Genomic DNA, 71366 nt, shown 5'->3' with positions numbered 1-71366 from the left:
CCGCTGCTCCCCTCAGCAGTGTGCTTCGGTCCGTCTGCCTGCTCTGCTCCTTGCTCTGACTCTGGTGAATTCTCTCACCCTCCCGCGCTTCTGACTATACGCAGTGCTTGCTTGAATAAATAAATAAATAAATAAATCTTTAAAAAAAAAAAAAAGGGAATTAGATAAGAATACTAACAGTTGTAACTGGCTTTTCACTTATTCTTGGGTGAAGGAGAGACTGAGTTTGATTCGGTGCTAGGTAAGAGATCTTAAACTTTAGTTTTGGGTGCTTCAACGATAGAATTTGCAGTGGCTAAGCCCTGCTGTTGATTGTTGTGTTTTAAAACATAGTGTTGCTAAATGTTCTCTTTTCTAGCCCGATCTAGCATGACTATTGTGTATAATTCTGTCTCACTTCCTTCCACCTGGTTGTATGATCCAAATATGTACCAATTCCTTTTAAAATTTGCTATTTTAGACTTAGCTCCTTTTGTGTCATGTACTGTCTAAATCAGGGTCCAGCCCAGGTACTTCTGGCAGATCCAAGAAGAAGGAAGGAGTTTGTGAGAAAGAAAGGGAGGAGAAAATGAGCGCATATTGCAGTTAGTTCCTGGAATGTCTTCTGATTGGATAACTCTGCGGAGCCTTGTGCTGTGCTGATGCGCAGGGAATTGAACCCTTTGGGCAATGGGTGTTACTTTGGAGTTCAAGAATCTGGTTAATAGAGTTTGACTTCTATCTACATCTTTGCTTCTGGGGTTTAAGGCTAATGTCCAGTGGCTTTGCACTAGATAATAGAAAAATGTATCATTTGTTCCCTTTTTGGAATCTTCTGAGAACCCTTATTAGGAAGGAAGGCTTTCTTTTCTGAGAAGGTTCCAAATCTACAGTCCCTGATCCAGTCCAAGGGGAGTAGTGAGCAGGAAGAGCTGAGGTTGCCGTCTTGGTCTGTTTGCTGCCAAGACTATTGTGTAATTCCTAGTGGTCCTCCTTTCATTCCCTAGGCAAGTAGGGAACTTTGCTCCCAGCACCTGCTGGTGCCTATCCTGCTCTTACAGGGTGGAGTCTGCTGCCCTTGATTGTTTTCAGAGTGCCTCTGAGGAAGAAGGGGATTTGTGGGGAATGGAGTTTGAAAAACTTTTAAAACAGTGGAAATGGGTGCTAGAGAGGGTGCTAGAGGATGGGGATGTGTCCTCAGGTAGTTCTCGAGGTGGGAATCTTCCATCGGTTGAATCCAGGCTGGCTATCAGATTGCCACGATACTTTCTTTGTGATATGTCTCATGTAGCTGAGCTGAGTATAATAGCAGCAGTAGCTTTAACAATCCCCAGGGCAGACAGTGCCCCCCAAATGAAGAAACTTAGGGTAGGAATCTTAAAACCCCCATCACCCCTTCTAAACCCTTAGGTCCATACACAGTATCTTTCTGCTGATTCTCGAAGGCCTGAGCTTTGTCCTGTGGAGCTTTGGCTTGGGGCAGGGAGGAGGGTTGTTTTCCCGAACATGATAAGGAACTGAGCAGGGCAAAGTGGGAGCTCTGACTGGTGATTGGTAGACAGGATGCCCTGGAATGCGGTTGGCCTGCAGCCCAGAATCCAGCACTTTGTATTTGTTTGTTTCTGGGAGACTGTGGTCTGGTGCTACTGTGACAGGAAGTGAGAAAGCTGGGAGTGGGGGAACTGAGAGGGCGATGTCTTTGTGGTTCTCCTGTGAAATCTCTTTGTCCCTGGAGAGCGGCTCCGCTACAGGGCTCTGCTGAGAAGAGAGCCGCCTTTGTGTGTCTAGTGGGTCTCAGGGCTTCTCGCTGCTCGGAGGGATTAGGGGGTGTGAATTCTGACTGTGGCCTTTTGCATCTTAGCACTTGAGTTATATAAATGGCCTCAATCTCTTAACAGTGGGGATCTCACTGAGTTTTGTGGGTGCTACTATTATTTATAGATTTAGGATTTAATTAAAGGAGTTCTAGAAGGAGATAGATGTTTATGTATAGATAGATCTATGGCTATAAATCTGTAGATTTATAGATGTTTATTTACTGTGTATGTTGCAGATGCCTTGTTGGGTCTGAAAGGGCAAAGAGAAACAGGCAATGCTGGTGTCCTGCATTTTGGGTCTCACCCTTCCAAGTGGCACCCCGCTGCATACAGAGCTGCAGAAACCTACCCATTCTTTGAATTCACTCTGGGGAGATACTGGTTGATACTGCACTCAGCTAGGGAATAGCTGGTGGTTTCCTGGGATATACTACCCCTCTCCCTGTCTAGACTGAAGTAGCACCTGTAGAGCTCTTTGTTCCCCTCCCTCTTCGCTTCCCCCCCTTGTTTTGTGTTTTCCCTGCCCTCTATTCCAGCTGTGGAACAGGCATCTCTTCTCACTTTGTGGATTGGATAGCTGAGTCCTCAACTTCTTGCCAAGCTGGCTAGTTCCTGAGCACACACACAAACCGGTCTTTGATTGCCCAGGAGGACAGCTGCCCTAGAGGCAGATTGCTAACATACCGCTAGAACAATCCCTCCCCTCTGTTCCTATGCTGGCTAGCTCGGTCTTCCCTGCCTCTGGTTCCTTCTGTTTCCCACCCCAGCTCTGATCTCTGCTTTTTGGTTTAGTGAGATGTCACATTAAAACCGAGATTTTTTTAGGGATGTTTGTGACTAGATTTTCTTTCTCGGTGGGAATGGTGAGAGAATGTACATGTAGCCAGATTTCTAGAGTAGGTTTTCCACTGGAAAGGTAGGTGATTTTGTATGAAGTACTACTTTCGTCCCTTTCACCTTCCCTCCTGAATTCTTATTCCTTATAAAATCTTGTTCCTTATACAATTGCAACAGTTTTTCCCCAAGATTGAGTAAGGTCCTGCTCTTTATCTTTTATCTGTTTTTTTTTTTTTTAAAGATTTACTTATTTATGCATACAAGAGCTGGGGTACAGGTCAGAGGTGTAGGGAGTGAGAGGATTCACCAGAGACAGAGTGGGGAACAGAACAAGCAGATTGACTGAAATACACTGCTGAGGGGAGCAGCTGGTGAGTTAGGAGAGGTCTTCTGCGCCATGTGGGTCAGCTCCCTGGCTGGGGATTGAACTGGTGCTGCAGTAGCTGCAGATTGCTTCATAGTGCTGATGCTTAACCCCTTGCGCCATCAGGGAGGCCCCAAACCTGCTCTTTAAAGTGAAAGTAAGATCCAAAGTTAGCTCTTTTCGTCCCCTGCTCTCTCACCATCTTGCCCTCTCTCCCCAAAAGTTTATTTCTGGGCAACTTCTCTGTTGGAGTTAGACTTTTAACCACGTGGCACATAGATAGTTAATATTCCTTTCCCTTTCAAGGAGAAGGAACTTGGGCTTGGCGTAAAGCAGATGGATTCCCACCACTTCCTAGCTGTGTAACCTTGGGCAGGATACTGAACACTTCTGATGGACAGTTTATCCACCAATAAATGGGACCAGCATGACCCCAGGGGTTATCGATAGGTTGTATTGATATGTCACATGTTGATATGTTGTATATGTGTGGTGACTTACAGGGGAGGATCAATAGTTAATAACTTGCAACTTTTCTTCCCCCTTGTAATGTCAGATTTTCTTCTAGAAAGGGAGAAGTATTTCCTATAGCTAATAAGGACCTTAAGAGATTTCCTCACAGATTCAAACCTCCCCTACCCTCAGAAGGTGTAACAGGGTGGTCCCCAGGAAAGGGGGAGGTTCCAGGTTTCCTGCCCCATCTGTTACAAAGGGAGGAATTCTAAACCTGATGGAATGAGGTCTTGTTGCTGTTTCTTGGGTCTTTGGGGAAACAGGACTATGTAGATGACTTGGTTACATGCTTTCAGCTTTTCCAAGTCATCTTTAAGTGAGGGACAAAGAGATGGGGGAGAGAAGCTGCCTCTAAAAAAAAGAAATGTGAGCTCAGTTGGGTAACCTCTAGTAACTCTAAGATTAAGCTTTTTTTCCATGAATTTTTTCTTTCCTAGCCTAGAGTGGGGAAGAGTTTAGGGTGGAGAAGTGGCTGTTATAGGGCAGCCCTGATATTGAACGGGTTGCCTGGCTGTGGGTCCTCACCCGCGTGCTTACAAGGGACTTATTAATACTCCAACTGCAGGCACACACAAAAGGTTAATAAGGGCCTCCCAGGTGGCACAGCGGTAGAGCACTGGGTTGCGAAGCTGCCCGCGGCCTCTGTGGCTCCGGTTCAATCCCCGGCTGCTCCCCGGCCACCGGAGGAGGGTCCCACATGGCGCGCAGACCTCTCCTGCCGCCCACTGCTCCCCTCAGCAGTGTACTTCGGTCCTTCTGCCTGCTCTGCTCCCTACTCTGGCTCTGGTGAATTCTCTCACCCTCCCGCGCTTCTGACTGTACCCAGTGCTTGTATAAACAAAACAAACAAACAAACAAACAAACAAATAAATACATGCCTCTATTAAAAAAATCTTTTAAAAAAAAGGTTAATAAAAGGTTTATTTACAAGGGAAAAGGAAATAAGGAAAATGTACAACTCAGGGAGAAAATAGGGAAATAAAGTCTTTAATGCGTCCTACCCGATCCGCCGACCTGGAAACCCAAAAAGCACTTTCGGAGCTGGCAGGATGCTGCGAGCTGGCAGAGAGTCAAAATGGGGGACCCCTCCAAAGCCCATGTGTCTGGCTTTATACCACCCTGGCTGTTTAACCCCACCCTCAGGTCCCAGCCACCTTCCCTTTGGTGCGGATGGGATTTGGAGTTCCCAGTGTCTTTGGCTTTGGCCTGGGGTGGGGGTGGAGTCCACAAAGCCTGTATGGAATTAGCTTTAGGACATCCTTTTCCCCCTAACAGTCATGGGGCGCCAGCCCTGGGAGGGGGATTTAGAGGACCGGCATGTGCTTGGGTGCTGGTAACTTTAGGGTTTCTCCTTTATGGTACAAGAGTTAAAACAGTACCTTTGCCTGTCATGTAGACTTTCTCATTTCCCATGCTGTGTACCTGACCTTCTCATTTTCTCCCTCCTTTGGTAGGAAGAAGAAAGGCATTTGGCCTCTCCCCTTCCTCCAGTCTAACACCTCCCTCTGTTTTTTGCCCCTCCCTCTTATCTTTGTTTCCTTATCAACCTCTCCCTAAAGCTCTGCCTTCTCCTTATAAGGCTCGGCGAGGCGCCTTTGGCAGGGTTGCAGCGGAGATCCAGGTAAGTTACTCAGTGCGGCTCAGACTTCTCAGGAGTGAGAGGAAATACAGTGTTATCTGTCCCAATGGAGGGCCTTGGGGAGGCACGTGGTTAGTGGGGGAGGAGAAGAAGGCCGCCTGGCCTGAGAGATCAGAAGGACTCGTTAGACCAGTCCTGTGTGTGTGTCATGCCTGCTCCAGAGAGAAGCAGGTTTTGTTTCTTTCCGGACCCGTTCGGTCTTGGGCCCCTCACTAGCTGAGAGCCACGCCCTTCCTTTGCTTCAAAGGCAGCCCAGCATTTAATCATTTTAGTAAGTTATGGTTTGGGGCTTCCCAGAATACTTGGGAGAGACAAGGAGAGCAAGAAGGATGTTCCATCTGGTTCCTGAATTTAGAGTCATGGGGGCAGAGGTGATTGTGTGTGCCTGTATATATGTGCGCGTGCATTTTAAAGTCATTGTAAAAATCTTGAAATCCTAATGTAACAGGGTGGTAACTTTGGGTTAGAATTCTAAAACTGAAGTACGTTGAGATGTCCTATTGAGAGTGCCAGCTCAACCTCCTTTTAACAAGGAATATTAAAAGAAAACAAAAATACTTTTATATATTTATTTTAAAATTCTTCTTTTCTCTGAAACCCTGTAATCAAGTAAAGTGTATCCCCCTTTCCTAAGAGGAGGGTGACATGCCAGAGACTCCCTTCATTCATCAGAGATTTCATGGTGGACACAGTGAGACCCAGTCCTTTCTTTTTGTGAACATGAGACTCCTCCAGTCAGCCTTCTGGGTGCTGTGAAGGGGAGAAGCTGGGCCTAGCACAGAGCAGATCCAGGGGAGGTACAGAAATCGCTAATATCCAAGGCCAGGCCATCTTCAGAATATCAATCTTGTAACTCTGGAAGGGCTCCGTAGAGATGAGTTGGTTAAAAGAACAGAGGACTGTTAGGTCTAGATGCAGATTTTGTCCAGGGACTTGGGATCAGCATGGGAGTGAGTCTTACCGGTGAGGGAGCAAGATTAGAATTGTTCTGAGTGAGCTTAATTGGTGGCACAGCGGTGGTGGGTGGGGTGTGTAGACTTTGCACTCTGGTCCAAGCGCTCTTTGTGATAAAAAGCCTCAGAAAAACTATCGACGGTTTGAAAATAAAATTGCAGTTTTCTCTGAGTGTGTAATGTATGTGGTTGAACAGGAATAATCACTTTGAATTTGAGGCAAATGCCAATAAAGGCAAATAAACACCTTTTAGGTGTATAGGAGGCTGGAATGCTGTGTAATAAAGTTCTGTGAGGTAGTTTTCAGTAGGAGGTTCAGTGTACATTTTTGAAAAAGCCATTTGAAATCTCTTGAGTGACATGGAAGGGGAATTTTGCTTATCATTGCTTTTAGAGGGTGAGATATATTTGTGAGATTGGTTTTGATTTCATAATGAATAAATAGATGAAAGGCGGAAAGCTGGTTGCAGGAGATAACATTTCTTTCCCGAGAACACAAAGATGATTTCGTGGGATTCAGAGTTTTAGAGTTCTCCGTCTCCGTAAAAACAATTTCTCTTTTTTCTGCAGACTTGCTTGCCTAATTCTGTTCATGCCTTTGGATATACTTAATCTGAACTGCATGGAGGTAGGGGACAGGTTCAGAGTTACACATTAGCCCATTAAAGATATACTCTGAAAAGCAACAAAAATTGAAGCTTGTGGTTTATAACCTTTCCCAAGTTTTTGGCAGAACCAAGACTTGAGCCCCCCAGGTCTTTTGATCCCCTAATTTAGAGTTTGTTTGTTTTCCCTTTAAGAGTGTGAAGAATTCCTGTAATTTATAGGGCTCCCTTAAATGAGAGAGAGAGCATGTAGAACAATTCAAAAGTCCTACCAACACCACCAAAACTCTAGTGTTGCCATGTTAGCTACTTGTAGCAGTGTTTGTAACAATATTACTAGCTTTCTGTGTGTCAGGGCATTTTTGTAAGCATTAATGTGGATTGTCTCATTTAATCTTCTCAGACACCTTTTGTATTTTATTTCTCCCATTTTACAGAAAAGGAACCTGTGGTTTAGAGAGATTAGGTGGCACTTTGCCTAAAGTCTTATAGCCGAGAAGTGGTGTCTCGGTGGAATTGGAACTCATGCCAGTCAGATTCCAAAGCCTATGTCCTTAGCCTCCAGGAATTGTAATTCCAAGTTAATTTCTACAACCAGTTTACAGTAAACAGATTGTTCCGGGGACTGTGTTATTGTCAAGTGATATTTTTCCCCCCTCTACTACCTAGTTCACTTTGTCCGACTATTTGATCTTTCTGGGTATTGGTTTCTATTTAATGTATTTTACTTGGAATTCTTACAGGAGAGTGAATTTTTTAAAAAAGATTTATTTATTCATGCATGTAAGAACTGGGGTGTAGGCCAGAGGTGCTTGGTGAGGGGGAGGTGAGAGAATTCACCAGAGACAGAGTGGGGAGCCGAACAGGCAAATTGACTGAAATACACTGCTGAGGGATGCTGCGGGCAGCAGGAGAGGTCAGCGCGCCATGTGGGACCCTCGCCGGTGGCCGGGGATCGAACTGGAGCTGCAGAGGCTGCGGGCAGCTTCGCAGCCCAGCGCTTAACCGCTGCACCACCAGGGGAGGCCCGTGTGTTTTTTTTTTTTTTAAAGATTTATTTATACAAGAATTAGGGTACAAGTCAGAGGTGTGGGAGGGTGAGAGGATTCATCAGAGACAGAGTGGAGAGCAGAACCGGCAGATGGGCCAAAATACACTGCTGAGGGGAGCAGTAGGAGAGATAGGCGAGGTCTGCTGCGCCCTGTGGGTATCTCTCTGGCCAGCCGGGAATGGATCTTGTGCTACAGAGGCTGTGGACAGCCTCACGGCGCTGTGCTCACCCCACTGTACCACCGGGAAGGCCCTTTTTTTTTTTTTTTTAAAGATTTATTTATGCATACAAGAGCTGGGGTACAGACCAGAGGTGCAGGGGGGTGAGAGGATTCACCAGAGACAGAGTGGGGAGCAGAACAGGCTTATCTACTGAGATACACTGCTGAGGGGAGCAGTAGGCGAGACAGGAGAGGTCTGCTGCGCCATGTGGGTCAGGTCACTTGGCTGGGATTGAACTCATGCCACAGTGGCTGGAGATAGCTTGATAGCGCTGAGACTTTAACCCCTGTGCCACCAGGGAGGCCCTGTAGCAGACTTTTTTATGAGGTATATGATGTGGGGAATTTTTCCTCAAGTCTCTTGAGTGACAGGGCAGTGTGTGGGGCTTACCTAACAGCTTCACTCTCTTCCTGCACCTTTTAATTCCCCACACATTTCCATTCTTCCACTTAAATCTTGTATGTAGCATTATGAATACTCCTTTAACCTAAAGAAAAATGGAAAACTTTTCTTTCCCCCTTTTCCTGTGATGTTTGGGAAGAAGGCACTTAAGGGTTGTAGAGGACAGGGGTTGGCCCGCCTGTCCTCTCCAGGACCTGGCAGCATGCAGTAGGGTGAGAACACAGGCTGTGGGATGGGACAGACCTGAGTTTAAGTTCACCTCGGGCCTGTTTTCTCATTTGCAGTAAAATTTAATTCCTTAGGGTTGTTGAAAGGATTGCCAGGCTAATAAATGTAAAACATTCAGTAATTGTTGGTTCTTTTCACCTTCCCTTTCTACTTGGTATTAAACTGCTAAGGCCTGAAATCAGGACCTGAGAACTTACAATAGATGCACAGTGCTATGTATGATGCCCGACTAGGCAGTCGAGAAGCACTGTCCCGGAAACACTGGTCTAGGTGGGACTTCCTAATAGAGCCGGAGCAGGGAAACCAGCTCATCCACTCCTCAGAACCCAGTTATGCTTTTGATTCAGTTAATTTCGTCTACTAGTTCACAAAATAGTTTTGGGCTGAGACATTACCATTAAGTAATGTAATTGGAAGATAGAAACTAACTCTTGAAACAACTTAATACCTCACATTTGTATACCATACATTATCTCACCTGGACCAGAGTGCAACTCTGAGTTAGCCTGGCAGGTGGTATTGGTTCTCCTCTCACAACAATGGCTTCCTGCCATTGTTGACTAGTGGCAGATCCAGAACTGGGACTGGTCTTCTGAGTTCTATTTTGTTCTACACAGCCTCTGTCTCTGCCCTCTTTCAGGTAGAAAACGCCCTATGTTTTTAGCTCTAAGAATCTGATTTCTTATTCTTCTTAATTGTGCTGTCAGTCATCTCCAAATTAGAACCAGGTGGTCAGCTTTTAAAGTGTGAAGATGGGAGAACTTACTGCTCCTGACCTAGAGCCCTGTAGTTTTGCAACTAGCTTTCCTAACTCCTTTACTGAATTCAAGTTGTGGGGGCAAAAATAAGAAGGGTAGTAGGGTGACAATTTCTCTGTGTAGCAGGAGTGTCGTCACCGTGTGCCCCACCGTAGTGGTAGTTTGGGTTTTTATTAGCAAAGATTACAGGGCAGAGGCTGCCAGAGTGGTAACTGTAGTTCAGGCCCTGTTGAAACTGAGAGCTCAAAGGATTGCTTGAGCTCAGCGTTCTCTTGGTGTGTAAGTCCATAGGTCATGATACATAGTGAATAGGGGCAAGTGTTTACAGTGATGAAATGGGAATGAAAAGGGAGCAACATTTTTTTTTTTTTTAAATAAGGAGACTTATTAAAGACCTTTGAGTAGCCGTTGGAAGGTAGGGTGGGAATATAAGAAAGTGAGAGCTTTCTTTGGGCTTTGGACTGAAAGGAAAGACAGGAGTTTATAAGTGACCGTGGGCGCCCAGAGCCTGGGTAGGAGGAATTTAGAAAAGGACCGCCATGCTCTTGGATTTAGAGACCAGATCCATTGGAGGAGCCTTAGCGGTGGAGAATTAATTAGGCAGTTAACTGGACACCTGTTCATCGATTCCTCTGGGTTTGCTGGCTGAATGCTGCATATACTTTGAGGCAAACAGACCCAAGCTCTGGTGCTTGGTGGGGCTGTGGGGAGCGTGGGAAAGGAAACTGAAGCAAAAGACTCAGCCTAGGCTAGTCCCCACATGTCTTCCCCACTACTATTGCATTGGTTTCTAATGTCTTTGTGGGCATGCTGGGACTGGGCTTTGAGGTGTCTGCCGTAGGGGAGAAGGAGGGGGAAGGGCATTCCCAATAGCAGTCCCCCCCCCCCCCCCCAATTTGGTTTGCTGGGAACAGGGGTAAATGGATTTTTATCCATATTTTAACCTGGTCCTGGTTCTGTACAAAAAGACAAGTAGAGGAGCTCTGATGTCAGTAGAATCTAGGTTTTAAAGAAGACTATGTTTCCAGGTATCTGAAAGCAGCGCAAAGTCCAAAGGGCATTTGTCACGTTAAGCAATTCCAAGTCATATTATAAATTACTCCCTTCCATTCCCACATTGTCTTTCTACCATTACTTACCCTCGCTCCTCTTATTTTTTAATGTATTGGGTGTATTTTATTTTCCTCTCATTCCCATTTTTCCTCCAAATATTTCTGCAGCTCTCTCCTTCCTGCTTCCTCCTTGCTGTGGTGGCTGGGATGCTTCTCACATGACTTTTTGAATCTAGACTGGGCTGTTCTCTGTTAAGCCAATCAGTTGCGACCTTCTCTTAACAGGTGTGTATGGAAATGTTTATTAAAAATACATTTTTAAGTGCCTTTTTTCTTTAGGGGTTGATGAGTGGGTGGGGAATACAGGAGAGGGTTTATTCTAAAACATGTCTTGCAACATGGTATATTTTGACCACAAAACCTCCCATAGTTGTAAGGGAGAAACGCAGCATTAAGTCCAACAGTGTGACTGCTGTGCTCCCCATTTACCAGTCAGCTTGCATTTTAAGAACAGGTTATGGGGAGCACTTCATTTCCATGTAACTGTCATTTATGGTATCATGACTACACGTAGGCCCCCTAGATTCTTGGGTATTTGCCCTGAGTTAGAATAAGGAGGTGAAAATATGGCCTCTTTAGAGCTTTCTGCGGGATAACAGAGATGTGGGAGGTTTCAGCCACTGACCGAAGGTTAGAGTATGAACTGCTTTGAGGCCCAGTTTCAGAGTTTGAGCCTAATGCTCTCTTTTCTACTCTCCAAGAGCTGAAACCCTAAAAACAGTGCATTTTTAAACATGGAACTTTTTGTGGTTCTATTGCTCTATTACCTCCACTAGCCAGGGAACACTTATTTTACCCTCAATGTTGTAGTGTAATTTTGAAATACAGAAGGATTCCTTCATGAATATATTCAATATGAAAACCTTAATTTTGTTTCCTGCCTTTGATGGTGGGTTTTTTACTTCTTCCGTGTCTTCTTGGCATTTGGAATCTAGTGTGTTTATTTAGTAATTTTGCCACAACTGCAGCAATTTCAGTGTTCAGACTGGGGAGAGGGCAGATCTATAGGCACCCCCCCACCCCATCTCTGGACATGGCTTTCCCTGGTAGGTCAGTGAATGATTGTCTGTCTGCAGTCACGACCTTCATTGACTTGATGCCAGCACATTTTTCCAGGGAAAAATAATTCAATTTTAATCTCATGTCCTGCCTGTAGCCCCGAGACACATTCTCCCTCTCTACCAGCAGTGAGGAGAGTTGGGTCTAGTGTGCTTTTCCTCTCACTAGTACTGCTGGTGGGGTGTTAAAGCGGGTTCAAGGACCCTGCTTGAGCAGATCCTGGTGATGGGCTCCCGGGCTTGGTGGTGGCTTGCTTTCTGCATGCACTAAAACCAAGAGAGGGCGTCCTTGGCTCTGGGATTAATAATTCATCTGTCTTCTCTGACCTGTGACCTTTTCTCTCCTCTCTTGCCTTTTCCCGGTAGTGTGACGTGAGGGGGTCTTCTCCCTCCTCCCTCCTCCCTCTGTGATCCACCTTCTTTTTTACCCTGCCCTGTGGCGGCTCCGCCCCTTACCTTCATGGATGACTCAGAGGTGGAGTCGACCGCCAGCATCTTGGCCTCTGTGAAGGAGCAAGAGGCCCAGTTTGAGAAGCTGACCCGGGCGCTGGAGGAGGAACGGCGCCACGTCTCGGCGCAGCTGGAACGCGTCCGGGTCTCACCACAAGATGTCAACCCACTCATGGCCAACGGCACCCTCACCCGCCGGCATCAGGTAACCCCTCTCTCCATCAGACCTGCAGGTAGGACTTTAGCATCATCATAGAGAGGCTGTGATCCTCCGGGGGATATCGCTATCCTCATGGGCTGCCCTGTGCCCATGCTTCATGATGGACCTTTCTGGGGTGACAGATTACTGACTTAGAGATAGGCAATATTGCTGCTGTGCTCAGTAGGGTGGACTTGTCCCCAGTGGCATCCACTGGCTTCCTGTTTTGCTGGAGTGGGGTTTCTGGGTTGGGATGCAATTCTAGTAACGACAGATTGTGTCATTTGGAGCTATGCTCATGTTATTTCTGTTTTCTCATTATTTTTTCCCCGCCTTGATATAAAAAAATTCAGGGAAGTAAATGCCCCTTAGTGGTTGGGGAAGTTAGTGTCTGTACTCAACTCTAGTTCAGTCTCCCTTAGGGAACAGTATGTTCTTAGGTGTGGCAAGGTCAATAAATTGTGTATTCCCGCTCCATATTGTCCTTGTGTACTCTTTTTGTTGGCTGTGCATCATGTCTTGGAGGAAGGGGTCATTGTTAATTCTGTTGGTTATAGTTGGAGAGGGAGCATCGTGCTGCTGTTCAACCCAAATAACCACAGGAGCCAGTGGTCTCTGGGTTGGCTGGCTCTGTGATGTGATTTGGGAGAGTTGGTGTTAGAAATGAGAAGTATCTTGTATTTCCTATGGTTTCTCTAGTCTGACTTTGCTGTGATACAATCTGTCTGAGGTTTGTGTGTGTGTGCTAAGCATTGCCGGATAGACCGCATCTTCAGAGGTCCTGACGGGAACCAAGAGCTGTGCTCATGCTGCTACAGTCCTTCTTATCACTTATTTATGTTTTACGGCAGAGAAGGTCCCTCATGTTGAGGAGCATGTTAAGTGAGAGGACAAAATTCCAGCTGGGGGATGATCAGGACTTTGGAGGCAGTGTGCTTGCAGTGTTTCTAGGATTATTACAGGAGCCAGAGAGAGGGTTAGGGGCGAGAGGTATCTATTGAAAAGGGAGAGTAGGACTGCTCAGACTTGGAGATGGTGGGGAATTCCGGGATTTTCTGTCTCTTTTTTATTTTTAACTTCTGCTCAGCTATGAAACCACACCCTACCTTCTTCCTGAAAGTAATGTTGAACTTCCTCTCCCTGCATTACACTCTCTGTGCAATGTGAGTTGGTGGGGGGGCATCTCTCAAGGTGGCTGGATCTTACTGTACTCTATTGGAAGAGGAGCGGTCAGAGGCACTTTTACATAGTACGTTATTAGATTATTCCCTTCTGTTTAAGTGTGAACAACTTAGGGATGACGTTTTTGAAAGTATTGTTCAGTGACTCTATTAATGGGTGATAGAGATGTTGAGGGGTCTGTTTGCTTGAGGGGAGTTGGGGTACTTGTTATCTTTCTACGTGGAAAGGGAGACTAGTAGCTCTTGTTTCTTTCTCTAACAATCTGCACGGTATGGGTGTTTCCAGTGGTAGTTGAACGTGAAGATACACGGACAATTAAAGAAGGCCTTTCGACGCCTGCTGTCCTCACACGCCCAGCCTTTCCACCTGTCCTTATATTCTCACGGCTTTCCAAAAAGATTGCATGTTGGGGAGTTTATCTGCATCTCTGTTGTTATTCCACAAGTAGTTTGTGATACATAATTGAACAAAACTGACCAGAAAAACCCTGCAAAACCTCACAAACCCCTGCCCTCATGGAGTTTGCCTTCTTATGTTCCAGAGACCCAGTCTGCCAGAGTTCCAGGCCTGATAACAATTTTGAGCAAAGTGCTAATAAGGCTAAAGAGTGATATGATTCTTTTATGAGTACTGACAGGAGGACTCCAGGCTACACATATCTTCTTGAAAACCCTTTTCCTGTTTGGAAAAAAAGGTCATTTTGTGTTTGATAGAGCAGAGGAAGACCACAAAATTAATTGTCTTCTTGTGGGCTGTGTTTCAGAACGGCCGGTTTGTGGGCGATGCTGATCTTGAGCGACAGAAATTTTCAGATCTGAAACTCAACGGACCCCAGGTAATTCTTTTGGCTCAGCTTCCTGGCTGCTTCATTTGTATCTTCTTTATTCCCAGCCTATAAGACAAATTGGTGTCTCTTAAATGCCCAGTGCATTGTAAACACCCGTTAACTTCTTTCATTTAAGAAAATAAAAAAGTGAGGCTTCAAAGTATATATGTAGTTTTATATTAGACTGGATTTCAGTATCCATTGGTCTAGTTTTTGATCCTTCAATTTCTGCCTCCCTGTTCTAGAATGGGTGTGGTTCTGTTGTTCAGAAACCCACCTAATAGTGACAGGTCCTGTGCCTTAGTCAACTCCTGAACAGTAGCATAGAGCCAATCAGAAAATGGCTCTCACTGGGATTGTCTGGTTCATCCTAAAAGTTCTTTATTGGGTGAACTTATTTGAAGGATCACTGAGTTGTAGATGTAGCTGCGGTTAACAGAGTTCATCTTCACTTAGGTAACCAGAACTGGGAAGTGAATCTGCTGTCTCTGTCATCAAATGTTGATGTGACTCTAGTTAAATCAATTCATATTTGTTAAGTGACTAGAACTGGGAAATTAATATCTTCTGTCCTTCTGGACAAGATCAGAAGATGGGGACAGCTACCCCTCTTGAAAGTCCTGGACCCACAGAAGATGTATGAGGAATTTGTCTCCAGGGAGATAAGGCTTCTCATTGGAGTGGTTGGTGAATATGGGTGACTTAATAAGAGCTCTTTCCTTTGCTTCTTTTCTATATAGGAGCACAGTCACCTTCTGTATAGCACCATTCCCAGGATGCAGGAACCAGGGCAGATTGTGGAGACCTACACGGAGGAGGACCCAGAGGGAGCCATGTCTGTTGTATCTGTGGAGACATCAGATGACGGAACCACTCGGCGCACGGAAACCACAGTAAGCTAAGACTGGTGTAAGGTCTGCGATGATGGAGGAGGTCCTCCTACAGCCACATCTACATCTATTAGGGGAGAGGTGAATGGGTTAATTAGGGTGAATGAAGGGCCGCTGATGTGTGGCGAAGGCATAAAGAAAGTGATCTCCAGCCAGACAGAGAAGATAGAAGAGATGTGGGAAGCCTAATGGAGTAGGGAAGAAAACAGGTATGTCAAGGTGTAGCTTCCCTTATAGCTACAGTTGCTGCCAGGGCAGCCTTCCTGCCTGGGCACTTCTTCTAAGGGAGAGAAGGCTAGCTAGCTTGTAAAGGTCAAGTGAGCTGAAGGTCGGGGGTTCTTCCTTGGAGTCATCTAGAATTTAAGCTTACAGGATTCACCCCATTAATTTTTTCTTTTCCTGTTTCCTTACTCGCAGGTCAAGAAAGTCGTGAAGACTGTGACCACACGGACAGTACAGCCAGTCCCTGTGGGGCCGGACGGGCTGCCTGTGGACCCCTCGTCCGTCTCCAACAACTACATCCAGACTCTGGGTCGTGACTTCCGCAAGAATGGCAACGGGGGGCCTGGGCCCTTCGTGGGCCAGGCAGGCACAGCCACCCTTCCCAGGAACTTCCACTACCCACCTGACGGCTACGGCCGCCACTATGAAGACGGTTATCCAGGCAGCGGCGACAACTATGGCAGCCTGTCCCGGGTGACCCGCATTGAGGAGCGGTACCGGCCCAGCATGGAAGGTTACCGGGCTCCGAGCAGACAGGACGTCTACGGGCCCCAGCCCCAGGTTCGGGTCGGTGGGAGCAGCGTGGATCTGCATCGCTTCCATCCAGAGCCCTATGGGCTGGAAGATGACCAGCGCAGCATGGGCTACGACGACCTGGACTATGGCATGATGTCCGACTATGGCACTGCCCGTCGCACGGGGACCCCCTCTGACGCTCGCCGACGCCTCAGGTGGGCATGGAGCGGGGAAGGAGAGGGGCTTGGCAAGACAGGGCAAAGGGCTGCTGGCTCTTCCTTCTTCTGAGTGCTTTTTGGGATCCGAGGCCCTTGTCGCCCTTGTGCCTTTGTTCATGGAAGACCACCTGTGCTTCCCTTTTCTGATTTTACTTAGTATCAACTTGGTTTTTTGTCTGTTTTAGACTTTTCATTATAAAAATCATATGTTCTGACTACAGAAAATGGCTTTTACTGGCTATTGGTTTATGTCCTAAAGAATGGCCCTTTTTACTATTTCTAGGATTGTCTCCCTTTTGGTGAGAGGGAATATCTCAGAGGACCCCCAGTCCTGGGGTATGGAATACTGACTCATTCCTGTGAATTTCTCCAACTTCTGGGTTGCTATTAAGAACAGAGTTGAGGTTTTCAGGGTTTCGGGGCCTATAGATTCAATGTACTCAAGTTAAGGAAGTTTATAGGACCCTCTCTGTGGTGATTTTAATTTCAAGTTAAAAACAAACCTTGCTCTCACAAAAGCCTAAGTACTCTTTCTCAAGTTTGCTCTGGGAGGTCTCTGAGCAGCTGTGAGCAGCTGCCTACTCGGACTTCACCCCTCACCCCTGGGGATTCTCTGGTGATGTGAAGAAGGAGTGATTGATGTCAGGACTGGTGGATGCTACTATGCCTTGAGAGAATGCTCTAGAATGGGAGTTGGTAAACCTTTTCTGTAAAGGACCAGATAGAACTATTTCAGGCTTTGCAGACTGTGTCATTTTTGTTGTGTTGTAATCATTGTTGTTCTTTCTACAACCTTTTAAAAATATAAAAACCATTCTTAGTTCTGGGGTTAGCTAGCTAAGTTTTTTTAAGACGGCTACTACAAAAATGGATTTTGGTCTATGGGCTGCCAACCTGGCTTTAGAGTAAACCAGAGAGTGTTTTCCAGGCAAAGAGCAAGGATGAAAAATAAGGGAGAAGTTTATGGTTGTCTTGATGGTAAGGATATCCTAGCAGCTATTGCTGCATTTCTGTATTTGGGGTTGTGACCTTCTCAAGCAAATACCTTGGTGCTTATTTTCCTCATATATTAGGTAGCTTTGGTTAACAGTGAACCGGGTTGGGCCCAGGGGTAGAGGCCCCATTATCTAAGCCTGAGTCAACTCACCTTTCAGGTATCTTTGAGACAGTTGATCCAACTCTTGTATGACTCACCTTTGATTCCTGGGAGGTGGGGAGGAACTGCGGGGGTGACAGGCCCTAGACCTCAGCTGGTGCAGGCTGGAGTTGTGGTAGATAACAGCTATCACGGAGTCTGCCCAGGGTGTTGGCTTCTTCCCCTTGTTGACCAGTCTGCTTTTTCTGACTTTCCCATGAGTAGGGTGATTGCACCTGGGTGGATACTGGTGGCCAGATCATTCTCTGCTGTCCGTAGCTGAGGCGGCTGACATAAAGAGACAGGGCTTTGGGCCTGGTTCTTGGGTTTGTTCCAAGGTGGCACTGGACTTAGAAACCTGCTTGACTAGCAGGAACATTCACTGCTTCCTGTTCTGGGCCTAAGAGAGTAATACAAGGTCAAACTGAAACAGTAATGCCTAGTGATTAATGGGAAAAGCATTGAACCAGAAGACCTTGGTTCTAGTTATACCTTTGCTACTCGCTGTGTAGCCTTGTTAAGCAAATCATTTCATCTTTTTGGGACCTGCTGTTATTTGTAAAACAAAGAATGTCATGATTGTTTAAAAAAAGGGGGGGGGGGAGTAAAAGGTAGATTCCTCTACCAAAACTTGGTTGATACTTGTTTTTTGTAATTGTTTATATTGAACTAATAGTACACCAAACTAGAAAAATCCAGAAAAGCAATCAATACCACACATTGATAAAGAACTACTGTTAGGGCCTCCCTGGTGGCGCAGCGGTTGAGCGCTGGGTTGCGAAGCTGCCCGCAGCCTCTGCAGCGCCGGTTCCATCCCCGGCTGCCAGGCGAGGGTCCCACATGGCTCGCAGACCTCTCCTGCCACCTGCTGCTCCCCTTAGCAGTGTATTTAGTCAGTCTGCCTGTTCTGTTCTCTGTTCTGGCTCTGGTGAATTCTCTCACCCTCCCGCGCTTCTGACTGTACCCAGTGCTTGTGTAAATAAATCTTTAAAAAAAAAAACAAAACAAAACTACTGTTAATGTTTTGATACATTTCCTTTGAGCTCTTTTTCCTATGCATGTAAACACACACTGACTTTATTTTCCCCTACTAAAATGGCATCTTAGTTAACGCACTACTTAGGAGCCTGTTAAAAAACTTAGCTATCTAACCTGCACATTTTGTTTGAATGATACTAAACAGGGAGTTTTTACTTGAAGCTTTGTCCATCCAAATCACTGTTGAGAAGTCCAACTGGAGGGAGGCCCTCTGCATTGGCTAACCTTGAGGGTTTGCTGACAGTGGGTGTGGCTTTGTGGAACAAACAACAGGCGTATTTGGAGAGTACCACACAATAGATTTTCCTCTCCTGTGGGAGCCAAAGAGAGATGAGCTCACAGATAAATGGGTCTCTTCCTGGTGGTTATGAGTAAGTAATAGTGTGACAGACTCACCCTCTAGTGGTTGTTAGTAGTACTGAAAGAGGAAGGATTATTTCCGGTTAGACTTTTGTCTCTATCTTCATTTGCTTTGTCTCTTCCTTTTCTTAGTGACTGAGTCATTAAGATGGATAGTGACCAAGTCAGTGCTAGTCTTGAGTCACTTAGTAACGGAATCACTAAGTGTGACGGTGGTCAGTGGCCTCTATAACTTGACATGATTGAAGGTACAGGTTTGCTCCACTATCCAACAGTAGAGCATTCCAGTAAAATCTTTCGCAGGAAGAAACAATTACCATTAACTTACATGGATTTTTCTTTTTTGAGAATTCCTAGACCTGAATAAACACCTATAAATCATACCAAATAACATATAAAACACAACCATATAGTAAAAACAGGAATAATATGATAAATACACAGCCTGTAGAAAGTAGTTCCTTGGAAGGAGCTTGGTGGTGCCACTCTCACCACGGGAGGTGCGTGCTGCCTCTAGAACAGCTTTCCGCAAGACAAGCCTGAACAGTTCTTTATTTTATCTTTCATCTTTTGCCATAAAAGTGAAAATTCTCTTCAGATTTCCTTCAGTTAGCAAAAATAGATACCAGTGTAGATCTTTTATAAAGGAGAAGTGATGAAGTGTGAACTTTTGAAGAATGGGGGGGGGGTACTACCTATATCATCCTTAGAAACTGGAGGCTAGAAAGCATATCTTAAATACATTTGTTGGGTAAGAGACGGCCTTGGAACTGTTAACTGAAATAAAAATCTAAGTGATAGTTAGACAAAGTTTATTAGATAACCAAGGTGAGGATTAAAACTTAGGATAATAGTCTGACAGATTGACTCTGAAGAACTGCTCTGATAATCACACTTCTGAATTGGGTTCATTTACCTTGTTACAGAGTAGCCTTATATTGAAGAGAGAAGAAGGATCATAAAAATGTAACTATTCATGGGGAAGGGTCTTTCTGGGTGCTTGTTTCTAGGCATAGATCTTTTGATTTCTTAAGTAACCTGGACATAACGAAACATTGATGCTGTGTGTGCGCCTAGGAGGGCAAGTGGTAGGGTTTAATCATTGCCCTGACTTCTGAAGACTGTATTGTAGAGATGCAAAGCCTAGGTGTCCATTGTTAACATCTTTAGCTGGCTCCTTGGACCTGAGTGGAGACTGAAAGGTTAGTCTACCTGCAGCCATCAGATTCTTGCTTGGCTTCTCCACAGAAGAGAGCCTGCTCTGACATTCTGACTTTAAGCCTGTGCAGCTGACTTTGCTTGCCTGCCTGCCAGACTAGGGGTGAGGGGATGTCCAGATCATTCAGTCTGTTCAGGGGATGAACTCTGAAAATCATTGTTCAAGCTTTACACCTCATCAGTACCGAAGCCAGATCCTCATATGATGTAGCAAGAAGTCCTGCCCTATGTTCTCTCCATCAGCCCCTCTTTTATAATTTCCAAATTAAAGTAAGGAGAGATTTAACTATGAAGTATGTTTAAGTATCCCACAAGCTGTTTCCCGTGTGTAAATGCCTCATTTCCTGTCTCACTAAGGGCTTGTAAGGACTGTGCTCAGATTTGGTTTCCTGACCTCTGTGGCTTCAGTCAGTTGCTTTGGTTAATTCTGCTGTCTGAGGGTTCATTTCCGTCTCTAGCTAGAGAAGTTAATAGCTGTTAGGTCACATGCTACACAGTCATCATTTGTTTTTCTATGTGTGTGAATAATGTGTGTCTCTCCAGTGCTTTTCACTCTCTGGGCTGGTCACGTTCACAGAAGGGCAAGTAGTTTTGCCCCAATGGCAGGTATCTTTTTTTTTTTTTCTTTAAAGATTTATTTTTATTTACACAAGCACTGGGTACAGTCAGAAGCGCAGGAGGGTGAGAGAATTCAGCAGAGACAGGGCGGGGAACAGAACAGGCAGAATGACGAAATACACTGCTGAGGGGAGCAGCGGGCGTGGCAGGAGAGGTCTGCGTGCCATGTGGGATCCTTGCCGGGAGCCGGGGATCGATCTGGTGCTGCAGAGACTGCGGGCAGCTTCGCAACCCAGTGCTCAACCGCTGCACCACCGGGGAGGCCCAATGGCAGGTGTCTTTAATCTCATTAGGACAAATTGATGGGTATATCTTTTATGCAAAAAGAGAAATAAGAGCTAGTGTCCTAGATCTGGGTTACTCCTGTCTTGAAGATGGGGGCTGAGGGGAACGGCCAAGACACCAGCCTTGACAGTAGTCCTCTTTCTCTTGATTCTTCAACACTGCAGGAGCTATGAAGACATGATTGGTGAGGAGGTGCCATCAGACCAGTACTATTGGGCTCCTTTGGCCCAGCATGAGCGGGGGAGTTTAGCGAGCTTGGATAGCCTGCGCAAGGGAGGGCCCCCACCCCCCAACTGGAGACAGCCGGAGCTGCCGGAGGTGATAGCCATGCTCGGATTCCGCCTGGATGCCGTCAAGTCCAATGCAGCTGCATACCTGCAACACTTGTGCTACCGCAATGACAAGGTGAAGACTGACGTTCGGAAGCTCAAAGGCATCCCAGTCCTGGTGGGATTGTTAGACCACCCCAAAAAGGAAGTGCACCTTGGCGCCTGTGGAGCTCTCAAGAACATCTCTTTTGGGCGTGACCAGGATAACAAGATTGCCATAAAAAACTGTGATGGTGTCCCTGCCCTTGTGCGTTTGCTCCGAAAGGCTCGCGATATGGACCTCACCGAAGTCATTACTGGTGAGTTCTAGGCCTGGGGACTCTGCTGGGTTGCAGTTGCTGTGGTCTTCTGGTAAATGGCTGTGAACTTGTGGTCTTTGGGTCATATTCATCTCACAGGATTGCTTGGATCATGAGATTTTCAAAATTTTAAAGAATTAGTTGTAATTCCGGATTCTTGAATTCTGTTAGAAACATGCACGCCTTGGTAGCAATGGGTCTTTTTCTTCTCTATTAGTAGTTGGGTTGAGCTGATTGGGACTTGTGCTGTCCACTTTGCAATAATCCCAAACCCATTCTCTATTTCTGACCAATTACTTCTGCCTTACAGGAAGCTGTCTTTGACATTGAGGCTGAGCGTCAGTTGCTGTTTGTTCACATCCTTAAAATAACTTTTAAATATCTGTCCTGACTCACTTGCTTACTGTGTGTGGAGACATTGGAGCTTGTGGTCCTTGGTTTAGAAGAGTGGTTTTGCAAATTGTGGGTTGTGATTCATTCGTGTGTACCCAACACAGTTTTGTGGATCAGAGTCAGCATTCCAAGAGAAAGGGAAAAATAGCATGGTATAGACCCTTGGTTCTCAGCTGGGGCCGCTCTTTCTCCCTGGAGCATCTCTGCAGTGCCTGGAGGCATTTTGGTTGTCACACTTGGAGAGGTGGGGGTGGGGAGCGCTAGTGACATCTAGTGAATAGAGAGGCCAGAGATAATGCTCAACATCAAACAATGGACAGGACAACTCCTATAACAACAAGGACTTACTGGGCCCAAAATGTCAGTGGTGCTGAGGCATCTGGAGAGCAGTGCTTATAGTCAGCATTGTTTATGAGAGTTTATTTCATGATATGTCTGTATTGGGTCACAACATAAAATGTATTTCTTACTATGGATAAGAAACAAAAATTTGGGCATCCCTGGTGGCGCAGGGGTAAAGTCTCAGCACTATGAAGCTATCGGCAGCCACTGCAGCGTGAGTTCAATTCCCAGCCAGGGAGCTGACCCACATGGCACAGCAGACCTCTCTTGTCTTGCCCTTTGCTCCCCTCAGCAGTGTATTTCAGTGGCTCTGCCTGTTCTGCTCCCTACTCTGTCTCTGGTGAATCCTCTCCCCCCTCCCACTCTGCCACCTCTGACCTGCACCACAGTACTTGTATGCACAAATAAACAAGTCTTTAAAAAAAAAAAAAACAAAAATTTGAATATCTTTACAAGGTATTTGGTCATTGGAGAAGACCAATAGATGATCGATTGTTTTTCATGTTCCTCAGCCATTATTGACTTGGGTGTTGAGAGCTATCTGATGAGTCATCTCTTTTAGGAACCCTGTGGAATCTCTCATCCCATGACTCGATCAAAATGGAGATTGTGGACCATGCACTGCATGCCTTGACAGATGAGGTGATCATCCCGCACTCTGGTTGGGAGCGGGAGCCTAACGAAGATTGTAAGCCACGCCATATTGAGTGGGAGTCTGTGCTCACTAACACAGCTGGCTGCCTTAGGTAAGGTGGTCCTGGGAAGTATGAGGTTGAAATTTTGAGGACTGACTGAAATTTCTTTAAAAAAGAAAATGTCAGTCAGCCCACTTTCCTATCTACTTCATACATGACGCCAACCTGCCTTACATACCACACACACCTGCTGTGTCTGTTTACTGTGGTTCCCCAGGGGCCTCCACACTTCTGTCCTCTTTGGGACTCACTTGGCACACATTTGTTCAATGCCTGCCACAGATAAGGCATGTACTTAGTCACAGGCTTGTGCGTGCCTGTGTCCCTGCATTTTAAGTCAGGCTTCGGCGAATGCAACAGAAGAAGCACAGAGGGCCGAAGGGTAGGGGCAGGGGAGGAGAGCTGTGAGAAACTCCCTTCTCATCTTTTGAGGCTAAACTCAGGTACCTTTATTTCATGAACGTATTCCTGATTTCTTCTTTGATGTATTCTTCCTTTCTGGAGTCTTTTGCCCCTATGTGCTCTGACCCATTCTTCATTTGTACTTCTGTGTAAGAAGTACCTATCCTGTCTTAAATTGCTGTTGGTATACTTTATATTCTCTTTGTGTTACAAACATCCTGAAAACAGGTCCCGCCTTCCTCAGCTTTCTCTCTGCTGTGCCTTGCTTATAACAGGTACTCGGTATTTGTTACAGTGAATAAGAGAAAGTATGAGGCTGTTTACAACCATTAAGGGATATTAAGGGAGAATTTCTGGCTTTGACTCTTCTTGAAGCCTCTTCCTTTTCCCTCAGAAATGTCAGCTCAGAGAGGAGTGAAGCTCGCCGGAAACTTCGGGAATGTGATGGTTTAGTGGATGCTCTCATTTTCATTGTTCAGGCTGAGATTGGGCAGAAGGATTCAGATAGCAAGGTAAGTCAATGGCTGAGTGAATCTCTGCACCACACTCTTGTGGTGCATGTAGTGCAGGCCTACCATCCCAGGCACTCAGCTACCCTTCGGTCCCCTTACTAGCCCCCATTCTCTGAAGCGGGTGTTCACTGTGGGAGAATGTTATTCTCTTAAGCATTTCCTTCGCCTACGTAATATATTTTAAAGCTCTTTAGCCGAGGTTGTACATTTTTCTAAGTAGGAAACAAAGTTTTGTGTCACACACCAAATAGTGTCAGAAACCAGTATGTCCACACTCTGATCTTCCACTAGCCTGAAGCTGCAAGGGTTTTGAGAAGCACGGACACTGGAAAGGCATCGTGAGAGATGATGGATTGGGTCGTGCTTTGAGCATCAATATTTTAATACCTGGATCATGATAAAACCCATTACTGCAAGGAAACTGTTGTAGGCAGTCTCTCCTCTCACTGAGCCTTTTATCTTGTATCCCCAAGCTGGTGGAGAACTGTGTTTGCCTCCTTCGGAACTTGTCCTATCAAGTTCACCGGGAGATCCCACAGGCAGAGAGATACCAAGAGGCACCTCTCAGTGTCGCCAACAACACTGGGCCACATGCTGCCAGTTGCTTTGGGGCCAAGAAGGGCAAAGGTGAGTTTTGGTTCCGTGCTTGTTGCTCTTTACTGTGGGATGGGGAGTGGAGAGAACAGAATACAGCTTCAGGTGCAGAATACTTGCTGAGCAGCGCGGGCGCCTGCCGAGGCACGGCTGTCCTCTTGCTCTGCTGCTGCTCTTCCTGTGTTGTGCGCTTCGCTCGAGGAGGTGGTGGCGGTGGTGGTGGTGGTGGTTGTGGCATCAGCATCAGTGATTGGGGCTGTGAAGGACGAGAACTCAACTAATCTGGGACCTTCTCCCCCACTCCTCTTTTGTGCTCCTTGTTTCTCTTTTCCCCTCTGTGCTTTCCTGCTTATTTGCCCATGATCCTGTTGACATCTCTCTCCTGCATTTCCTTCCTTCGTTTCTCTCTTCTGCTTTCCACCTTGGGTGATGCACTGAAGATGAGTGGTTCTCCAGAGGTGAGTGGAGTCTTTTAAGGCGCTTATCGACCTCTAATTTGCATGTATTGTTTTTTAGCTCCCCTAGTGTTTCCTTGCCTAACCCTTCCCTGTGGATGCATGTAGGAAAATGCAGTCTTGAAGGCCATTGAAACAAGCTTTGCTCTTCTGAGCTAACGGCTCACGGCATGCTATTTCTGAGCAGCAGTTCCAGTTATCAGAATGCAGGACAGTAGCAACAACAGTGGCTGTCCTTACCTTACCTCTTGCTGCCTGCTTTCCATCCTTGTTTCTGCACAACCCCCTGCTGGGGCAAGCTGGGGACCCTGATTTTTTTCTTTCTTTTTTTTTGCCCCTTTTGATACATCTCTGATCCAAAGATTTTGACTGAAGAATAAAAAAATGCACCAGATGAACTCTTTCCCCTCTTAAACTTTTTATTCCTTCCCCCTCTTTTTTCATTTCCAAAGGGAAAAAACCCACAGAAGATCCAGCAAATGATACAGTGGATTTCCCTAAAAGAACTAGTCCTGCTCGAGGTAAACTGTCTTTTCCTTCTCAGTCTTTAAGGGTTCTGTAGACATAGATAAGTATCTGGTGGCCTGTGAGCAGACCTAGCACTGTGTTCATTGTCCTCTCTTCTGTCTGGCTTACACATTTGAAGTGATGGTAAAAGTATTGGGGAGCCTCTATAGTATTACCACAATAACTTAGAAAGGACGGTTGTTATGGCAACTGTTCAGGTTACTTGAGGACGTAAGATCTTTGCTTAAATTCCCTAAGTAGCCACTATGTTCTTGGGACTTAAACCTTAGTTGTTTTAAGAAATCTTGCTGTATCACAATTTGGATCTTTATCTTCATCAATACAGTGAGTTCAAAATTCACAGCTCTCTGTGAATATAAAAATGTTAGATGTTGTTAAATCTGTGATGGGCTCTTTTACTCAGTTGTAGTAAAGGTGGGCAGAATGCCTCAGGTAAATCAAAAAAAGTTCATTTGTGATGAGGAGTCTTTAACTCTGAGTGCTACAATGAGCTAGTGAGTCCCCTGAATGCCGGGCAGCGCCGTGGTAAGCTGGGGGAGAGACGAGGCAAAGGGGGGGCAGAGAGAGGAGTTGCATCTGAGGAGCTGTTATGCTCTTACTGTGATTTAATTATTCTTGAGAAGGCATGGAATCAAGCCTCTGAGTTTGTGGTTGGGTGGGTAAGTGGACATTTAGGGAACATGATGGTATAGGGGCTCAAATCCATCAACCCAGAGTGGTAAGGCTCCCCTTCAGCCGGTCAGTACCTGGTGTACAGGTACTGAGTAGCATCTTCTGTCTTCTCGTCCTCTCTTGTGTAGGCTACGAGCTTTTATTTCAGCCAGAGGTGGTTCGGATATACATCTCACTCCTCAAGGAGAGCAAGACTCCTGCTATCCTAGAAGCCTCAGCTGGAGCTATCCAGAATTTGTGTGCTGGACGCTGGACAGTAAGTATCTTTTAGAGAATGGACTTGGAGGCGGGAGAACTTAACTGACTAGTATGCTGTCATCTGTAATTTATCCCTCCTGTCCCCATGCTATTTGTAGTATGGTCGATACATCCGCTCTGCTTTGCGTCAAGAGAAGGCGCTCTCTGCTATAGCTGACCTCCTGACCAGTGACCATGAGCGGGTAGTGAAAGCTGCATCTGGAGCACTGAGAAACCTGGCTGTGGATGCCCGCAACAAAGAGTTAATTGGTAAGGCATTGGATGAAGCCAGCACCTCACCGTTGCATGCAGTGCATTTAATCCCACTGGTGCTAAACTTATTGAAATTACTGAGAAGGATCCTAGCCTTTCACAGTCTGTGAATCTGAGGGTTGGTTCTTGAGAAGGTTCTTGGAAAGAACCTTTCTTTCCTCGGAAAGAACCTTCTTGAGTGGTTTTTGGAAAGATAAGAAGTGGTGGTTCAAAATATAATTAATAAGCTAATTAATAAGCATTTGTTTTGTTACTAGGCATTGCCAAGACTTTCTCATTTAACCCTCACTGCTTTACAAAAGTTCATTTCTTTTTTGTAGAATAAAGAGACTGAGGGTCAAGGAAGTTAAGTAATATGCCCAGAGTCAGCGTTAACTAGTAAATAGCAGAGCCCAGTATTTTTTTTTTAATTCATGACTATTCTATTGAAATACTATAATAGCCAATAAACTGTTTTCATTAGAACATTTGAAATGACTTTGTAGCATATTTGATATGAAGTACTCACATTGTTTTAGTGTAACTGAGAAGGGGAGAATAAATAAAGGAGTGAGGATGACAGTAAACCCCTGGACTAGTCAGGTTCTTTGTCCTTTTGATATGATAATCCTACAGGAGAATGAGCGTTCATGTGGACAGGACCTACATACTTTGTGTGATCAAGGGAATTAAGTATAGCGTTAGGTTCCTCACACCCTGATTCGGCCTGTTCCTTACACGTTCCTTCTGCCTTACTGCCATAGGTAAACATGCTATCCCTAACTTGGTAAAGAATCTGCCAGGTGGCCAACAGAGCCCTTCCCAGAATTTCTCAGAGGACACCGTGGTCTCTATTTTGAACACCATCAATGAGGTCATCGCTGATAACTTGGAGGCTGCCAAAAAGCTTCGAGAGACACAGGGCATTGAGAAGCTGGTGTTGATCAACAAATCAGGGTGAGCTGAACACTTCAGATGACAGCTGAAAGGGTTTGTATTTGAGGGGACAGTTGTTAGGAAGGAGCTTTCCTTTCTGCTTTCTGAGAGAATTTTCCCTTATTTACATGTGAAATGTGAGGTGGTATTGCTCTTTTCTATTTTTATTTTCTGTCTTAAATACTGATCCATAAATTGATAACAGACTTCTATCAAACATCTTTTTTAGTCAGTTTGGGAAAGACACAGGACCTGGTAAATGTTTGATTGTGTCTACTTTCGCATTTATGCTCTTTTTTTTTTTTTTTAAAGATTTATTATTTATACAAGAACTGGGGTACAGGTCAGAGGCGCGGGAGGGTGAGAGAATTCACCAGAGACAGAGTGGGGAGCAGAACAGGCAGACGTACTGAAGACACTGCTGAGGGGAGCAGCGGGTGAGGCAGGAGAGGTCTGCCATGCCATGTGGGTATCTCCCTGGCCGGCCAGGAATCGAACCCGCGCTGCAGAGGCTGAGGACAGCCCCACAGCGCAGCGCCCCATTTATACTCTTAACGGTACATTATATTAGCAAATTCAGGCCCTCAGTTTCTTCTTTGGTTTTGTGTCAAAATTCCATATGATATTTTTTATCTTCCTCAAAAGGAACCGTTCAGAAAAAGAAGTTCGAGCAGCAGCACTTGTATTACAGACAATCTGGGGATATAAGGAACTGCGGAAGCCACTGGAAAAGGAAGGCTGGAAGAAGTCAGACTTTCAGGTAGAGTGACCCTGCCACTAAGACTTTTACTCTCTCCCTCATTCCTCACTCCCAGGTATGCTTCTGTGTTTGGTTTCTTTTATTTCATGTCACAGTAAGTCTACATTTGACCCAAGTCTCTCCAAAGAAATGACTTGTTTACTCCCCTCCAAAATGGAGTGGTGACAACAGCTCTCCTGCTGCCAAAGCGGCTCTGAGAAAGGCTGACGGCTATGAAGGGTGGTGGCCTTTTTGTCTTTCCCCCAAATCTGCCAGAACCTTTTGAAGGGGTTGGCCATTACCTAAAGGCTGCTGCTGCTTCTGATAGTACAAGTGTTGGTACCTTAGTTATCTCCTGCTCGGAGAAACAAGTGGAAGCCTTAACATTCCAGTGTGTTTCCCTCCTTAGGTCTTTTTTTAACCCTCATGAATTACCTTGCATTTGGGTAATGAATTAGTTGCATTTGGGAGTGGGGGCTTAAAGGTGTGGCATGCCCCTTAGGGATGAGGTACAGGGGAATTCAGTGCTCTGACATGTTGTACTTCACGTCCGTCCCCAGGTGAATCTAAACAATGCTTCTCGAAGCCAGAGCGGTCACTCGTACGATGATAGCACTCTTCCTCTCATTGACCGGAACCAGAAATCAGGTACCGTATCCAGGGCCAGCCTCTCCGCGTTCATCCATCCCTGCTCTTCTTCAGTGGGCTGCCTGTCTAAGAAGTAGAATATATATTTATTTTTTAATGAACCAGGCTTTTGGTAAAGGGGAGTAGTACTTTACCAGGAGTCTAACACAGAAGTTGGTGGGTCTAAGCAAAAGGAAATTAAACAGCCAAGTAGCCTGCGAATTTCTGTTTTATAAATCTCAATTTAGCAAATCCCTTCTCTTTGCTTTTGGACTAAAACAACTGGAAATACAAACTATTTTCTTTATTTGAGGTATAATTGATGTGGAACATTGTGTAAATTTAAGATATTCAACATAATGATTAGATCTATATTAAGAAATGATTATTTTTTCCTTTTAAATTTCTACATAGTACCAAGTAATGTTTGATACTACTGAAAAATTAGTAAATATAGACAACCCGAAAAATAACAGTATCTTTTAAATCCTTTTGTTATTTGAACACATACATTTTTCTCCCCAAAAATGAATCATGTATTTTTATGTGTGAACTGTTTTCTTTTTCACTTAAGGCTATACTCTTATTAATGATACTTGGCTTTTGCCTTGATCAGTGTTCTTAAAATGTGGTCTGGGGATTCCTGTCTGTTGACCTTTGTGTTGATGGTGCAAAATCAGCAGTGCTGGCTCCTGCAGAAGCGGAGCATGACTTAAGGCAGGGCCACCACACCAGGCTAGTCACTGGCATCCTCACGGCTGTGGACTTAGTATGAAAAGAGCCAATTTCACTTAATGTACTTGATGGAGCCTTAAAAATTGATTTTATTCTTTTGATCCTTGAGAATACATCTTTCTAATAGCCTGTGCTGGTGAAATAGGAAATGCCCATTAAGCACTCAGAGCATACGAGAGCATGACACTTGACTTGAGAAAAGAGTGCTTGTGCTGTTGTTTGAATTACTAGTTGGACTAGCCACATTTCTTGAATGGAACACTGTTTTTACTTAGGAAAAATGCCTTATAGACAAACGATAGTTACTCAGACTTAGATGTTCGGCAAACATTTTCTTCAATTTGAATTCAGTGAGTTTGTCACTTTCAGGAAAAACAACTGACGATACTTGTTCCTTAAGTTTGCAAGTGAAATTTGTGTTTTTGGAAAACTTATATCTGTTACTGTGGGCCTGGTAACCTTCCAGTACTTAAAAATGGCTTTTAGAATAACTATAAGAAAGTAAAAATCAAAATCTACAAACAACTATGAACCAGAGACACTCTGTGGGGGATGGGGAAAGGAGGGATTAGGGTCAAAATAAGGGGGTTGCAATTGTATGGGGAATATAAAAATGAAATTTAAATAAAAAAAAGCTTTTAAATGAGCTCAATGGTGATATTAATGAATGTGATATTTGGATATTGCATAATGAAATGTGTTAGCCTTTAGCAGATCTGGCTAGCTCTTTGAACTAGTATTTTATAAGTGATCAATGAATGCATGATGTTTCAAAATCATGCAAAGGTAATTGATCCATTCAAGAGCAAGGCAGACAAATGGATTCTAATTTAGAGAGTCAGATTCCACATTGAGGCTAACCGTAGGGACTCTGCTTGTCGAGCACTGGTATACTGTCAAAGAATATCCACAGTTATTTAAAAGGACTATTAAAATTCTCTTCACTTTCTCAGCTTATCTGTTTAAGACTGAATTTTCTTCATTATATGTAAATGAAATAATATCGCAGCAAGCTGCCTTCTAATACCCAAACTTAAAAGAGCTGTGCAATTAATGAAAATACTGCTTTTAAGATTAAAATTGTTACTTCTGTTAACATGTAATAAGTTTATTGTTAGTTTTAGGGGAAATCTTTATAATTTCTTAATACTGTAAATATTAATACATATAATATCAATGCAAGCTCTTTGGATCCTCGTAATTGTTTAAGACTGTACAGAGGCCTGGACACCAAATAATTTGAAAACTGATGGCTTGGAGTGAATGGTTATACAAGGAATCTGTAGGAAAGGGATTTCTTTAAGTACTGTGAGGGCTCTGTCTAGTGCTTGACATATAGGGAGTACTCAGTAAAAAGTTGATGGGAGTGTAGAGGACAGACCAGAGAGCAATTTTTATGAGTATAGACTCTGAAGAGTTGGTTTTTGACTTAAGTAACTTCTGACTTCATATAGATAAGAAACCTGATCGGGAAGAAATTCAGATGAGCAATATGGGATCAAACACAAAATCCTTAGGTAGGTGATTAATTCCTCCCTAAAGGTATGGAGTAATATTTTACTGAGATAAGGACTGTCTGATGGGAACTGAGCCTTACCTACAGATTTTTCTAGCACCGTCCTAGAAAAGCCTTAATTGGACATGTTTATTTGGAAGGATATGAGGAAACTTACTTTTATCTAGTAAAAGTAGATGTGATCTATCTACTTTTATCCATATTCCCACATGCTTAAAATTTAAAATTGGGCCTCCCTGGTGGGGCAGCAGGTTGAACGCCGCTCGGTGAAGCTGTCTGCAACCTCTGCAGCGCGGATTCAGTTCCCGGCTGGCCAGGGAGATTCCCACATGGCGCAGCAGACCTTTCCTGTCTCGCCCGCTGCTCTCCTCAGCAGTGTCTTCCGTCCATCTGCATGTTCTGCTCTTGCTCTGTCTCTGGTGAATTCTCTCACCCTCTCGCGCCTCTGACTATATCCCAGTTCGTGTATAAATGCATAAATCTTTAAAAAAAATTTTTTTAAATTATATATATTTTCACATACCTCCGTTCATTACTGGAGAGTGGAGTTTATGTTCCTAACCTATTCCTCAGTAGCCTTTCACAGTCTCACCCCAGCCTTTTTGGTTCAGCTCACCTGGTCTATCTGCCATTCTCTCCTCATTCTATGCTTTTTGATTTTGCTTCTACTGAAGTGCCCTTCTCCTTTACTTTTCTAAATTCTCTTCACCCCCCCCCCCAAAGCTTAATTGAAGTCCTGTCTCCTTTTGTTTGTTTTTCCAAATATTGCAATAAACCTCACGAGAGTGTTCCTTTTAATTCCATCACCCTTTAAAGACAGGTCTTTAGTTTTGGTTTTTTAAAATATACCATGCTCTGGGTAGTTCATATTTGTTGTCTTCCCCATTAGATTCCTTTCAAGTTTGTTCTAAGTCAGGGAGTATTGTGCTTTCTGGATCATTTGGCAGAGCTCGGTTCTCATCAGGGATGCCCAGTTCACACTTATCTGCTTACCAGAGGGGAATATCATGTTGCTGTGTACTTTATATGTATTTATTTTTAACTAGATAACAACTATTCCACGCTGAATGAGAGAGGGGACCACAATAGAACACTGGATCGAACCGGGGATCTGGGTGATATGGAGCCCTTGAAGGGAACACCCCTTATGGTAAATTCTCTCTCTCTATTCTTCTTGTAAAGCTAGTTCTGTTTTGAAGCCCTTGTGTTTTGTGAAATAGGGAAAAAATACCTAGTCAAAGACAGCTTCCCTTTTCTGGTAGGGGTTTTCCAGAAAGTAGGAGTTTTGACCCTTGTTGAGATTTCTTGGACCGTTATTCTGCAGTGGTCCGCTTGGGAAAGGAAGCGTAAACACATTGCTGATTTGGGCTAACACTAACCCATCTGTCCTCATGTTATTCTCTTCCTCTTCTCGCTTGTCTTGCCCTTCTTTTGCTATTACCCTGTTTTGTTTGAATTTAATGAATTTGGGGTTTTCCCCTAGATCTGGCACACACCCACAAGGTCCCTATTGCCTTACTCTCACACTAACAATTTGCATGTGTTCACAGCAGGACGAGGGGCAGGAGTCTCTGGAGGAAGAGTTGGCTATATTGGTTTTGAATGGTGAGGGGGACCAGGTGCCTTACCCCCCCATGGTATGTCCTCCAGTCACCCCCAAGATCATCCTTGAGGAAGGAGGCCTCTGTGTGCCAGCCATTTGCCAATCATGCTGATCTGATCAGGCCAGAGACACTAGTCTCAGCCACAAGGGGCTTGAGGGGGCTGCTTCTGTGATTTTGACCTCTTCTAAAGCCTGGGATGTGCAGCTGGTGATATGATTCTCCATTATCTGCTGCTTTCCTTCAACTGTCTTTGGTTGTCCTTGTTCCCAACCTTTATTAACATCTTTTTCTTTTTTTCCCTACAGCAGAAGATTTAACACCACTATCTCCGCTCCATTTGGGCTTATAATATATATACTTTTATTTTTGGTGGTGAAATGGACTGATGATTTTTCCCTTTCTTCGCTGGACTATTGTGCCAACTGCCAGGCTGCCTCCTGCCCTTGTAGCCCCGAGCGGCTGCCTTCTTCCCATCAACTCCTAACTTCTTCCAGTGAAGTTTAATTGTCCCTTCTTCCCCTGCCCCCAGAGCCCCTCCAGTTGTTCCCAAGAAGCCTGACTCAGTCATATGCATATCTTGAGAAACTGCTGCAGATTAGCTCTTTTGCCAGCTCTCCCTGGAACTCTTGGCCTTGTGCGAAGGGAGGGAGAGAGTGGGAGTCTTCACAGGAAGCTGTAGGAAGAATTGGAGTTGCGTGCTGTAAATGCAGTGTCCAGCAATCTGATAAACCGATGATTCATAATCAAGATTTTTTTTTTGGGTGGGGAAGGGACTTTTCATTTTTCTCGGACAATGGGAAGCGTGAGCTCTTCCCTTATCCTAATGACTATTTTTGAAGCAAAGAAGGCTGGCGACATTGGCACATTCCATCTGGCAAGGGCCTGTGAGTACGTGAAGGTCCAGAACTGAGATTAAGATCATTGCCCTCATCATCTCCAGGGCAGGGATCATCTGGGACCTACAGACTCCATCTCTCCTCCAGGCCTGATGCCGACCCTGGGCTGCTGCTGCCGCCCTGTACTGAGGCTGTCCTTAAACTTCTCCTGCCATCCCGTGATAATGTCTGCTGACCTGGCCTGGCCATTTGCAAGATGCTGTAGAAAGGAGAATGTATCAAGGAAGACTTCTTGGGTGAGAAGGAGCAGAGAGATGTCTTCTGGGGTGGAGAACATCTAGGAGGAGCTAGTAGGAATACACATGAACCAGTTAGTCTGAAACTGGCAGGAAGCTTCAAAGCTGACTCCCCCATCCCATTTCTCCTCTTCTTACCCTGACAGCCCCCCGATCCCCTGCTGCCTCCCTGGATTAGTTGGCTGATAAAGGACTTGATGTACATACTCCTGCCCCCTTTACCCCCGAAAGGTGGAGATCGCCTCTGGCTTTGCCTCTTCTTTGTGCCTTTGGCCTGGGATGCATCTCCCCCTTCCCTTCCATGTGCCTTTCTTTGCCTCTGCAGTCTCACTTCTCATGATTTTGCGAATTATGTTTTGTTGCTTTCTTACCTATTGGCCCTAAGTTAGCAGAATGGAGAGGTGACCTTGAGAACCTCGATTCTCCTTTGGGAATTGGTATAGTCTCTAATTTCAGCCATACATCGTAACTTTTGCACCACAGTATATGGTTGGGATTTTGCAACAATCCTGTTCTGATGAATCTGAAAAAGAGCTTGGAGGGAGGAGTGGTGAGTGGTGCAGCTCTCGTTCCTTGGCTGCGCAGAATTGACCATCATCTTTGAAGGGTTGTAGGGAAGTCGTCTTGTCCCCACTCCCACCGTCCAGCCTCCTTTCAATTTAGTGCATATTATTAGCATGCTGGGCTAAAGGACTCAGCTGCTATGCTGGTTGATTTTTTTTTTTTTTTTAAACAAATTTCCTTAGTTGCCTTTGACTCCTACCTTAACCTAAAAGCTCTGTTCAATGCAACTGGAAAGTCTTTATCCTTCTCTCTCCCCCTTCCCTTATATATTGAGGCTATGGGGTAGGAGAAAAGTGCACAACCCACCACTCCCCTTGCCATTGCCCTATGCATTAAAACCCTTACTTACCCTACTCCCCTTCTATTTCTTCCTTCTCCTTTTCTGGCACAGAGGAGCTTGCTTCTCTGTGACCCTGAGAGCATACTGCACAGGGACATGCCCGTTCCAGACTGACTCCACTCTTGGTTTCTCTTGTCCTCTCCTGCTCTTTTCCTGGTGCTCTTCTCGGTGGGATGTGGGTAATAGAATAGCCATGAGCTTTGGGGAACATTTAACTTTGTTTGTTTATTGGTTGATTTATAAAAACACTAAACATTCAATTCCAGAGAACCAAAAATCCCACTTTCCCACCGTACACTACTAAGGGGCATGTCTCTGCTCCATACCTTTTCTGTTCCCTTCTCTCTTGTTAATGCTTTTAAAAAAATGAGTTTTTTATATAAATAAAGTTTTTAAAGTGTGTATGTGGGGGGTCTGTGTCATTTCTTCACTTCAAGCTGTGTCTCTTCCCCTCCTTTTCATCTTGGTTGCTTACTTATGTATCAGCGTCCTTTTTCTTCCAGAGCCACCGTAAGGTGGTTATACCAGAATGGATTTATTTTGAGCCCAATCCCAACTCTTATCGGCAGCGTTCTTTTTAATTATATATGAAATGTTTTTTTCTCCTGAAGATTCTTAAAAATTAAATGTGGCTAGGCCCTCCCCTGGTGGCGCAGCGGTTGAGCGCTGGACTGCGAAGCTGCCTGCAGCCTCTGCAGCGCCGGTTCGATGCCCGTACACTGGCGAGGGTCCCACATGGCGCGACAGACCTCTCCTGCCGTGCCTGCTGCTCCCCTCAGCAATGTATTTCATCAGTCTGCCTGTTCTGTTCCCTGCTCTGGCTCTGGTGAATTCTCTCACCCTCCCGAGCTTCTGACTGTAACCAGTGCTTGTATAAATAAATAAATATTTTTAAAAAATGTGGCTAAGCGGACCACAGGAAGCATACTGCTAACTTAGAGAGATAGGAAGCTGAAGTATGAAGACTTAATGACTTCCTTAGTCACTGGGATTCTCTTGCAACATTTGACTAAACTAATGTTGACCAAAGCCCATCTCAGTGCATGGCCTTCTAACATTCATGGGTGGTGACTAGAAGCCACCACCTCCTACTGCCATCCTAATATGAAAATGTAGAATAAAAAGGCTCACGTAGGTAGGTACTGAACGCTGGGCCGTAACGGTGTTTCCTAGGCTGTCTGCAGTCTCAGAAAGAAGACAAGGACCAGGCCTACAGCTTCCTGAGTGTCCTACCAACTAATGTGTGGGTGGGTGGCAAATATTTGTTGGATTACCAGGGGTTGACTTCACTGCAGAGGCCAAGGGTTAAGACCTTTGGAAAGAGATTGATTTTTCCGCTGCTTGAATTTCCTGTTAAATGATGAAAAAACTTGAGAGTTTATCTAAAATGCTTTCTGTATGCCCAAATCGTTTAGATTAAAATTGTATAGCTGCTTCTGACGGTGCTCACGTCTCAATTTTGTTGAAATAGGTCTTGGGTATGAAAACTCGGGCTGGTGAGACTGGAAATCCAAGCATCAGAGCTGATGACATTTGAAGCTTGATTTGTGCCGACTGGTTGTACTTTTAGTCTAGAAGGATGAAGCACAGAGCCAAAATGTGATTAGAGTGTGCTTTCCAGAGAGTTCTGCAGCCACACTTGAGAAGGTTCTTATCTGACCACCCCAGGGGAATAGCCTTTGTTTTTGTGCTAGTTCCTAATATCCACTGGCACTGAGCTCTCCACAAGCCTTATTCTCCCCTCCCTGGATTGGCCCCTTCATTTCATTTCAGTAGATAACACAGCATCCTATCCAGGAGGCTTTGTGGAGGTTTGGTTTAGATGGGAGAATGAAACAGGTGGCCCCTTTTGTGCAGAGGTGGTGATTTGTGAGTCCTACATAGCTAAGGCTATGTCTTGGGGTCGTTTAGAAACGTTTCTCCTCTGCCCCTGCCCAGAATGAGGCATGTTCAGCAATGATCTGGGAAATCCTCTTAAGTGTCTAGACACTGAATTTGAAGCCTCTTAGTGTCTCTTAGCTTTGCGCAGTGGCAGTATCGTAGCCAGTGAGGTTTATCCGAGGCACGATTATTGCTAATTGAAAACTTAGTGTCTCTCATACCAACTTTAGGACTGCTGTGCATTAATCAAGATTTGCCCAGCCACTTCCTGATGCTTGAGCGCCCGGGTTTTTCTGCAGGTGGTTATGGATGTTGCTTAGCTCCTCTTGTGCTTTCTGGTGAGCTTGTCTGAAATAGCTGTGATGAGTCTGGCCATGACGCTTCCTGGCAGCTCCCAGCAGTAATCCGTTTGGCCACTTTCCTTTCTTGCTGATAGAACACACTTTGTCACAAACTGGAAATACCTCACTCAGGAAGAAGGGAGAATCAGTCTTCCTCGATCACTGTTTCTCATTTTGTCTGTTTATGTCTGAAAATAGGATAGGATTATTTTCATATAAATAGATGATGTCGTTTTTGGAATTGCTGGGTTTGGAGTGCAGGGTCCTCAGATTCACTCTGGCATAGGACCACCTTGACCTAGCCTTAGAGAGCTGAACAAACACGCTTACCCAGAAAGGTGGTTAAAAATGTAGACTCTTGGGTTCCACTTCCAAAACTTGATTCAATAGGTAGGAATCTGAAGTCTTCAGGAATCTAAGTCTTAAGTCACTGAGGTTTTCTGATGCCTGTGGTCAACTAATTACAACTTGATACACTGATTTAGTGACTTGCTTAAGCTTCCAGCCTCAACCTGGAATCCAGAGTGACTGCCAGCTCCGTTGGCAGTGGTGCTAGTTTCCTAAAGGGTGTGGTTATAACCCAGCAAGGGGAATTCATAGAGGAACATTTATCTCAAAGAAATAGTTGCTTATTGTAGAATTTGAGATAATGATAGGTGGGTATGTTGGATGTGGTAGGAGGAGAAATTTCTTATCCTGCAAATCCGGTAGTAGGAAATGCCCAGGCTGTCGAGAGGTGTGGCCAACCCTCCCTGAATGTTCTCAAAGATACAGAGAATGCCCTGGAGTTGTTGACTCTGACTAAAGTCACCTCTGGCAACAAAGGGTACCTCAACTGGGGAGCAAGTGACCCCACTGGCCAAAGCCAAGGAGGTGTTCCTGAAAATTTAAATTTCTTAAAAACGAGACAAACTACCTCAAGAAAGTGCAATAAAGTAAAAGATTGTAGGGACCTAATTTCTTTGGCATTTAACCTTATGACCTCATGCTTTCCTGACGTCTGTTTGCTTTGCTTAAAGGATTGATTCTTTAGCTGCTCCATCCAGAATTGAGGGATAGACATGGGAGGAAAGAAAACTGGAGGAAATAAGGTAGGGAAATAATAGAAAATAATGAAAATAACCATTTTGATCTGTCTGCATTATTGTATCCTGACTTAGGTTTTCCTCTTAATGGTAAGAGGATGAGCAGGGCCAGCTCTCCACAAATGGATGTTCAAGAGCTTTATTCCCGTTATGTAATTGTTGGAGCCGTAAGCATTACTGTGAGCACATGGCAACTAGGTTTTCGCTTTATTTTCACCTGAGGAAAATGTACTATGCTTTTCTCCATGTGTCTTTATTGTTGGAAAGTTTCTTCTGCTTTTACTGAGGATAGAGACGGGATTGCTGTTGTGCTGTTTTTCCCTAGATTATGTCTAGAGACCCATTCATCTGAAATGCCATTTGTGCTGAAGGGAAGAAAAAAGAAATAGGGGTTATCCTGGTGATGTGCCAGGCACTCCCTCTATCCTTCACTGCAGTCCTTTCTTCCTCCATCTTCAAAGCATGGTTAGCACTGATGTTTGAAGACTCTGACCTCTGGGCCTTTTTACAACCTATTTGTTGTGGGAAGAAGGCGTGGAGATATGTGCATTTTGTATATAGTTGAAACTAATTCAAGCTCCTGTTTTTGGCATTGTGGTGGGTTGGGTGTTCTTTAAAAAGGCCTTTCAACAGAAACAAGATACAAGGTAAAAAGGATTAAAAAACTGTTTCTGAACAGTCACAAAAGAAATCCACAGATCTTCAAAATGAAGTCTAAACTGGAATCCTAAAGGTAGCTTTACTTAACTTTTGCCAGATTCAGCAGACCCTGGATGTTTGCTTAAGTGATTACACAACATGTGGAAATGAGACCTGAGGACACTCGCAGGCGACTCCAGGGAAGCCAGGACACCCTCCATGTGGATGGGAATGCGTGATGTGCTCCGGGTGGGACAGCGAGGGTTTTGTCTCAGTGTTGGTACCGGATGGGAGGAAGCATACAGTCTCTTCCCTGAGAATTCACAGCCACAGGGTGGCCTTCGGTGGGTTTTCAGTCTCAATTTGCACTACCTGGGTGGCCCTAGAAATCTGGGGAGTTTAAAGTGACCCTGTGTGGTCATGTCTCCAGGTGTTTTTCAGAAACAAATGCAGTTCTCTGAGGCTTCAAAACAGTTCCCACAGATAACTTCTTGCAGCCTGTTGAAAAAGTCTAAGATGCAGTCATGTACCACTAGTGGGGAAGGCCCAGAGCGATAGAAGCCGACCATAAATGCTTTCGATGTTGACACGGTCACACACGACTGAAATAGCTTTTTGATTCGTGAACTGGGGCATGTTTGAAAAGAAGAGATGATAAAAGCCAATCCAGTATATTAAAAATAGAGTCTTTGAATTAGAAATGAGAAATACAAATTTGAAATAAGAACTTGATGGATTAAATAGATTATTGAAATTTAATGGGAGCTAGTAAATTGGAAGAGCGTTCTCAGGAAATTATCCAGGATGCCATCCAAAGGAGAAAGAAGAATGGAAAATAGTCGAGGATCATGGACAACAGAGGACAATAGGATGAGCTCTAATGTACGTTATCTGGAGCTCCAGGAGGAGATAATAGAAAGGAAGATGAAATATCCAAAGAGAATGCATGATAATTTTTTCAGATTTGCTGAAAGATTCCAAACCTCATATTTAGGACTCCAAGTACATTTCGAGCAAGATAAAAAGCTACGCTTCTCTCGAAACTTGAAGGTGAAATGCAGGGACCAAAGGTCTCCACCAGTTAGAGAGAGTACAGACTGCCTATAGAACACAGGCCTGAGGGGTGACATTGGCATGATGGCCTGGAGACAGCGGGACCCTAACCCTTCTGTTACCAACATAAGAACTGTGGTGGAAATTGGCTGCAACTTTCTTTTTTTAAATGAAAGAAGGCTAATTAACATTTTCAGGCAAAAGCAGAATTTGCCACTCAGAAAAGGTAACTGTGCCTTATATCCTTGAGGCAGAAGGAAAATGATGGGAAGATTCGTGCAAGGAGGAACACTCAGCTATGGTACTGCTAAATAATGTTGGTAAAAGTAAGTAATCATTAACTTCAGCAGTGTGTAATTGTGGGTGGGAATAAGGACTAGGATGAAAATACTTGACAAAAACATTTAAGTTGGAGTAGTTAGAACCGTCATTTTCGTGTTCTTATTTTCGGGAGAAAGTAAAGCTATTGGTTAACATGACTTTTTTGTGCAACTAAATACCCATAGTAACTGGGATAACCAGTGGAATACACTGAGCACATAAATGTAGAGAGGAAAGAAGACGAGAGGAGGGCATGGAGTTTCCAGCAGCAGCTGCCTGTGATGGAAGGCGCTAAGTTGCCCGGGTGCCAAGAGGAGGGCCTGTGTCTGTCCCAATCCAGGGACACACAGTATGTGGCAAGTGAAATAGGTGTGTGCAGAGAAGCAGGTGTTAGGAGGGCCGAGAACAGATCCCAGACATTTCCCATGAAAGCAAAGTTACAATTTTAATAAAGTATTTGCTGCCTCATACTGAGTTGGTCAGCCTGACTTAAAAGGTCAGGATGGAATATTTTCCTATCTTGCTGGCTAAACAGGCAACTCTGAGTACAGTCTTCTTCCAGTGCCTCTCCAATCCTAGTAGAACTTGACCCCACATGGAGCTCAGCTAAGGCTGGAAACTGCCCTTTGACATGAGGGAGATCTATTTAAGGAACTACTGGCTTTGGAGTACAAGAGGTCAAGGGAGCAGTGAGCTGTCTCTAGCTCATCTCTGCATCCGTTCCTAGGTTCTAGGAGGGACTATCTCAGGGACATTGATACAAATTTTTGGATTGTAATGATACATTTGCAATAGAAATTTCTTTCTTATGATCTGCCTAAAGCATATGCCTTAAGTCAGCAAGGCATAGATTTTATTCTATTTTGTAAAGATTTTATTTATGCTGACAAGAGATGCGGGGAGTGAGAGAATTTGTCAGACACAGTGGGGAGCAGAACAGGCAGATCCACTGAAATACGCAGCTGAGGGGAGCAGCGGGCAAGACAGGAGAGGTCTGCCACGCTATGTGTGTCAGCTCCCTGGCCTTTGATGAAACTCAGGCCAGCCACAGTGGCTGGCGATAGCTTGATAGCACTGAGACTTTAACCCCTGCACTACCATGGAGGCCCAAGGAATAGATTTTATCTGGCGCGTAATGTCTTCAAGTGCCTACAGCTTTTATTTGTCATTTCTGTTTGCTGGGGGTTAGTGCCACTGAAATAGAGCTCACAGGTTTCCAAAATGATACAGAACTCAGCACTAAATATAGACTCTGGAATCAGACCATTTGAAGCCCTCACTCTCTTGCTTACCTGTGAAACCTTAGCATATTTCTTATGCTTTCAGTGCCGTTTGTCATATGTAAGGTGGGAAGAATAATAATGCCTATATGTAGGGTCTTTATGAATATTAAGATGATGCATGAAGCTGCATGTGAAACTGGTACATAGTAAAAATTTTAATCGTTTCATGATTTTGTCAACGCCATTTATTTCTCTTCTGCATATATGGATATATAATTTGTTTATCTGTATCATCATTCTGCTCAGTGTCTGTATCTGACTACTCAGGGATGGTTTCAAGGGCAACCCAAAATAACAAAAGCCTTCCTGTCCAAGCCGTGGGTCAGGAAAGATGGCAGCAGCCACTCAGTGGGTACTTAGGCCTCTTTGGTCCAGACTCTGTGCCAGGTGCTTAAATAAGCTAGCACTTTTAGAAATGACCCTATCAGGAGTTCATGCTGTGGGCTCACTTTGTGGCAACACTTCAGGCTAGGAGTGCTTGTGACAAAGCAGAGGCGTCTGTGTCAGAATGGGAGAGGACATCCTCAAAGACATCCAGGTTTTTCTGTAAGTCTGAAACTCTGAGACTTAAAGAAGCGGTCTTTATGCACAGCCTGGAGAGCAGGGAAGGGATTTAGTTAAAGAATGGATTTACTAAGTAGCTTGAAGAGAGAAATTCAGTGAAGATAGCTCTTGTCCTCAAGGAACTTCAGGTAAATGAACCCTAAAAGCAAAGGGTTTTTTAAGCAGTGACGTGGCTACATCAATGGCTATAGAGGCTAGAATGGAGAGGTCGATGAGAGGAAGCTGCAAGATTCTCAGCAAGAGATGATGATGGCTCAATCATAGTGTAGAGGACAAAGTTTATCAGCTTTAGGTCTATTTAGTATTGATGGCAATTTTAAAAAAAATTTATGCATACAAGAGCTGGGGTACTGGCCAAAGGTGTGGTAGGTGAGAGGATTCACCAGAGACAGAGTGGGGAACAGAACAGGCAGACTGACCGAAGTACACTGCTGAGGGGAGCAGCAGGTGAATCGAGAGGTCTGCTGAGACGTGGGTTTCTCCCTGGCTGGGGATCGAACTCGTGTCGCAGTGGTTGCAGATAGATTCATAGGCTGTCTCTTAACCCCTTGTACAACCAGGGAGCCCCCCTTGATGGCAATTTTAAAGCTAGTGTTTAGTGCTTCCTATGTAAGCACAAAAAGTGTTTTGAATATGTTGACATCTGATTTTCACATCAACCCCACGAGGAAGGCAGATGACGTGAACAGATACAGTATTTTGGTGCCAAGCTTTTGCTCAAGGCTTCAGATGCACTATTCCTGTTTAATATTTACTACCCCTCTGACCATTGGCGTCTGACATGAAATCTTAGAGCAGTTAAGTAACTTGCCTGAGGTTACACTGTGGCAAAGGTCAGACTTTGACCAGATTTGTTTCATTCTAAATCCTGTGTTTTAAACTACTAACCCAAAGTGCTTCCAATACTTAAAAGGTGGCACTGGTAGAAAATCAGATGAGGGTGTGTGGGTCACTTGAGGGTGTCTGGTTGGTGTCAGTAGGAAATAGCAAGCAGATAAGGTAGAGTTGGATGGGAAACTTAGTTTCGAGTGAGACTTCACAGTGAAGTATCCAGTGAGCAGGAGGATATGTAGGACCGGAGCTCCAGAGAGGCCTCTCCCTCTGCCCGTGGGTGATACTTCAAGCTCTGGGCATATCTGAGCTGGCCCAGGGAGTGTTAGTGTGAGAAGTGTGGAAGGTTTAGATTTAAATCCAAATTAAAGAAGGAAAAGAGGATTCTGAAATCGAGGCCTAAAAGGACAAGAGGGTTTTTTTCCTAGATGCTGGTGATGTCCCTGGGGCGCAGAACTAGAAAACTGGCTTTATGAACACCTTTTAAAAAGAAGCCTACAGGGCTTCCCAGTGCAGAGATGTCTCTAGAAGCAAATAAAGTAGGGCTTGCTTTGCGCTGTCTTCAACTTGAGAAGATGTGTTTTTCTTCTGATCTTCCTAGAGTGTTGTTTGGATCCTGTTCCAAGGTCTGGAAACCTAACGTGATAGGTTCAGTCTTCTTTTTTTTCCCTAAAGATTTATTTTTATTTATGCTTACGAGTACTGGGGTGTAGACCAGAAGTGTGGTGGGTGAGAGCATTAACCAGAGACAGAGTGGGGAGCAGAACAGTGTACTGAAATATACTGCTGAGGGGAGCAGCGGGTGAGTCAGGAGAGGTCTGCTGTGCCATGTGGGTCAGCTCCCGGGCTGGCAATCGAACTCATGTTGCAGTGGCTGCTGATATCTTGATAGCACTAACTTTAACCCCTGTGCCACCAGGGAGGCCCCATCTGGGCCTTTATAAAAAAAATTTTTTGTAGCCAGTGTGGGGGCCCAACAGCCTACTGCCTCAGGCGACCAGGAAGTATGTGTGTGTGTGTGTGTGTGTGTGTGTGTGTGTGTAGGTGGGTGGGGGTTGGGGGTGTGTGGGTGTGGGTATGTGTGGGTCGAGGTGGGTGGGGGTTGGGAGGGGGCTCTAGCCGGCCTGTGGGGAGGAGTAGACATCCCCTCTGGATGGTTCAGTCTAGCAAGCTCCTCACCCCACCTCCCCAGAGCATTTGGAAATAAACTTTTACTCTGGAAATAAACTTACTCTGTGCCCCCGGGGCAGAGATGCTAAGCACCCACCCTTCCCTTCTGAGGGACACAGGAAATTGTGACTTTCCACTCTTGTTTCACTTGAAGACAGGGCTTGCTTCACCTGCCACCGCCAGATGTGGTGTGAGGGTAGACAGGAAGTGGGTGCATGTGTGCGGAGTTCTAGCCATTTGAGAGCCGCAAACTGCTTCCATTTGTCACGGAGTGGATTTCCCTGGCTGGACTGATTCTCACTGTGGTCTTTGTGGTTTTGAGAAACAGGTCCTGTGCTCTCCCCTCGATCTGATTAATGTCTGATTGGACACTTGGTAACTCAGCTCCGGTTCTCTGGTAGGGGCCCAGAATCGCATCACTTATCTAGAGTTGGTCACCTCCTTGCTGGTTGCTTTGTAGCTCGCAGTATACAAAATGTCACTTAAGTGAAACTGACTTTTTTTTTTTAAAGATTTATTTATTTTTATACAAAGCTGGGGTATAGGCCAGAGGCGAGGGAGGGTGAGAGGATTCACCAGAGACAGAGCGGGGAGCAGAACAGGCAGACGACCGAAATACATGCTGAGGGGAGCAGCGGGCGAGACAGGAGAGGTCTGCCACACCATATGGGAGTCTTCCTGGCCGTCTGAGAATCGAACCGGTGCTGTAGAGGCTGCGGACAGCTTCACAGTGTTGTGCTCAACCCGCTGTGCCACTGGGGAGGCCCAAAACTGACTTTTCTAAAGTGAAGTCTGGACTCCATTAGAATTTCATTCACCCTGCAAATATTTGTTCAATGACACTTCGGCTGGGGCCAGAGGCCATTCCTGTCCTTAAGGAGCTCCAGTCCCGGGGATTACATTGATGGGTCAGTGAGGTAAGCATTATTCTAATGAATAATGCCAGGAGGGAGGGCAATGCTTAGCCCTCTGCCAGGAGGGAGGGCAATGCTTCACTGCCAGGTGACGTGTAGGTTGGCATGAAAAGGTGACTAAGGTTCCAGCAACTGAGGGAGATGTGAAGTCACGCTGGTCAGATGGCGCCAGGTGTGGGAACCTGGCTCACTGGGTGCCTTGGTGCATGAGAGGGAGTTTCCGCTGTTAAGTGAAGGGGGATTGAAACAGGACAACGCCATGTTAGTAAACAGAGCTTAAGCCTTGAGCATCAACAGGTGTTAACGTCACACAGAGATACCGCTTACGAAGTTCCTTTGCAGACACGCACATCAAGCCCGAGTGTTCAAAGCTCTAGATCTAACTGCTATTTGTAGGAAACAGGACTGTGGACAGGCTAAACCACGTCATGGGGACGCAATTAGCAAAATGACAGGTTGGGGGAATTATAAAACAAGTTAATGAATTCATCGCAAGAAGGAAAAAGGCGACCGGTAGATTATGAAGAAAGACATCAATCTATACTAAAAGAAAAAACACTTTCAATGCCTGCTTCGTCTTTGGACCCTGATATAATAATTTCATAATTGGATATTTGAATATTTCTAAGGGGTGGTATATTTTAGAAGCAACAGAAATGTTCTGGGTCATAATTTCTTGTCAACTTGAGCCGTGTGATAAAATTTTGATGGATAAAATTATGAGGAAATTTGCTTCTAAGTAGTGTGGGGTGAGAGCAGATGAGAGAGAAAGATTGACTTGGAGCCGGTAGTCACAGAAGCTGGGGTATGGGCAGGAGATTTATTATAACATTCCACCTGATGTTTCCATCTATTTGGAATTCCCTGTAATAAATTTTTTTTTTTTTTTAAGTGATGAAAGCCAATCCTTCCAGGCAGCTGAGGCCCAGGGCACATAGACAGCTGTGGGAAAGAAGTGGGGCAAGAAGCAGGGGCAGGGGCCAGCAGGGTGCTTGGGTTAGTGTAGTGGGGCAGCCAGGTGCAGGGCAGGCTGGGGGTGGCGGACGGGAGGCACTGGAGGCAACAGAGCCTCCCAGCCTCCTTTGTTGGAATCTCCGTGCTCTGTCTCTGGTCTTGCCGCATTTGTAGCCTCGCTGCTTGTCCTCTCGTAGCCATCCCCTGTCTGGGGGATGCCGCCCTTATAGCCCGGCCTCCAGGCTCAGGTGTGCCCACACACCCATGCTGCAGGTATGCACCATCAGGAACAAGTGCCGGACCATCAACACGGTCGAGGCCACAGATGCTAGCCACAGAGGCTAGTGGCATAAAAAGCTCGATGAATTCACTTACCCTGCACCCATGCAGGGACGTGGGCCTGGTGGTGGTGCCGCTGGCAGCCACGAGGAGGGGAGAGCCCGGCTGCCCACACGTGTTAACAGACGGTGGCTTTGCTTCTAACTCCTCCGCTGAGTTGGGCTTCTGAGTGATATTTTCACTCAGAACTGGGGCTTTAAAGCATTTCCCTGCCCACTGGGGCAAGTTAAATATTTTAAAGTATAGAAAGTTGGAGGGAGGGAGGTCAGCTGAGAGACTATTCTGCTGTCTTAAATAAATGAGAACTGGGTTTGGACAGGAATTTAGCTAATAAGGATTTGGCCTTTCATGATATTGTTTGTAATAGTTGTTTCCCAGCCACAACCCTAGGAAGAGCACCACGACGCTCCCCTAATATGGAGCTTGGGGGGGGGGGCACCCAGCTCCCTTTAGCCTGTTCTTGGCAGGGTGCCAGGACAACCCAGGTCCTCCCTGCTGCAGTCTCTTTGGGCAGCTTCTAGCCTGGTCCCCATGTCCGCAGCACGTGGGGAGGCCGGGAGGCCAGTGCCTGTTGAGGCTCAAGCCACCCGTCTCAACTCAGCTGCCTGGATATTAGGCCCCTCGGCCCACCCATGAGTGCTCTAGCTTCTTAGAGCAGCTTGAACTGCTAGCCAACCTTCCTCCCCCGGGGCGTCTGTCCACTCTGGAAAATCTGCTGACCGTCCCTCCCATTACTCCCCCTAGGAGCCAGTGTCTCCCTGACCCTGTGCCTTTAAGCCACACGGACACACACCCACGGCTGATAAAATCAAGCTATTAACATTCCAGACCCAGGGGTGAGGATTGTTCAGCCACATCCACCTCTGACTTGCTCTGGGCTCCCTCCTGGTTCAGCCGGTTTCTGATGGGCTGGCTCTGGGCGTTCAGTCTTGCCCTCGCCCTCCTGCCCTCCTGACGTGATGCCTGAGTGAGGTTTTCTTAGTTCTAGGGTTTTCCGCATTCATCGCGACGGTTGTTAGCCCTCTTCAGTTAGGACATTCCTTGGGAATCTAGCAAACATTTCTTCCCAGAAAAATGTGCACACACAGTATTTTGTCTACAGTTTCAGGGTTGTGCATTTTTTAACGCATCAGGAAGCCTTTTGTTGAGGGTGGGATGGGCGGGGGTGTGGGGAGAGGGTTGCTCAATAAAATGCAGCGTTCTTGGCTGGACCTACTGGATCAGGATTTCTGGCAGGAAAGCCTAGGAAGCAGCCATCTAAACATCTCCCTGTCCTCTCCAGCACGCTAAGATTGAGGAATTCTAGCGACTCCGCTTATCTTCACAGTCTATTTCATCTTCCCTCTCCAGCCACTTAACTGGCTACGGGGGTTCAAACTCTGGAATCCTGGTCTTCTTTCAAAGAAAATATCCCGTTCCTCTGGGGCTGTAATGAAGCCCTGTCCTGAGACGTGCCAGGGGGCCTGACAGTGGGTCCGGGTCTTTCATTTCCTGCCACGGTTGTGAATTTAGAGCCAAGTGGTTACCCAGAGAGCTGCCCTCCCCTCCTCTGGTCTGTCATCAACTCTGCTTTCACCTCCCGCCACCCCCCACCTCTCCTGTCCTGGAGATGCGAGGTGAGAGGTCCTTGCTTTGGGTGTTGGCCTCACCTCAGACGTAGTCTTCCTGAGGACATCCTGTGGTCCAGGCAGAAGGCCGGAAAGTGGGGTACAGAGGTGCTGCAAACAGGCTTGTGGAGTTCAGCCTACAGGCTAGCTTCCCTGAAGTTCAAAACTGATGACAGCATGGAGAGGTCATTGTGTAACATCCTTTCAATTGCTTTTTATTGGCTATAAAAATTTTAAATGTAATGATTGAAAATAATTTAGAAAGTGCAGGCTTTTGTTGTTGTTTTTTAAAGCAGAAGACAGGTAGCCCATGTAATGCTGGACCTGCCACCCAGAGGCGACCACTATTAACAATTTGTTATCTTTCCACCAAGCGTGTTGCTATAGTTTTTTTTTTTAATACATGATAGAGTTTATATAATAAAAATAGCAGTTACTTCTTTCTCTCATTTAACATTGCTTTAAAACATTTCCTAGTTAATTTTTTCCCATGGCTGCATGATATTTAATCAAATGGATATGCCATTATTTATTTAACTTTGGCTCAGTTGTTGGATACTTAGGTGTAATATTTGTGTACAGTATTATAACTATGCTATAATAAATATTTTTGTGCTAAGTCTTTGTCATCTGGATTATTTCCTTAGGAGAGGAATTGCTGAGTCAAAGTTGATGAACGTGTTTACGACTCTTGATGTACCGTGTAAACTGTTTTCCAGAAAGTCTGGGTCCATGGGGGTCTGGCTGACCATCCTCAGAAGTGGCCCTCAGAGCAAGTTGCCTCAAAGATTTTGTAAGCAAGGTTTTAAGGCAGGGTGAGTAGACGGGGCTGACAGGAGAGGAAGAAAGGAAACCACCCTCTTCTGGGACCGTAGGAGGGATGTCTATTTGTGAGTACTAGAAATACAGCTTCTCAGCCCTGTACCACTTCCTCTCAGAGACTTCAGACCTGAGTAAAAATTAGGACAGTTTTGGACTCTGAACCCCAAACTGATTTGCTATTAGTTGTCAAGCCCTGGGGGGGGGGGGGGGGGACTTGCCTCCTTTTCTCTTATTCTTTCTGCTATATTTCCTGTTGATAGATTTCCCTCTGGCCCTGCGGCCATGACTGCTCTTGTCCTAAATTGTTCCTGTCTTGGAACTGGAATAAAATTCCCTCCTTTGGTAAGTAGAAGTCCTTGTTGGCCAACTCTGGACCCTCAGTTCTTGAGATCCCCAGCCTCGTTCCTGATTCCTCCCTGGCACCTACCTTCTCAAGAGTGACTTAAATTTTCCATTTCTCAGAGGTCCTTCCACCCAAGAACCTGGACTTGTTCTCCAGAGAAGGTACTGGGAAGAGTCTCATGCTCATGGAACCCCAGTTTTCTGTTTTAATCAAGGTCTCCCAAGGGGCAGTTGAACACTTGGTCCTCTCTTTCTACCCACTACGCCCAAGTTAATAAGTGAACATGTATCTGAATTTTCCTAAGGTTAAACTGTTTGAAAAATTTTAGCTTAGACTTAGATCTCCTGACACAGGTGAAACACACATGGGTACTAGTGTGTCCTCCTTTTAGCCCATGGCCACAGGTGAGTCTAGGTACTCTCTGGGCTGTGGTTTCCTCATCTAAAAATGAACCAATCGAGTATTGTAGTGTGGTTCTTGTCAGCTCAGGTAGTCTTCAGGAAAATGCAAATCAGAAGCACAATGAGATACCACCTCACATGCACAGGCAGTTTATAATAATGAGGCAGTTACAAGTGGTGAGGATGTGAGACAATGGGGTCTTCATACACTGTATGCAGGGCCCTTCTGGACCTCATCTCATGTCTTTGTACTGTTTATCTGTGTTCTTGATCATAGCCTTTATTTGATGATAAACTGATAAACACAAGTTTATCCTGTTTGCTGGGAGCTGTTCTAGCCAGTAATCAAATCTGGGGTGTCATGGGGCCCTCTGATTTGTAGCCAAGTCAAAAGTTGTCGGTAACATGGGGACCGACTCGTGGTTGACGTCTGAAGTGGGGGGTCAGTTCCATGAGACTGAGCCTTTACCTGTGGGATCTGCTCTGACTGCAGCTGTGTCAGAATTGAATCGTAGGACACACAGCTAGTGTCACAGAGAGCTGTGGATGTGGGGAAAAATACACCTGCACAGCTCGTGTCAGAGTATGTGAGACAAAAGGAGAGATACACAGCAACATGAAAAGTGTGGGTTTTCTCATTCTTTGGTGGATTAGCGTCAATAAAGCTGTTACAGATGAAATTGTTATCATTGTTTGCACTTCGAGATGTGGTAATAGATGAGGGTCAATGAGAAATGAATGAATCAGAATTCAGGTAATTATGACTTTTTGACCCTCTGGCCCTTTCATATATTATTTGCCCACGCCTTTAAAATTCCTTGCAACACCAAGTTTGACTTTTCCATTTCAGTAGACGAGTAACTATTTTCAATTACCTCCCGGAACTGCTGTGTGGCCGCCAATAGTTTCATCTCAGCAGTGCGGCTATCTAAATATGGTCATGTTTGTGTAATTATTCCAACATTTGATTGCATATTTGCCCTTATTTTAAAAAGTGGAGTGGAAAATGGAAAAATAGAGCACTGATGTTAATGATTTTACAGTTGAGACAAAGGACGGTATCATCTGCTATGCCAAAAACAGTAAATTTGATGCTTATTGAATTTAAGCAAGTCTGGCAACTGCGTTCAATTATAAAGGAAAACAACAAAATGTAAAACACGTGTGCAAAATGCTGCACATCCTTTGCCAACATTTGTGACCAAAGGTAAGGTGCAGTGGGGAAGTGAACGTGTGGATCTTTACAATTAGGTGTGGTAGAGGATTGCTTTGCTATACTGATTTTTTCTGATTATTATTTTCTTGCCCAGCGACCCTTCCCCACTCAAACTAGATGGCCGTGTCTCCGGCCAGGGAGGTGGCGGCATGGTGCAGATGCCAAAAAAGTCAACTCCTGGCCTTTGGTTTAAATATGTTTTGGAAACTCAAGGCAGAGAGAAAATTTTTGCGATAAAGGGCTTTGAACTTCAAAAGCTTGAGCCGTCAGTAACCCGGGGCATAAAGCCGTGCCTTAACCACAGGCACATAAGAATACGTGAGCAGCCAGCCAGGAGATAAAAATTCCCTAGTCTTGCAAGGTGAAGAAAATCAGGGCAGACGTGAGCTGAGAGATGGTGAATCCCTAGGAAGGAAGCTTGTGGTCCAGTCTCTCTAGGACGGCCACATCCCTTGAGGTGTAGAAACAGCCAGAAGACGTGGCTGCATGGCAGGTCTAGGCAAGAGAGCTGGGCCCAGCGTCCCCCCCGACCTGGGAAGCATGGGGAGGGTGCCCTCTGCCCGCCGAGCAGCAGGAGGCCAGAACCATTTCCTTTGGGGGCATGGCGCCATGATTGTGACTTTGATGGTCTGCAAATTGAAGACCAGATGGGGACAGGCATGTCCCCATCAACACCAGCCTGGACAGACCAGGACAGAGGACCAGGCACTGTTCCTGTCTAGCCCGTCCTTATTCCTTGGTACCACTTAAGCTCCGAGAAAGAGAAGGAGTGTATGTGGGGGGGGGGCGGGTGTTGGAAACTGGGGGCTGTTACCTGTCTAAGATTGTCCTGAATTGACAGAGGGATGTGTTTGCCATCCGGCAGGTGAGGAGCTCAAAAGAACTTGAGAAAGAAAGCCACACTCATTACAGGTGAGTGGGGGCTGTAGGCAAGGACTTATTCTAACTGGGCTGTGAATCAGCACTGGCTGACACGCCACGAAGGGAAATTCACAGTCTGCCCAGCTGTGGACAGTGATGTAGCTGGTTACAGGCAGCTTTTATCAAGGGGGAAAGACCATCGATGTTTAAATGTTCTCTTGACAATTTTTTTAAAAGCATTGAAAAGAGGTTTTCACAGTTATATAATCTCCTGTCCTATATGTTGCATAATCACTATTAGCAGATTTTTTTATGTCCAATATTAAAATTACATTTTCTCTCTCCTGGGTATGATTTCCAGTAAACAAGGGTTTTAGAATTGCAAAGTTACACCCGAAAATTAAATGTCATTGCTAGTATTTCAAATGTAACCTGTTTTTAATAATTTAAATATGTATGTAGGGTGTAACATTCAGATATGAAATCAAATTAAGCATTTATGTTTGAGACCTTATAATTCTTATTAGCTCTTGGAATAACATCCCCTCCCTTCCTGCTTTCCTTCCAAAGTTCAAATTTCAGGCATTCCATTTTCCAAAACATTGTCCGGGAAAGCAGTTGCAGGAGAGGCAGAGAATGTCTGAATGGAAAAATAACTTCCCCACCCACGTACCATCCCAGAATGTCTAAATAAAAATGATCCAGCCACTAACACTTCTAAGAGTTTGTCTATTTTTACCATGACCTTAGGCCCATCCACTGGCAGCCGCAATCAGAGCTGGTTAAATTCCTTGGAGGCAGTTCATCTGCCGCCTGGGGCCGAGATGGGGTGTGTGGAAATAGCCCTGGGTTTGAGTACATAGCTGGATTTGGTTTCAGTTCTTTGTCATCTTGGTGTTCTTCACCTTCTAGTCTTTGTATTCACATAGGATTAAAAATATTTATCATTATTTTCAAAATATTTATGCATACAAGAACTGGGGTGCAGGCCAGAGGGGTGTGTGTGGATTCACCAGAGACAGTGGGGAACAGAACAGGCAGATTGACGGAAGTACACTGCTGAGGGGAGCAGCGGGTGAGGCAGGAGAGGTCTGCTGCGCCATGTGGGTCACCTCCCTGGCCTGCCAGGATTGAGCTCGCCGGGGATGAAACTCTTGCTGCAGAGTGCGGATAGCTTCATAGTGCTGTGCTTACCCCCTTGTGCCACCAGGGAGGCCCAAAAGTGTTTATGATTTTTAAACTTTATCAAAACTATTTATTTAAAAATAGATGGTGAAATAGACACTTGAATGTGCATCAAACTTATACTGCTTAAAGAGAATCACTAAAATAAACAGCCTATCAGCCAGTAGGCCGCCTACTTTGGAAGTCAAATGGTACAAGTGTCTTTAATGTGATGGTGAATCAGTTGGGGTTCATGTTAAAGGGCAGATTCTGATTCAGTGGGTTCAAGAGCCTGAGAGTCTGTCTTTCTCACCAGCTCCCAGGGATCCACAAACCCCAGTGTCGAGGTATCATTACTAAATTTAAAAAAACAAACCCCCATTCTTTGCCCAGCAGACAGGTTAGGGAGACTTGAATGGATAAAGGGAGTGGATGGGACTGCTCGGGAACCCGGACATTAAGCTGATGACCTTCTATGCTAATTCAAATCATCAGTCAGGACACACCAAGACTGGTCACCCTAACCAGTCAGCGATGCCTGGAGTATAAATAGAGTGAGTATAAATAGAGCCTCAGGACCCTCATTCTTTTTATAGCAAACTCCTGTCTCCCCTGCTGCTCCCCTCACAAGTGTATCTCAATCAATCAATCAATCAATCCACCTGTTCTTTTCTCCACTCTGTCTCTGGTGGATTCTTTCACCCCAGCACCTTAGGTCTGCACCTAAGGGGGTGAGAGGACTCACCAGAGACAGGGTGGGGAGCAGAACAGGCAGATCTACTGAAATACACTGCTGAGGGGAGCAGTGGGGAGACAGGAGAGGTCTGCTGTGCCATGTGGGTCAGCTCCCTGGCTGGGGATTGAACTCGTGCTGCAGTGGCTGGTGATAGCTTCATAGTGCTGAGACTTTACCCCTGTGCCACCAGGGAAGCCCTACATATTGATAGAGGCAATTTTTGATCTGATACCACTTTGTTGTCAATATTGGTGGGTCCAGCTTACACACAGCTGTTACTAACCCTGCTGTCTGATTTTTAATTTTTGCTGTTTTGGACGGGACTAAATTGTATCTTGGGATGTTAATTTTTGTTTTTCTAATTGCCAGTAGGGTTTTCATATTTGCTAACCAGGTCTGCTTGTCTCCTTCCTAGCTGTGAGAACTTGGATGGTTGCTTAACTTCTTGGGTCTTTCTTCACTAGTGAAAGGAAGGTTAGCAATAAATACATCTCAAGATACTGTCCTGGAGAGGGAATTGCCTCTATCAAAATGACATTTCCTTAGCTTATTTTTGCATATCTATTTGCCTGGTATTAACCTTGGGAATAGGTCAGTGGGTGCTCCAAATGATGCAGTGACCAACAGAGGGATGATGGGAACACTCACAGAGACAGCCTGTGCCTCCTGTTACAGAAACATAAGACCAAAACAACCTAAACTTCATTGTTTTAGTGAAGGCAACTCCAATCGCTTTAACAAACAAGCCCTATGTTCAGTGGCCTAACAATATTAGAGTTTATTTCTTGTTCCTGAACTTCCAGTTAGGAGACAACTTTGCTCTGTTGATGCAGGAAATCAGAGCCCTCTTGAGTGGCTCTAATGTGCCCCATGGCCAGAGTCCCATGATTTCAACCACTAGCAAAGGAAACAGTCAAGAGGTCCTCACACCCTCCCAGTTCTAAAGAGTCTGAGCCTTGAAGTGAAATCTCTCTTCTGATCACGTTCTCTTGGTGATACCTAGTCACAAGGCTGCCTCTGCATGTGATGGGCTTTGGAAATGTAGTTCTGGGTAGGGCTGCCACTTGCTATGAGGACATCATGGAAGGGAAGCCACAGCCAGCCCTTGGAAGCAACTTAAATGTGTGGTTCAAAATATTCTCAATAAATAGCTCAGCACAGGCGAGGGTTATTTTAAAATTTCCACCCAAAGCAAGACTGTGCCTCAGTTAGGTAGAAATGAGAGTTAACTAGCACCTGACTTCTGGTTTATTCTGGGGATGATGGTCAACCAACTAACTGCCCAATGGGCCAGTGATAGAGACAAAGCCATGTACTTATGTGAGCTTGTTTACTTTTCTTCTTTCTGGGTAGAAAAGAAGATTACATTTCCCAGCCTCCTTTATAGTTCTTTTGGAACCATGAGATTGCCTCCAGGCTGATGGCATGTGGGTTGAAGTGATGTGAGCCAGCCTTGGGCCAGGAAATTAAAAACACTCTATGTGATCTTTTTCTTTTTATTGAGGTAACATTAGTTTATAACACTGTATCGATACCAGGAGTATATTTTCTCATTTTTGCATCTACATATCTCACCACTCCACCACCAACGACCCAGTCCCTATTCATCACTAACCCATTGTCCCCTCTACTCATTCCCGCCACCCAACCTCCCCCCTGGGAACCACCACTCTGTTGTCAGAGTCTGTTTGTTTTTGTTTTGTTTGTTTATTTGCTTTTTATTTCTTCATGTTCCACAAAACAAGTGAAATGATAAGGTATTTGTCTTTCTTCTTCTGACATTTCATTTGACACAATTCCCTCAATGTCCATCCATGTTGTCACGGATGGCAGGATTTCATCATTTTTTATGGCTGAGTAGTATTCCCTTGCGTATATGTACCACATCTTCTTTATCCATTCCTCCCTTGCCATCAGGCATGTGGGTTGTTTCCATATCTTGGTTACTGTGAATAGTGCTGTTATGAAAATAGGGGTGCATTTATCTTTTTGAATTTGTGTTTTTGTATTCTTTAATTCAATACCCAGAAGTGGGATCATTGGATTATATGATAGTTCTATTTCTGGGTTTTTGTGGACCCTCCATACTGTTTTCCATAGTAACTGCACCAATTTACATTTCTACCAACAGTGCAGGAGGATTTCTTTTTTCCCACATTCTTGCCATTACTTACTATTTCTTGACTTTTAATAATAATAACCATTCTAACTGGTTTGAGGTAAAATCTCGCTTGGTTTTGATTTGCACTTCACTAATAATAAGTGATAGAGAACATGTTAAATAAGTCATATGTATGCCTTATATACACCCCCTTGATCATTTCCTCCACCATTAAAATCTTGCAGGGTGTAAGTTGAAATGGTGAAATTGTAATATGAAAGTCATCCAGATATTGATGGATGGATAAAAGCTTACCTGGAGACTCAACTGATCTACCTTACTTAGCATAGGTGAAAGATGTTACTGGTGCATAAGCTATCTGACTAATATGTGTTCTGCAATGTATTGTGGCTAATTGTCACATAAGTATTTTTCTAGGTAAGTGAATTAGAATAATTTTACCAAGTCTGTTCATCATAATGTTACAGTCTTGCATGTTCTAAAAACTTAGTTTATACATGAAAGAAATGTGGACAATGGGAGGAGTTTAGTAAATAGTTGTTTAATGAAAAATGACAAAAATGAGACATTTTCACACCCAGCTTTTGGGAAATGATTTTAAAAATTTTCCATTTTTAGAATGAAGTATTGAAATTAAACATGCATATTAAAACAGTCTTGGAAAATTTTGAACAAAACATGCCTACCTGGCTACCATGATACAACCATTATTCACATTTTGTGTGTTATTCCAGGTCATTTGTCACTCATTTTTGTTATATAGTTTCAATAACTCTCTAGAGTTATTGACATTATTTTGTAGTCTCCATAACATAATTTTTAACGACTGCATCCTAATTCATCTAGAGGGTGAGCCATTCAACCCATTCCCTCTTTCTAGTATCCTAGTTGTTTCTGATTTTTTTTTTTTTGTCTTCAAAAATGATGCTGTGACAAGCCTGTTATTACAGTAAGATTTTCTGTATTTAGAATAATTTCCTTACTAGATCAGGGAAGAAAAGCTTGTGGATGATCCTAAAACTCAGACTGAAGCCAACTCAGTTCAGGTGAGGGTTTTGTATGAGTTTAAGTGTTAAGAGTCTTTCAGTCCAAGTTCAGCCCTGAGAGGTCAGTTTCTTCATCTGGGTGATTTTTCTAAAACACACTTATTCATCATATTACATGGCTATTTAAAATACTCAGGCCAAATATATTAAAAAATGTTTTGAATCACCCTCCCAGAGCACAGTGTCTTATAGAGTGTTGACTGCCCAAACATCACACACTCATACCCCCTTAAGAATGATGAGACACGGATGAACCAGGCTAGAGGGCAGATATACAAGGAGGAAAGTTCTCTCTTGGTCTGAATGGCACAGCCCAGCAAAATGCAGAAAATTTAAGAAATAAGGACACTCTGTCCTGCTCATCTTTCTGCACAGAAAGAAAGAACTGGGACACTTGTCACCTGCCTTCATCTCACTGTGTCAGTGACAAAGCAGAAGTGATTGTATCATCCCTTTTCTGATGCGTCTTGGAAGTTATGATGAGCTGCTAATGAAAGACTTAACTCACAGCTGGGGTGTGAATGAGATATCCCTGGTGGTGTTGTGGAAGCCCTCATGTTGAACACTCTCTCACTAACTCTATGCCTGTAGGTAATTCATTATTGTTAATTGAGTCACATGTCCCTCCTTGGTAAAATGAGATGGTGTTAACAATGGCTGCCACACAATATGGCAGGAAAGATGTAATACAACAGTGGACAAGAAGGGGCTTTAAAAATTGCCATGCTCTGTACCAAGTATAGTATTTGCTGTTTTTCCCCCTGCTTCGTCTATCTCCTTCAAAGTCAGGATTGCTTTTTTTTTTTTTTAAGATTTTATTTATTTTTTATGCATATAAAAGCTGGGGTATAGGCCAGAGGTGTGGGGGGTGAGAGGACTCACCAGAGACAGAGCGGAGAACAGAACAGGCAGATTGACTGAAGTACACTGCTGAGGGGAGCAGTGGGCGAGACAGGAGAAGTCTGCTGCGCCATGTGGGTAGATCCCTGGCCGGCCTGGGGATTGAACTCGTGCAGACAACTTCATAGGTTGCGTCTTAACCCCTTGTGCCACCAGGTAGGCCCCAGAATTGCTTTTCATGAGATCAATTTATAGTGTGGTTTGGAAGATGTGCCTCCTCATTCCAACAGACAACCTTGCAGAGCTCAGCAGGGAAAGATGTTGACCTGGAGCTTCCTCTGCAGGGCGTCCTTCACCTCCTTGTTGCGGAGGCTGTAGATGAAGGGGTTGAGCATGGGGATTATGATGGTGTAGAAGACGGACACCACTTGGCCATTAGTGTCACTAGTGGATCCATGAGGCTGGACGTAGGTGAAAACTACAGTGCCGTAGAAAATGGCAATGGCCAGGAAGTGGGAGGCGCACGTGGAGATGGCCTTCTCCCGCCCAGCTGCCGAGCGCATCCTCCCAATGGCCACCAAGACAAAGCTGTAGGAGGTAAGGATGACAACAGCAGGCAGGAGGGTAACCAGGGCAGAGAAGATATAGAGGACCACTTCTGCTGTGGCTGTGTTGGCACAGGCCAGGTGGAGAAGGGGTGGAATATCACAGAAGTAGTGAGTTACCTCGTTGGGCCCACAGAAAGGCAGGGCAAAAACATTCCCAGTCTGGATAGCGGAGTTGGCGCCACCGAACGCATAGGAAGCAGCCACCAACTGGAGGCAGGTCCTTTTGGTCATGACAGAACCATAATGGAGGGGCCGACAGATGGCCATGAAGCGGTCAAAGGCCATAGAGGCCAGCAGGAAGCTCTCCGCTGTCACGTGCACCACAAAGAAGGTCAGCTGAGCTACACAGCCTTCAAAAGAGATGGACTTGTCAGAGGCCAAAAAGTTGACCAAGAGCTTGGGTGTGACCACAGAAGAGTAACAGATATCAAGAAAAGAGAGAACACTGAGGAAAAAGTACATGGGGTTGTGGAGACGGGAGTCTGTGAAGATGAGGGCCATCATCCCCAGGTTGCCCACCACTGTCATGGCATAGATGAGCAGGAAAATTCCAAAAAGAAGCTTCTGGAGGTCTGGATAATTGGAGAACCCAAGCAAAATGAAGTGGGTAACTGGGGTGTGGTTGCTGCTGGCAAGGGCTAGTTCCCCAGGTGTCATCTGTGGAGGGGACCATCAATGGTTACTCAAACAGCATTACTTGGGCTTGCCTGCCACTGGGTGTGCCGCAGTCAGGGAGAACAACAAGCAAGGATGAGGCTTCTTCAACAAGAAGGATTATGATTCCATCATAATCCCCATGAGAAGGACATGGCTGAGCTGCCAGACGACCTGAGCCTTAATTCTGATATCCTTGGAAACACACAGGGCTGCTCTGTGACCTCATTAAATGAAGGAATGTGAGATATCTGAAAGGTCTGGGACATGGGGGTAATCCAGAAATGTGAAATCCCTCCCCCTAATCTCTTGTGCCTGTATCTATAAATATGCCCTGACTCTCTGGCAATCATTTCATTCTGTCTTTTAAAAAATCAAGATCTACTTCACCTACCATCACCATCATCACTTTAAAGTGTACGGAGCAGGGGTAGCACCATCACGAGGCTGCCCAACCACCCTTGCTATTTCTTTGCAGATCATTTTTATCGCCCAGGAAAGAAAATCGTATTCATGGCCACTCTCCACCCACTCCTTCCCCCAGCCCCTGGAAGCCACTAATCTTCTCTAGGGAGTTGCCTGAGCTGGACGTTTCGTTTAAACGGATTCAAACACCACCTGGCTTCTTTTCCTTCTTGTTTTGAAGCAGCTTTCAGGACTCAGTCTTGTATTTAAACACCTTTCAGGGCACCCCCTCCTCTGTATCACAACCACTTTGTCCTCGGAGAATCTATGGAATTGCATGTCACCCCCGAGACCATAAGCTCAGAAATGGCCCTTTAGCGCCCCCCAAGATGTTTATCAGTAAAAGACGAAATGCCCAGAGTCCTTTCTTTCTCCCTCCCCACGCCTACTGAGGTCTTCAGCCCCTCACCCTTCTCCTCTTTGAGTCTGAGCTACATCCTGAAAATCAGTTCTATGGAAAGCTTGCCAGCCTCTTCATCTGTGTCACACGCTTTATGCAGAGGACAAGGGGGAAATGTGGTGTCACGTTGCAGAAGGACAGAGCAGTACAGCCTCACCTTTGCCCCCTCCTGCTGGAAGAAGCCCTGAGCTTGGCAGAAAGTGCTGGACTCAGCCTGGGGACCTGCTGTCTAATCCTACCTCCGTTGTGCCTTAACTCTGTTACCTTGGGCAAGTCTCCTCTCGGTGGGCTGGTGACTCCTCACTGGCAAAGTCAAGGCTGGGTATGGAGGATCTCTGAGGTCACTCCTGGTCCCTGCAGTCTGATCCTGCCTGGGTGTGGGTCTTTGGGCCAGCATAGGCCCAGGCAACACAGAAAGAATCATGAGAACTTATTTAGAAAAAGGATACTTTTTACCTTATTGTAAGGAACAACCTCAGGAGGGTCTGTTCCGCTCACAGAGAGCCTTTTAAGTCCCAAGATCCTTCATAGCAGTGATCCCTGGCAAATGTTTTGTATATGAGCTAGGAAGTTCTGAGCAACCTTGTCAGCATGGAGGGGGATCTACAGAGTGTTGTTATGGTGATGCCATTCAGTTCATTGAAGTCCTTAGTGATGCTGAGAAGCACACAGTGACGATCACCAGGAATTATTTTTAGTGCTTTATCATATCAGCTTGAAAAGAACCTCCATTTTGTTGAGAGATTTCCATTTGACTTAAAAAGAATTTTATAGGCAATCATGAAAATCACACCTATTTATGATATGATCTCTGTGTTGTATTCTCGAAGTTTCTGTATGATGGTGAAATGTTTTATCAAAGATTCGGGGTGGGTCAGAAGCAAGCATTGCTTTCAAAAGTAAGAGAAGGGCCACTGGGAAAGGCACCTCACCTTGCAGAAGGTAGAGCCCTGGAGCTGCCAGCTTCTCCTAAGCGACTGTGTTCGAACTAGAGTTGTGTCCTCCTGAGGGTAAGTGGAGATTTTTCGAGGGGCTCATAGGCAAAACAATGGAAAGGGAATCAGTCTGCAGAACCTCAATGTCCATATCTACTCTTCCATAAAACCAGTGTCCTGGAGCATGTGTGTGGGGTAGAGGCTGTAGTCCCCTCTCGCCATCCCTCTGACTGTGGGAGAACTTGATTATTGTAAAGGTCCGAACATGCATCCCCGAGAGCCAGGGTCCCGACAATGCCACCACATGACTCAGCACTGGAGTCTAACTAGCTGCCCCGCACCAGGCTCCCCACCCAGGTGCCCAGGTATCGTCAGTGTTTACTCTTCTTGCCCTAACTTTCTTAGGGACCTAGTTCTGGCCAATCTAAACATCCACAAATCTCTGATTCATGACCAATGTTAATGTTTGCCTTTTTCTCTGGTAGGGTGATGTTCACTAGACACACACACACACACACACACACACACAAGTCATGCTCAGTGTTGTTGTAGGCTGAGCTGAGCTCTTGGGTACAACATGATCCAGACTGTGTTCCCTTTTCATCCTCTGCTCCCCCAACCCCAGCTTCTAGATGGCCATTGGGCTCCTTTAGAACAATCATTCAGCATATGAATGATTCTCCATTGTGGTGACCTTGACCAACAGCTCCTACAGATGTACTGAGCTTCCCACTTTGCAAAGTGCCTTCAGGATTCGCCCCCAGCCCTCAGCCCTCCTACTCAGCCTTTCCTTCCCTACCCGCATTCTCACTTTGTACGCGGCTATGATCTGGCCTTTGAATCTTACTCACACAAATGCAGGGATTCGAATTGTATAACAGCTTTTCAATGTTTCAAAGTCTTCCCCTCATTGGGTTATTTTATTTCTTTATCAGGTTATAACTTCTGAAAATAGAGGCTGTTCTAAGTTCTAAAACAAGCGAACACCAAATATTTGAACAAGGGCTGTTATCCAGGAGTACTTGAACAATTGTGGCCATTGAAAGGTATTTAAATAATTACAGTGAAAGTATTTAAACAACCGCAGCTCGAGAGAGTGTAAGACATGGTTTGGGTTGTGTGGGAGCTTGACATTTTGTTGAGAGGCAAAGTCGCTCCCTTGAAAAAAAGAGTGAAGTTAGAGGGTGCCCACCTGCAGTTGGGGACCCCCTGGGGGATTCAGGAAGGAGGCTGGCACTGGCCCTGGAGGATGAGGAAGGTGGGGTTCATGGCGGAGATGGGGAAGAGCAAGAGCTGGAAGGGGGGCTAGTCCCAGGAAACCTTTGCTAAGAGAGAGGCACATCGCAAGGAGCTGGGGACCTGGTCGAGTGACTCAGCCTCCCGGAGCCTCAGTTTCCTCTGTCTGCTGAAAGACAACGAATCGGTGTATTTAGCCCACTTCCAGAAGCAGGGTGAACACCAACATCCATCCTACCACAGTCAGATTGTGAGCACGTCGTGAACGGGGAGCTGGGTGTGTTGTAGAGCAACCCCGATACAAAACGGGGTGCCTGACTGTGGGTCCTCACCCGCGCGCTTAAAAGGACTTATCAATGCTCTACTGCAGGCACACGTGAAAGGTTAATAAAAGGTTTATTTACAAGGGAAGGGGAAATGAGGAAATATACAGCTCTGGGAGAAAAGCGGGAGACAAAGTTTTAAATGAGTCCTACCCGATCCGCCGATCTGGAACCCCAAAATGGCGCTCTGAGAGCTGGCCGCCAGCCAGGAGCGGTGAAGCCGGGAGGCGAGCGATCGCGAGCCAGAGAGCGAGCCCTAGGCCCACGTGTTTGGTTTTTTATATCCAACCTGGCTGCCCAACTCCACCCTCAGGTCCCAGCCACCCTCCCCTTGGTGGTGATGGGATTTGTCTTCCCCAATGTCCTGATGGTTTTAGTCTGGAGTGGGGGTGGAGTCCACAAAGCCTGTATGGGATTAACTCAGGACATCACTTCCCCCTAACAATTCTCCCCTTTCACTTTTTGCCACCATTTCCATGGTGATGAAGATCAAACATATGGATGCTGGGATACAGTCTCAGATGAAAGTTTTCCAGGGTTCCAGTCTGAAAGAAAACGAATCCCTCCAGGTATTGTCCATTGTGGAAAGCAAAAGTCCTCCATTCCTGGAAAAACAGTTCATCAGTCCCAGCCGAAAGAAAACATCTGGAGGCATTAGCCAGAACAAGACAGCAGATATGTCAAGATCACAGGAAAAAAAATGTTAAAATGGTTCAACTTATGCAAAAATGAATTCTCTCAACCTTGATCCCAAACTTTAACAGCATAGCAAAAGTTTGCAATTAAGTCTACTTTTAAACCATTTTGCCTATTTTTGCATAAAATCACAGGGCAGAATAACTAAGCAGCAATTTTAGCTGGCTTTGTTGAAATACTCCATATAGGATCAGAGCGAACCATTGGCATCCGGTCGATGTAGGCTTCAGGTACAAAGTTAGTCTCATCAGACTCCACCTGGGCTTTCCTCTTCTCGAGGGTACCAGGGCATTTTCGTTGGCCGGGTTGTCCAGTCCTGCCAATGGAGGCAAGCTTCCTCACCTTCTTTGGAGGTCTCTGGAACCCTACAAACAAGGCAAACAGGTTCTCCTCTTCTTGGTTCAGCTCTGTTTCAACTTTCTGGAAGAACTCCACACAAAGCCACACAATGAAACTTATGTCCAATTTTTTTCAGTTTAAACAAAATCCCTATGGAAGTTATACAAAAACAGACTCTGAGATAAGTAGTAAAAGATTACTACCACTATTTTTATGCTGTGTTGGTATCAAGGGGAGAGAAAATGCAAATACAAGTTAGCTTTGTTGGAAAAAAAAATTACAACCTTGCTGCAGATCCTGGTCACCAAAACAAGAAAACTTTGTGGATTTAGAGCAAAATGCAAAAAAAATCATCAGTATTATTATGTCAAGGAAAACCTAGTAAATATGAGGCGTATGTCCAAGTCTATTCAGTCCTTAGTAGAAAAGTTTTACTCTCAACAGTTCCATCAATAGGAATCTGTTGAGACCTTTTCTCCCTATATTTTCAGAAACAATTTCTGTAGATGTGAAACAATTGAATTATATAATATTACAAGGTGACAATCACCATTGACAATTTACATACATACCAGATACTACTGTTAACATTTTGTACATACCAAAGTTTTACCATTTTCCCAAGTGACAATGCTTCCCTTCCAGTTTTACTTCATTAGGTAAAATCCAAATAGAAAAAAATTCATCTAATGCCTTTCCCAGGAGGAAAGGGAGAAACTTTGTGGAGTGTCTCAGGAGCTCTACTGAGGTTCCACAAAATTTCCTTGCATCAGCCAAATGACAGGCTACCAAATTTGTACTTGAATTTAGATTTCTGGGAAGCTTTGCCATAAATATCAGAAAAATAACAGAAACAACAATGTTCAATCTCTATGAAGGCACCGGCTTAGTTCAGTAGCACAATGTTGACAATCAAACCATAACCTTTAGTTTTTTTCTCATAACTGGAGACTCTCTTTTTTTTTTTTTTTTTTTTTCAACGTCTATGGGCACCATGTATACCAATTAGTCAATCACTTGAGGTCAAGACAAGGACACAAGGAAAGGACATACAGACATACAACATATAGACACAAAGAGCTCATTAGTTACCATTTATCACGCGTGGGATATCTCATGCAACTGCAGTTTCACTCATTGGCCAAAGTAACAAAAAGAAAGCAGAGAAAAAAATCTCAAAGGTAAAAAAAAGCAGAAAGTTAAAAAAATAACAAAATCAAAATCAAGATTGAAAACCTTTCTGTGTAAAAAAAAATAGTGGCACCATATGCATGATCCTAGATGTTATTTCACGTCTCCTAAACTTTGAAAAGAAGAAGATTGGTTAGAGCATGTTAGTTTTCTCAGGGTTTCTTCAGGAAAAAAAATGAGTCCTTGGGTATCCTGTAACAATAACTGGAAAAGAAGTCAGTAACATTCAAGTTTTTGTCTGTTTCTTAAACAAATACCTCAAGTCCTCAATGGGTTCACAAGACCAGTGGGACTTCGTCTCTGGGTCAGTTCCTCCTGGGGCTTTCTTAACTCTGGAATGATGTACCCAGGGTTTTATGCCTGCAAGTTTCAGAGAAGTATGTGTGCTCAACAAGACATCATAGGGACCAGTCCATTTTTCTGACAGCTGGTTTTGAGCATCCCCGCTCTGCCAAGTCTTCAGTAAGACCTGATCTCCAGGTTTGAAGGGATGCAATGGTTGATCAGGAGGCATAGAGATCCTTGAGGTTGCAAAGTTATGAATCACTGCCAGAACCTCCTGGATGTGTTTCACATATTGCGTGATCCGGCAATCTTGTGTTATTTCCGGACTGGCTTTCAGAACTGAGGCCTGAAAAGGTCTTCCAAACACAATCTCAAAGGGGCTTAATTGTAGCCCACTTCTAGGTGCCACTCTTATGCGGAGGAGGGCAAGGGATAGTACCTGGTCCCAACGAAGTTGTGTTTCTTGGCACAGTTTTGCCAAGGTTTTCTTCAAGGTGTGGTTCATCTTTTCTGTTTGCCCGGAAGACTGCGGTCTCCAAGCAGCATGCAATTTCCAGTTTATCTGTAACGCACTGCTTACTGCATGGGTGACGTCAGAGACAAATGCCGGCCCATTATCACTCTGGATAGAGTCCGGCAACCCAAAGCGAGGAATTATCTCTTTCAGTAGCTGTTTGGCAACCTCGGAAGCTTTTTCCGTCTTTGTGGGAAATGCTTCCACCCATCCCGAGAACGTGTCGACAAAAACCAAGAGATATTTGAAATTGCCTGTTGTTCTAGGCATTTGTGTGAAGTCCACCTGCCAGTCCTCAAAAGGACACTTGCCCCGATATTGAACCCCAATGGCTTTAGGGTGGGAGTTAGTCTTGGGGTTATTCCTGGCACATAATTCACAACCTCTGCTGATCCGTTGTGCTATTTTGTGTAAATATGGGCCCTTCAAATATGGGCGCACTGTTTCTAATAAGGCATCTCTCCCATAGTGAGATCCCTCGTGAAGATGTTTTAGCACCGGATATACCAGGGCCTCCGGGAGGAGTATCATCCCATGAGAGTTTACTCTCCAAGTAGAGCTGGGATCAAACTCAGTAAATCCCCATGCACGAGCTCTCTCCTCATCCCGCTCGGTGTATTCAGGAGCATACTGAGTCAGGTCCACAAGAGGGATGAGTGCACCCTGGAGGGCAGAATGGGCAGAACGGGCAGCGGCCTTAGCCACCCGATCGGCTGCCCTGTTGCCCTTTGCCATGTCAGACCCACCCTTTTGGTGGCCAGGACAATGCATCACGGCAACAGCTGATGGTAAAGCTACTGCCTTTAACAGGGCCAGGATTTCTAATGGATGTTTGACATCCTTGTTACTGGCAGTAAGAAGTCCCCGCTCCTTCCAAATGGCCCCATGCATGTGGAGAATCATAAAAGAGTACTTGGAGTCGGTAAATATATTGACTCTTTTACCTTTCGAGAGTTCCAATGCACGGGTCAGGGCTATTAATTCAGCTTTTTGCGCTGATGTACCTGCCGGAAGAGCCTTGGCCTCCACGGTGTTCTGGAGCGTCACCACTGCATATCCAGCACATCGACGGCCTTGGTCCATGAAGCTGCTGCCATCTGTAAATAGCTCCCACTCTGGGTCTGGCAGAGGCTGGTCAGTTAGATCTGGTCGGCTGGCATACACTGTGTCTATGGTTTCTAAACAATTGTGGATTAAAGTGTCATCCTCAGGTCCATCTGCATTGCTTGGAAGCAGTGTGGCGGGATTCAGGGAGTTAGAAACCTGCAGCTTCACATTAGGATTGTCTAACAGAGCTGCTTGATATTTTCCCATTCGCCCGGCAGTCAACCAAAGTCCACCCTTCTGCTCCAGCAATGTCAAGACCTGATGTGGCACACACACAGTGATGGGCTGACCTAATGTAAACTTCTCTGCCTCATGTAGGAGGTCACAAGTGGCAGCCACAGCACGCAAACATGGAGGCCATCCCTTAGTGGTGTGGTCCAATTGTTTGGACAGATATGCAACGGGCTGCATTTCTGGTCCCAACAATTGGATTAGTACTCCAAGGCCAACGCCCTGTCTCTCATGTACATAAAGTTTGAATGGCTTCCTAAGATCTGGAAGCCCTAATGCTGGTGCTGAAATCAACTTTACTTTTATTTCTTCAAAGGCCTTTTGACATTCTGAGGTCCAAGACAAAGGTTCAGAGTCCAGGCCTTTGAGAGCATCGTACAAGGGTTTTGCTATTAATCCAAAGTTAGGAATCCAAATCCTGCAAAACCCAGCCATACCCAAAAATCCACGCAACTGTCGCCGGTTGCTGGGGACTTTAAGGGCTGAAATTACTTGTTTCCTTTCTGTCATCAAGCTCCGTCTGCCTTTCCTAATTTCAAACCCCAAATACGTCACCGTTTGTTTACAGATCTGTGCCTTTTGGGGTGACACCTTATAGCCACATTCTGCCAGGTGGTTCAGTACCACTATGGTATTTTCCAGACAAGATTTGTAGTCTGGACTTGCAATCAATAAATCATCTACGTATTGCAACAAGACGCCCTGGTTTAATTGAACCTTCCTGAGATCCCTGGCCAGTATTTCCCCAAAAATAGTTGGGGAGTTCTTAAACCCCTGTGGAAGCACAGTCCAGCAATACTGGAGAGTGCTCTTGGACTTAGGGTCTTGCCACTCGAAGGCAAAAAGCGGTTGATCCTGGACATCTATTGGGATACAGAAAAAGGCATCCTTCAGGTCTAATACCGAAAACCACCCAAAATCACCAGGTATGGCAGTTAATAAGGTGTAGGGATTAGGCACAGTGGGATGTAAATCCCGAACAATGTCATTAATGGCCCTTAAGTCTTGGACAAAACGGTACTCACCTGTATGGGGTTTCTTCACTGGCAGAATCGGAGTGTTATACGGTGAGCGACAGGGCCGAATGAGTCCAGATTGAAGGAACCTTTTCAATACTGGCTCAATTCCCCTCAAGGCTTCCTCCTTTAAGGGGTATTGCTTCCTCCTCGGGGTTCTACTCCCCTCTATCACTTCTATCTTTACAGGCTCAGCATTTTTCGCACGTCCTGGGGTTCCATCAGCCCATACCCATTTACTTACTCTTTCAACAATTTCTGGAGGTAAAATTTCACCTTTCGGTGGAACATCTTGAGTAAGCAACATCTGGAACCGCAGAGCATGCTCTGGAGGCACCTGTAGGTGAAGCCTCTGATGTTTTGGTGAGAATATAATTCGTGCGTTGAGCTTACTTAAAAGGTCACGACCAAGGAGAGGGATTGGACACTCTTCCATGTATAGGAAGCTGTGCTGGAGCTGTGTGGTGCCTAGCCGGCACTCCAAAGGTTGCAGGAAGGGTGTCTGTTGTGACTTCCCTGTAACCCCAATGACTGCTGCAGTCTTTTTGCTCATTTTAGTTAATTTCGAATTCAAAACTGAGTATGTTGCTCCAGTGTCCACCAAGAAATCAATCAGACGATCCCCCACAGCGAGGGTTACCCGGGGCTCTGAGGGGGTTATTCTAATGGGCTTCTCTAGATCTAGTGGAGCCCCTGGGCACCCCTATTCTGCATCTGAACTTTCTCCATGAACTATCATTTGTCTCCTTTCCTCTGCACTCGACTCTAGATTCCTTCTACTCTGTCTGTATTCCCTCCTATCTTCACCTGAGGCTCTACCCTGTGCTGTCATTTGTCTCCTGTCCTCTGTACTGGGCTCTCGATTCCTTCTCTGTCTGTATTCCCTGTCATCATCTGAGCCTCCACTCTGTGCTAACATTTGTCTTCTTTCCTCTCTCCTTGGTTCCTGGTTCTGTGTGCTCCTTCTATATTCCCTCCTGTAACCCCTACGTGAATCATCATGTCTTGGGGTTCTCTGTCTTCTATCCTGCCTTCTATAATTATTGCGTCTGCCGCTTCCCTGTAACCTGGGACAACTGTACTTCCAATGTCCCTCTTCCCTACAGAAAGCACACTGATTTCTTCCTAGGGGTTCACGTCTCTGTCCATTATTGTTTCCCTGAAACCCTGTTCTGTGTTCTCTTTGTAAAAAAACAGTCGCAGGTTTCGGTCTCCTGTGCTCTCTATTATTATAAACCCTGAATGCCAGGTCCACTACCTGGGACGGACTCATCTCAGTGACGCCGTCCACCTTAGCTAACTTTTTCTTTATGTCTGGGGCACTATGGGTAATGAAAGCCGTAGTGATCAGACGAGCATTTTCTGGGGCATCTGGGTTTATGTCCGTGTGGTTAGTGTAAGTTTGAATAATCCTCTCAAGGAACTCTGACGGATCCTCATTAGCTCCTTGCTCGAGTTCCAATATTTTGTTAAAGTTTTTTTGTTTGGGGATCCCCTGCTTCAGTCCTACCAATAAGCATTTTTTATAGAGATCCAACATCGCCGTTCCTCCATTGTTAGGGTCCCATCCAGGATCTCTCTCTGGGACAACAACCTCCGGCTCTGGGGACTGCCTATCCTGTTGGTGGAGACGGTCAGCCTCCTCCCTGGCTTTCCTGAATACCATCCTCTGCTCATCCAGCGTTAATAAAGTATGCAGCATGGACTGTATATCTGCCCAGTTAGGGCGGTGGGAGACAAAGATAGAGGCAAACAAGTTCGCCATCCTCTGAGGAGCCTGCCGGTACGAGGGAACAGAGCTCCTCCAATTTAGGAGGTCCGCAGTACTGAACGGATGGTGCGACCAAAAGTACCCAGCAGGTCTCCCATGTTCATTTAAGCCACCCATTGGCATCTGGCGAAGGGGAAACTGCCCTGCCTCAGGTTGATCCTTCCTGCCAAAATGGGTGCCGAGTCTAGTGTGGGGAGGGGACGCCATTTTAGTGTCCTCCCCAGAGGGCAGTGGAGGCTGTGCAGCCTCAGGGGTCTGTACGGGAGGGGCTTTGTCACGTGGAAGAGGATTTTGTCCTCGTGTATTTAAAGTATTTAAAATATGATGCTCCTCCTCTTCTAACTCTGCTCGCTGGCTGTCCTCATGGAAAGGGGAAGGTCTATCCTTTCTCTGCACCATTAGCCTAGCCTTCGCCTCCGCCATATCTAATTTATGGAGGGCGGCCTGCATCTGGTCCTGCATACCTTTAAAAGCTGACTCAAAAGTCCGATTTTGTTGTTGCACTTGAGACAGCATGCTTTGATAAGCTGACTCAAAAACGTTACGATTTTCATCCCTTATACTCTTAATAGTTAAATCAAAAACCTGATTTAGTTGTTGTATGGCCACGTTAAAAGCCTGAATTTGTTGTTGCACATTCTCAGTATGTGAAGTAGAACTTCTACCTCTCACAGAAACAAGAATGTAGCAAACTGCGCTTACACATATTACCAAAAAACCACCCAGAAGCACAGTCTGTAAAGGGATGGCTTGTAAACCACCCATGTATGTATACAATAGTAAAATCACGTGCCATACACCAGGCTTCATCAAATTATTTATATTAATGAAACTGGTGGTGATATTTAATGGAAGAAGGCTGCTCAAATTCAAGGCCGGAAGGAAACTGAAAGAACTCAGGCTAGGGATGAAACTGTATAGGCTCATGGTTGAGGCCATATTTGAGTCAAAACACACCCACAAGGGCTGTACGCACAGGGAAAAAAAAAAAAAAAAAAAAACAGACTTTTCAGGACTAGAGACAAATATTATACTGCTAGTCCTGCAGAACTAGTGCGCTTATGGTGACCAACGCAAGGAATGTTACTTTGGGCTGGTCAACCGCGGGTGTAACTTGGAAACCACGCTGGGCGCCAAACTGTTGTAGAGCAACCCCGATACAAAACGGGGTGCCTGACTGTGGGTCCTCACCCGCGCGCTTAAAAGGACTTATCAATGCTCTACTGCAGGCACACGTGAAAGGTTAATAAAAGGTTTATTTACAAGGGAAGGGGAAATGAGGAAATATACAGCTCTGGGAGAAAAGCGGGAGACAAAGTTTTAAATGAGTCCTACCCGATCCGCCGATCTGGAACCCCAAAATGGCGCTCTGAGAGCTGGCCGCCAGCCAGGAGCGGTGAAGCCGGGAGGCGAGCGATCGCGAGCCAGAGAGCGAGCCCTAGGCCCACGTGTTTGGTTTTTTATATCCAACCTGGCTGCCCAACTCCACCCTCAGGTCCCAGCCACCCTCCCCTTGGTGGTGATGGGATTTGTCTTCCCCAATGTCCTGATGGTTTTAGTCTGGAGTGGGGGTGGAGTCCACAAAGCCTGTATGGGATTAACTCAGGACATCACTTCCCCCTAACAGGTGGGGTGCTCTGGATCCCTGAAGGAGCAGCGTCTCAGGACACGCTTACTGGCTGACAGAGTACAGTGGGGGGTGGGCATGGACCATGGGATTGACCAGCAGCCTGACCTTCCTCAGTCAGCTCTGGTGGAAGGCATGAGAATTTCCAACTGGTGAATACCCACCTTAGCAGATGGTGCTCCTCGGGCTGATCAGCCTCCTGGCGGGACTCAGGGGCCTCTCAGGTGTGGGCTGATGCTGGGACTCACATTCATGCCAGCTGTGTCCTTCAGGGTCTCTTCCTGGGAGCTATTACTGGGCTGACCACACATCCAGACCCGGCGCTGAGGCACTGGACTCAGGCAAGCAGAACGTGGCACTGAAGATGGATGCTCTGGACACGCTGGGTCCTGCCAGATGTTATAAAGGCAGCTTCGTCCCCTCATGGCCTGGGGTGGCTTTGAGGCTCAGCGCTCTGGGAGGGGGGGCCTGGAAACATGCCCACCCCATATCCTCTCCTGGGGTCCTGGGAGGTCCAAGCCTCAGGGAAGAAGACATGATCCCCTGTAGACTTTGGTCACTTACGTGGGCCTTGAGGGAGGTTGGGGTCTTCTGAGGAGATGGAGCTTAGAGTTCCATTCTCGCCGGCAGAGGCTTGGCAGCCTTCCTGCCTCCTCCCTGGAATCTGAAGTCTGGATGAAGAAGCGTCTCTGCCTCTTGATGTGCGCGGGATCCTGGAGGCTGTTTACCCAGCCATTCCAAATGAATGGCCCAGGGGACCTTCTCTGCCGGCCATGGAGGGCCTCTCCTGAGCGCTGACACTGGGCAAACACACGGGAGACCCCCGCCCCCACGGGGT

The 71366-nt window shown here is 45.4% G+C and overlaps 2 protein-coding genes across 2 annotated transcripts; one reads left to right on the top strand and one right to left on the bottom strand.

Annotated features, from left to right (window-relative positions):
- Positions 1-11997: 11997 nt before the first annotated feature.
- CTNND1 (catenin delta 1) lies at positions 11998-45978 on the top strand (the record flags this gene model as incomplete). The annotated part of the gene is made up of 18 exons (XM_084228921.1): positions 11998-12192; positions 14132-14203; positions 14935-15087; positions 15502-16037; positions 20859-21322; positions 22620-22803; positions 23549-23666; positions 24140-24293; positions 25168-25236; positions 26044-26171; positions 26272-26422; positions 27169-27361; positions 27986-28100; positions 28640-28727; positions 30896-30958; positions 32004-32107; positions 32508-32594; positions 45907-45978. 18 exons carry the CDS (start codon positions 11998-12000, stop codon positions 45976-45978), a joined length of 2946 nt encoding a protein of 981 aa, XP_084085047.1.
- An 11457-nt stretch (positions 45979-57435) lies between these two features.
- Positions 57436-58395, bottom strand: LOC311170430 (olfactory receptor 5J3-like; the record flags this gene model as incomplete). Its single annotated transcript, XM_084232800.1, has 1 exon — positions 57436-58395. One exon carries the CDS (start codon positions 58393-58395, stop codon positions 57436-57438), a length of 960 nt encoding a protein of 319 aa, XP_084088926.1.
- Between the last annotated feature and the right edge of the window lie 12971 nt (positions 58396-71366).

Source organism: Talpa europaea (assembly GCF_964194135.1).
Source record: "Talpa europaea genome assembly, chromosome: 1".
Taxonomy (NCBI): Eukaryota; Metazoa; Chordata; class Mammalia; order Eulipotyphla; family Talpidae; genus Talpa; species Talpa europaea.
This window is presented reverse-complemented; position numbering and strand designations above follow the sequence as displayed.